This window comes from Chenopodium quinoa, unplaced genomic scaffold (genome assembly GCF_001683475.1).
Source record: "Chenopodium quinoa cultivar QQ74 unplaced genomic scaffold, ASM168347v1, whole genome shotgun sequence".
Lineage (NCBI taxonomy): Eukaryota > Viridiplantae > Streptophyta > Magnoliopsida > Caryophyllales > Amaranthaceae > Chenopodium > Chenopodium quinoa.
The window spans coordinates 3,894,625-3,955,572 of NW_018744633.1; the positions used below are offsets into that span (position 1 = coordinate 3,894,625).

At 36.1% G+C, this 60,948-nt stretch overlaps 6 protein-coding genes and 1 pseudogene across 9 annotated transcripts; 1 reads left to right on the forward strand and 6 right to left on the reverse strand.

Annotated features, from left to right (window-relative positions):
• Nucleotides 1-8,592: 8,592 nt before the first annotated feature.
• Nucleotides 8,593-14,749, reverse strand: LOC110701103. 4 transcript variants are annotated; one of them, XM_021878694.1, is made up of 16 exons: nt 14,541-14,749; nt 14,250-14,297; nt 14,003-14,119; nt 12,701-12,823; nt 12,502-12,561; nt 12,328-12,423; nt 11,998-12,078; nt 11,787-11,905; nt 11,542-11,643; nt 10,798-10,914; nt 10,485-10,541; nt 10,292-10,358; nt 9,910-9,963; nt 9,731-9,820; nt 9,530-9,562; nt 8,593-9,201 (listed from the first exon to the last, which is right to left on the reverse strand). In XM_021878694.1, the coding sequence occupies exons 3-16, from the start codon at nt 14,015-14,017 to the stop codon at nt 9,082-9,084; spliced, it is 1,134 nt and encodes a 377-aa protein (XP_021734386.1). In that variant the 5' UTR covers nt 14,018-14,119; nt 14,250-14,297; nt 14,541-14,749; the 3' UTR covers nt 8,593-9,081. The 4 variants fall into 4 exon arrangements, with proteins under 4 accessions (XP_021734386.1, XP_021734389.1, XP_021734385.1 ...); XM_021878697.1 differs by lacking the exon at nt 14,250-14,297; XM_021878693.1 differs by having other exon boundaries at nt 14,250-14,749.
• Nucleotides 14,750-18,493: 3,744 nt separating this feature from the next.
• Nucleotides 18,494-20,464, reverse strand: LOC110701586 (polygalacturonase-like). The gene is made up of 4 exons (XM_021879219.1): nt 19,946-20,464; nt 19,257-19,546; nt 18,816-19,050; nt 18,494-18,718 (listed from the first exon to the last, which is right to left on the reverse strand). Exons 1-4 carry the CDS (start codon nt 20,462-20,464, stop codon nt 18,494-18,496), a joined length of 1,269 nt encoding a protein of 422 aa, XP_021734911.1.
• A 1,244-nt stretch (nt 20,465-21,708) lies between these two features.
• Nucleotides 21,709-23,996, reverse strand: LOC110701104 (auxin efflux carrier component 5-like). The gene is made up of 5 exons (XM_021878698.1): nt 23,191-23,996; nt 23,001-23,086; nt 22,699-22,856; nt 22,341-22,417; nt 21,709-22,123 (listed from the first exon to the last, which is right to left on the reverse strand). Exons 1-5 carry the CDS (start codon nt 23,901-23,903, stop codon nt 22,045-22,047), a joined length of 1,113 nt encoding a protein of 370 aa, XP_021734390.1. The 5' UTR covers nt 23,904-23,996; the 3' UTR covers nt 21,709-22,044.
• Nucleotides 23,997-38,423: 14,427 nt separating this feature from the next.
• LOC110701105 (CBS domain-containing protein CBSX6-like) lies at nt 38,424-43,908 on the reverse strand. Its single transcript, XM_021878699.1, has 2 exons — nt 43,016-43,908; nt 38,424-39,680 (listed from the first exon to the last, which is right to left on the reverse strand). Exons 1-2 carry the CDS (start codon nt 43,357-43,359, stop codon nt 38,765-38,767), a joined length of 1,260 nt encoding a protein of 419 aa, XP_021734391.1. The 5' UTR covers nt 43,360-43,908; the 3' UTR covers nt 38,424-38,764.
• Nucleotides 43,909-45,143: 1,235 nt separating this feature from the next.
• Nucleotides 45,144-48,750, reverse strand: LOC110701587 (annotated as a pseudogene).
• A 1,597-nt stretch (nt 48,751-50,347) lies between these two features.
• On the forward strand, nt 50,348-53,262 carry LOC110701108 (leucine-rich repeat receptor-like protein CLAVATA2). The gene has a single exon (XM_021878702.1). It carries the CDS (start codon nt 50,914-50,916, stop codon nt 53,119-53,121), a length of 2,208 nt encoding a protein of 735 aa, XP_021734394.1. The 5' UTR covers nt 50,348-50,913; the 3' UTR covers nt 53,122-53,262.
• Nucleotides 53,263-53,447: 185 nt separating this feature from the next.
• Nucleotides 53,448-58,631, reverse strand: LOC110701116 (protein TRIGALACTOSYLDIACYLGLYCEROL 3, chloroplastic-like). The gene is made up of 10 exons (XM_021878709.1): nt 57,985-58,631; nt 57,377-57,505; nt 57,179-57,274; nt 56,998-57,081; nt 56,842-56,903; nt 56,666-56,741; nt 56,425-56,532; nt 54,565-54,740; nt 54,398-54,482; nt 53,448-54,221 (listed from the first exon to the last, which is right to left on the reverse strand). Exons 1-10 carry the CDS (start codon nt 58,174-58,176, stop codon nt 54,183-54,185), a joined length of 1,047 nt encoding a protein of 348 aa, XP_021734401.1. The 5' UTR covers nt 58,177-58,631; the 3' UTR covers nt 53,448-54,182.
• Nucleotides 58,632-60,948: the final 2,317 nt, after the last annotated feature.

The window sequence follows — 60,948 nt, forward strand, 5'->3', positions numbered from 1 at the left end:
GCTCAGACAAAGGCTTTCCAAATTCAGCAAGAGCTGAATGAGCTGAAGGGTTCCTCCTCCAAAGTCGCTGATGAGCTGAAGAAATCCAAGGAAGACTTGGAGGAGACCCAGAAGAAGCTGGCTGATGCTGAGGCTTTACTCAAGGTCCGTGTTTATACCCAAGAGGAATATGAGATGGGTTTCAGAAACGGATTCCGAGTATGCCGAAGAGTCTGCCTTCATGCTGAGCCGAAACTGGACTGGTCTAAATGTGCTGAGTGGGTCCAGAATCCCGAAGACCCTCACATGAAGTATGCAACTCCAGCCGAAGCTGAAATTCTCAAGGCTGAGGAAGCCGAAGAGGAAGCTGAAAGACTGGAGTTGGAAGCTGAGCAGAGGGAAAGGGAGGCTCGGCAAAGTGCAAAGCCCGCTTCTTCTGCTGCTGGAGCTGAGGCCACCATGGGACTCAACGCTGATCAGTCTGATCCTCCGGCTGAAGCATAGGAACTCGGGCAGTCGTCTTCAGAATCTTGCGGTTCATCATGTGCTTAACTTTAGACTTGCCGCTTTCTGAGTTTTTTGCCTTGTTTTTTGCTTCAGCTTGCCTTGTCGTACAGCAGTTTTATTTTTTTGCTTATGTACGTATTTCGGCAGCTGTTATTTTCCGCTTGTGGGCGGCTGCCGATACTGAATTATTGAACTTGTAGCTCAATTTTTGAGAAATATTAATCTAATGCTCTTTTCTTCAGTTGCTTTACTTTTGAATGCTTTACTGTTTCTTTTCTTCAACTCTGCCGAACATAGTTGCACTGAGTGCTTCTTGCCCCCACAGAAATTGAAGTATGACTTCAGTTAAATAAGCAATTTCTGAACTTCTTCAAAATGGGTATCCAAAACACAGGGCCAACTGAAGGCAATGCTTCTGGGATACAAGTCTTACTGAAGATTGACTGTCTGAAAGTTGGATATCCGAAACATAGGGCCAACTGAAGGCAATGTTTGACTTCAGCTGAAAGACCAGCGTTCTTAAAGAAGACGCATATCCGAAACACAGGGCCAACTTAAGGCAATGTTTCGGATAATGGCTCTCTGGGATACAAGACTCAGTTAAGGCAATATCCCAGAATTGTCCATGGACTCATGTCTTTGGAGAACAGGTCTTACTGATGTTTGATTTCAGCTGAAAGACCAGTGTTCTTTAAAAAGACTGAGTTTTGTAAGCCATCTGAAACCCAGTTACCCGAAGGCGAAGGTTTCAGACGAGGCTGATTTAAAAATTTTCAACTGTTGCTGTTATCCTTGATTTTCTGTCTATCTTTGAAAAATGGATACCCGAAACACAGGGCCAACTTAAGGCAATGTTTCGGATAATGGCTCTCTGGGATACAAGGCTCAGTTAAGGCAATATCCCAGATTTGTCCATGGACTCATGTCTTTGGAGAACAAGTCTTACTGAAGTTTGACTTCAGCTGAAAGACCGGTGTTCTTTAAAAAGACAGGTTTTGTCAGCAATCTGAAACCCAGTTACCCGAAGGCGAAGGCTTCAGACGAGGCTGAATAAAAAACCCTTAAAGAGTAGATAGATCAAAGAAAATTTTGAAAGGATAAAAAGTTGTAAATATTTATATAAATGGCGGCTCCAAGGCCTTTCATTAGTTCAAAATGTACTTACAAAGATTGTTCTGCCCCGAAGGGTTTACACATGATATTTTTTCAGTACATCAGCGTTCCAGTGATTTTTCAACTCAGTTCCATCCAACTGCCGAAGTCGGTATGTCCCTGGCTGAAGCTCATCATAAATTTCATAAGGTCCCTCCCATGTAGCTGAGAGCTTCCCATGGATTCGGCCTTTCTGAACTGCAGCAGCATTCCGAAGGACAAGATCTCCAATTTTGAGAGGCCTTGCATGGACCCTTCGGTTATAAAATTTGCTGACTCTCTGCTTATAGGCCGCCATTTTATCTCGAGCTGAGTCTCTTACTTCGTCGAGGAAATCGAGAGATTCCCTCATCAGTCGCTCATTCTCAGTCGAGAAATGGTGCACTCGAAGGCTCTCTGAGCCAATTTCCACTGGAAGGACGGCTTCGGCACCATACACCAGTTCAAAAGGTGAGTGGCCCGTTGCCTCTTTTTCAGTTGTCCGAAGGGACCAAAGGGTTCCGGGGAGCTCCTCTAGCCATTTGGACTTTTGATCTTCCACCCTCTTCTTGAGGGCACTTAAGATCTGTTTATTTGCTGCTTCGGCTTGTCCGTTACTCTGCGGGTGGCATACCGCTGAAAATGCCAGTTTTATGCCGAACTGATCTGTATATCGCTTCAGCGGTAAGTTGTCAAATTGCTTCCCATGATCGAAGACAAATACTCTCGGGATGCCAAAGCGAGTGATGATATTCTGCCAGATAAATTTTCTGACAGTTTGCTCTGTAATGTTCGAGGCTGCTTCGGCCTCGATCCATTTACTGAAGTAGTCGACACCAACTATCAGCCATTTTTTTCTGGTACACAGCCTCTGGAAATGGTCCCAGTATATCCAGTCCCCATTGGGCAAACGGGAGTGGATTAAGGATCGGCTGAAGATCCCTTGCTGGCTGATGGATAACTGGAGCATATTTTTGACATTTTTCGCATTTCCGAACCAGCTCCTTAGCATCTGCGATCATGGTGGGCCAGTAATATCCGGCCCTCAATGCCTTGTGGGCTAAGGCTCTTCCCCCAATGTGGTTCCCACAGATGCCGAGGTGAATCTCCCGCAGGATATAATCTGCATCTGTTGGTCCCACGCATTTCAGCAATGGGGCTGAGAAGGACTTTTTCAGAAGTTCCCCCCTGAAGACAATGAACCTAGAGCTGGTTCTCTTCATTTTGGAGGCCAAAGCTTTGTCCTCAGGAGTTTCTCCCCGAAGCTTAAAAGCTAAAATGGGTTCCATCCAACTAGGCTCTGGGTCAGCGCAGCACACTTCAGGTGCTTCGTCGACACTTCTTACTCGACGCACTTCTACATATACAGACCTGTTCAGCTCGGTAAAAGATGAACTAGCAAGTTTGGAGAGTGCATCGGCCTGAGTATTCTGACCCCTTGGGATCAGCTGAACCTCAAAAGTTTTCAGCTCTGCAATGACTGATTTGATCTTGGCAAGATAAGCTATCATGGAGGGCTCTTTGGCCTCATAGCTGCCACTGATCTGATATGCAACTAGCTGAGAGTCTGTTTTTAAGCAGACATGATCGACTTCCAAGGAGATGCATAATTGTAGGCCGGCGATTGCTGCCTCATATTCGGCTTCATTGTTCGAGGCCTTAAAAGAAAATTTTAGTGCATACTCAAAGGATTTGCCCTCGGGAGAAGTTATCACTACTCCTGCCCCCGAACCGTTTTCGGTGGAAGACCCATCCGTAAACACGGTCCAGACTTTCTTGTCACTGTCCAGCACTTCTTGGTATGAGCATTCGGCCAAGAAATCCGCCAGGGCTTGAGCCTTAATGGCAGCCCTCGGACGGTAGCTGATGCTGAATTCGGTGAGCTCAAAAGCCCACTTGGCTAGCCTACCGGATTTTTCAACCTTGCCAAGAACTTTTTCCAACGGCTGATCAGTTAAGACCACTATCTGATGGCAATCAAAATAGGGCCTCAGCTTCCGAGCAGCCACCACTACCGCGAAAGCAACTTTCTCGAGTAGAGGATAGCGGGTCTCGGCATCCGTCAGTGTATGACTGACGAAATAAATCGGTTGCTGACTCTTACTCTCTTCCCTCAGCAATACTGCGCTGATGGTGGCTGGGCTAACGGCCACATATAGGTATAGAGTTTCTCCTTCAACTGGGCTAGCCAGCGTTGGGAGTTGAGCCAGATGCTCCCGAAGCTGTTGAAAGGCGTCTTTTTGCTCTTCCTCCCAAACAAGCTCTTTTGTTTTCGGGAGTTTCAGGGCTTTGAAGAAGGGTAACCCCTTATCCGAAGCTCTGGAAATGAACCTCGAGAGGGCTGCCATTCTTCCAGTGAGCCGCTGAACATCCCGCTTCGTTTTCGGCTCAGGAAGGTCGAGCGCCGCTTTGACTTTAGAGGGATTGGCATCAATCCCCCTTTTGCTGACCATGAAACCCAGGAATTTCCCTGACTTCACGCCGAAGACACACTTCTTCGGATTCAGCTTCATTTGATGCTTTCTCAAGGTGGCGAAAGTTTCAGCCAGGTCCTTTACATGGTCCTCTAGTTTTCTGCTTTTGACGATCGAATCGTCAACATAGACTTCCATGTTTCGGCCCTTTTGATCGGCGAAAACTTGATCCACCAGCCTTTGATAGGTTGCCCCCGCATTTTTCAATCCGAAGGGCATCATTTTGTAATTATACACCCCAGCGTTCGTGACAAATGCTGTCTTGGCTCGATCGTCGGGGTGCATAAAGATCTGATGATACCCCGAGAATGCGTCCATGAAACTAAGCAAGGCATGGCCACTTGTCAAATCGACTAGCTGATCGATTCTTGGCAAGGGATAGAAATCCTTTGGACAAGCCTTATTTAGGTCCGTGAAGTCAACGCACATCCTCCAGGTACCATTGGGCTTCTGAACCATCACCACATTTGCCAGCCATTCCGGATATTGGCAAGGTTCAATGAACCCTGCCTCCAATAATTTTTTGACTTCGGCTGCGATGTCTCGGTTCTTATTGGCGGAGTAATTCCGCTTCTTTTGCTTAACTGGTCGACACGCTGGGTCAACATTAAGCTTATGGGAGATGAGGTCTGAACTTATCCCGGGCATATCAGCTGCCGAGAAAGCAAACACATCTCTGTTATCCCGAAGGAGCTGAATAAGTTCACAACGGGTGTTAGGATCAAGGTCCATCCCGATTGTTACACATTTCTCAGCATCTCCTTCGGCCAACTCAACTGTTTCAGTCTGTTGGTCCATGTCCATTGCCGATGGACTGGACTCTTCAGAATCTGGTCTGCTGCCAATGTCAGCAGGTGTCCCAGTCTTTGTGTTCTTCGGCTGGCTCTCTGAGTCTTGCGGCTCAGCTGAAGAGTCAACCTTCTCCCTTTCGGGACCTTTTTCTCTGGGCACGGATCCTTGGGCCGATGCACTTAGGCCTTTCGGCTTTTTTGTGCTTGGCTCTCCTTCTTTTTCTTTCTCCTCCTCATCCTTGTCGTTATCTGGGCGACTACTGGATGGCTTGAGGTAGTTGCACCTTCGGGCGTCCTTTTGGTTGCCCTGTATCCTTTCGGGGAAGCCGGCGTCTGATACGTAAATCATCAGTTGATGATAAGTTGAGACGACCCCTTGGATCTCGTGAATTATGGGTCTCCCCAAAATCACGTTGTACACTGAAGGAGCGTCGATGACCAAGAACTCAATCATGACGTTCCGGGCTGCCTCATCGCAACCGATGGTGACAGGAAGTGTCACCTTCCCATCTGGATAAGTTGAAGCCCCATTGAACCCGGATACCGGATATGGTACCGGCGTAAGGTGCTTGGGCTTCAGCTTAATTTGGTTGTAGGCCTTTCGGAACAGAATGTTTGCTCCGCTGCCACCGTCAACAAGGACCTTACTGATGTCGTGGTTGGCCACCGTGGCGATGATCACCAACGGATCCTCGTGAGGGAACGTAATCCCCCGGCAGTCGGCGGCTGTGAACGTCATGTTCGGCACCGGCGACTGGGGAGATTGAATGTCAGCGTTGTTCACCTGGTGAGTCAAAGCTCTAAGGTGACGCTTGTGCTCCCTCCGAGAGTATATTCCTCCCGAGATAACATTGATCGGAGGGAATTTCCCCTCCTGTTTTTTACTGTTTTTCCGGGGGAAATCAAGGTCCTGCCGAGGGTCCTTTGCTAACCTCTCGGATTCTTTTTTCTCGCGGTGATCCGCGATGTATTTTTTCAAGTATCCCTTCCGGACCATGTCCTCTATCTGGTCCTTCAGCTGGATACACTCCTCAGTGTTGTGGCCCGAAGACTCGTGGAACTCACACCACTGATTTTTATTTTTTCGCTGATACCACTCTGGGAGTGGTCTCGGCTTTCGGTAACTCTGCTCCTCCTTCGTCACACTGTAAATTTTGGCGCGTGGAAGAGAGAGCGGAGTGTAGGACTCATATCTGCCTGTGTATGAGGCAAACCTGTCCTTCTTTAGGTCGCTGGCCGGAGATGGCTCCGGAGCCTTTGATTTTCCCTTTGCCTTATGGCCTTGGCCTTCAGACAAAGGTATTTGCCTCTGTTTCCCTCCCCCGGATTGAGGTTGGGTTTTTGCTTTATTCCATTCTTCGGCTCGGATGAACTTATCCGAAGCACTAAGAGCTTCCTCCAAGGTCTGCGGGGTATGCATGACCATGAAGTCTAGGAATTTTCCTGGCTGAAGGCCATTCTGCATTGCAAAAACAGCTAGCCCCTGGTCCAGCTGAGAGACGCTTGATGACTCGTTACTGAAACGGGTCAGGTAGTCTCGGAGGCTTTCGGTTTCCCCCTGTTGCAGACTCATGAGCTCTGCGGTAGTCTTCTCTCGGCGGTTTGCCGTGGAAAACTTGCTCCTGAACTTGGAGGACAGATCATCCCAACCTGTTATGGAGCCTTGCCTTACTCCCTTGGAGATCCACGCTTGCGCGACCCCCTTGAGAGTGGTTGGGAAATATTTGCACCAAGTCGCCTCGGATCTGGGGCAAAGATGCATATGAGTCTCATACGAGGCCACGTGGTCCTTCGGATCCGTGGTCCCGTCATATGTGATATGCGACGGTATTTTAACCGTGGGTACGCGCTCTTCCAGTATCCATTGCTCGAATGGTGAACTAGCGGGTAGCATAATGGCCTTGCCCTTGTTCCTGGCCGAAGGGACCGCGCTCCGCCCTCTTAGAGAGGTAGGAGTGGTTTTCGTCCCTGGCTGGGAAGTCTGGGCCTCGGCTGCAGGGAACGAGAGGCGACTACGCACGCTCGGTTCCTGGCCGCCGAGTCGGTCAAGGACGCTTCTGCGAGCAGTCTCAGGTTCCCGGCGAGTAGATTCTGGCCGAGAAGCTGAGCTGCTGCTCTTATGCGCTGCCGGTCTTGAGGATGAGGATCCTTTAAATAATTGAGAGTTCTTCTTCCTCTGTTTTTCATTTTTCCAAGAATCCTCCTCCCACTCTTCCAGTTCCCGGAAGGAAGGAAGCTTCCCACCGTCATGGTCTAACTTCCTCCGCTGATGCCGGGTATGCGGAGGAGTTCGATCACGAGGCGGTGGCATATTCTGTGCCCTCATTGCCTCCATGAGTACTGCCAGCGCTCTTGCCACCTCTTCCGTACTGGGCCCCGTCAAAGGGGTCCCCGGCCGAGTGTGGTAATGAGGCCGTGCAGCCGATGGTTGGCTTTGGGACACTGAATATGTCCTATGATCAGACTGACCCCTGCTAGACCGAGAGTGGTCCGGCCTATATTGAGAGTCATGCATTATAGGAGATAGGGAATCCTCCTTGTGTGATCCTCCCCCCGAGCCGGCACCCTTGGGAGAGTTCCGGTCCGGCGAGGGCGATGGTGTAGGGGTTTTAGGCTTTTCGCCCGCTCCTTGACGGAGGCTTTTGCTCTTGCGGTTCTTAGCCATGGCTGCTAAGATAATTGCAAGATGATCTTGGTTAGGAATTTGGCTTAAAGATTTTTGAAAGTCTTCCCCACAGACGGCGCCAAATTGTTTCGGTTGAAAACAATGGGACCTTGCCGAAGGTCCACTGAAATGGAGAAGACTGGATTCGATCCAAGTTGTGTTGGGCCGAAGGTTTCCTGCACAGTGAACACACGTAAACTAGCCTCGGGGGTGTTTCCGAGGAAGGCTCCTCCGATGCTAAAGTCAGTACAATGTGTAAAAGGAAGACACTATGCAAGAGAGTTTGTAGCTTGAGGCTTTTTGTGGAATATTTCTGAATGCAAGAATGAGCATATGAATTGGAATATCAATGTATGTGTCCTTTTGAATGTGTCAATATGATGGCTTTTATACCTCATCATACATGGAGAGGTTGGGCTTTAGCCCAATTGGCTTACTTTGTGGGCTGACCTTTGACTTTTGAGCAATTGGAGAGTTGAACCTTGACCTTGGGCTTTTAATTGGATCATTTAGTGCTTAGGCCCAATTTTGACTAAATTGGACCCAAACAAGTATTATTCATTACCACGTAAATTACTTTATTGTATGCTTGTATGAGATGATATTAATTATAATATAGTATAATATACGGATTATTTACGTGTTTCAGATCTCTTTTAAAGCGAATAAAATATTATACTCCGTATCATAATATCATAAGGAGCGTAGTACAAGTTCTTGCTTAATCACTTATTCCTGGCAATTGGGTACAAGTTCTTCATCATTAATGTACATAAATTTTAGGTGATGAAGTCAACATTGCTCAGTTTAATTTACTTCAGTTTGACCATTCAGTGATTTGTTATGGTTGGATAGTCATCAATAATAAACCATCAATAATTCCAGATGTGCTTTAATTGGCTGACCAACTCAACTCTCTAGCTCTTATACTTCTCCATTCCTAACTTTTTGCAGTAACTAACTGTTCAACAGTTTCAAGTACAGATACTAGAGAATAATAAATACGACGAGTAAATTGAAAAAAAAAAAAAAAAAATCCAGAAAATACCAATAATCTCCTTGATATATCAAAGTCATAACCGTAAATAAATCAACAACTTATCTTTTTATAGGGATCTATCATAAGGGTCCATAACTAAAGGTTATACACGGATAATAATAATAAAAACAACATGACTCCAAAAAGACGAAAATGGTAGATGCCACTAGATCAACCAAACATGACCAAAATACACAACTTTTCTTTGGCATGATAGAATCATATCATGTATAGACTATAGTTGTATACTTAATACTTTATAATTCGTATTTATATACAAGCCAGGCCAAGTATGGCACATAACTCAAACCCAGACAAGCTTACAAATAACTAAATATATTTTGACTATTGTTATACATTGTATACAACTCTTCTGTACAAAAATGTTCTTTCATAGTTTGGTATTTAGCAGACTTCATTTCTGTAAATGCTATCTATAAACAACTATTATGTCCTTAATCTGTGTATATAAAGTCTTTCGGTGTTGTGTACCTGTTACCGAGAGATTGGTTTCAATGGTTGTGGATAGGGATTTGTCCAGCATTCATCGGTTAGGGCAGCTTTATCCCATCGCCTTCTGAAGACCTTGTATTCGTTGTAAGACTGTCTCCTCACCTGAGAAGTATCCAAGAGTTCATTAGGCATCTAAAACTAAACTACAAATTTTGCTGCGAGAAAACAAATTAACCACACTATTTTTCGTACTTTCAAAACTTGTGAATAGTTGAAATACTCATACTCTTTATTTTGACATGTTACAAATGCTGACAACCAGAAAAATATCATAATGTTTTTAATCTATATACTATTCTAGTCCCTCAATGCATAGAAAACTACAGCTATATATACTAGTCATAGTTATAGCAATGCTGCTATATTCATCAATCATATAACTTTCATAAATTAGTATGAAGATAGTAAAGCATTCATCCAGAAGACTTACTTCAACCCGCTTGTCAAGCACATGGAGTTGAGGCTACATAAGAAAAACGGCAAAATGGTAAGATACATTAAGTGATCCTTCCCTACAACTCTACAAGATAAGAAAACTAGTTCTGCAGCTACTAATCAACTAGACAATTACTTCACAACCCGAGGGATGAAGTCATGAAGAATAAGTTATTGTGGATACGCTACTGCTAACCTTTTTTCCTAGTGGCTCCCCTAGTGTAGGTAGGCCGTAATGTATCACATACTCAGCATCTACAACCCCAATTTTTTTGGTTCGATCTCCCTGTGAATAGCAAATTAAAAAAACCTATAATTATAACGAGGAAAATGCACAAAATAAAGTGCGACAAATAATGATCACCAAAAACTTGCCTGGGCACAATATCCCAGCTGCATGTCCAAACCCCAAGCATGGATCAAGTCATTCTGCAAAACACATTGGATTAAAACATGAACAATGCCAAAGCATGTTTTGTGAAGAAAAATTCAAAACCTCTACACACCGCAAGCAAGTTTTAGTTCATTAACTAAGTAATTATATTGCCTCTTTTAAGACTATTCTTAAATAGCACATTGATAAGATTGGAAATACAAACACTTCAACAGAAGTTTGTGATAAGATTTCAAAAGCAATAATATATCATGTACAATCAGGAGATACCCTAAATTCCATGGTAAATATATATGTATATATATAAAAAAGAGATCCCCTAAATTCTAGAGATATTAGCTGCAGATCATAGGAAAGACAAACCTGAATCATGTACCATACACAACGCCATGCTGCTCGAGAGAACACTGGAGCCATGACTTCTATCCACCTGCAACACATCAAAAGTCTTATTCGGCTTTTACCTCCCTGAATATATTCTTAAGTTTAAAGAGTGCCAAGATAATTATTATAGCTAGCTAGTTTCTCTTATCCTTTAAAGTAGAGATATAATTACCCTGTACAAGGAGGACCAGAACTGTCTTCATCGCATTCATTATGCTTGTATGTTCTCCTACAAACCATATAATAGCTTCAAGTTATTTTACAACAAACAAAAACATACCAAAAAAAAAAAAAAAAAAGCTTTACAATGTATGTTCATATGTCAGCTCAAAACATAGCAGATCCAGAGTTGATTAAGCAGGAGTGAACCAATGTAGAATTGACGCAAAAGAGTTGGAAATGTATCGGATTAATTGTGTAGGCAAAAACGTAAGCGACCAAAGCTATGACTACACACCAAGATGCCAAAGTAGCACAAAGATTACCTGTGAACTTTTCCTCTCCTTCCCCGAGATGTAATCTGGTGATGCACCTCTGATCTGTTACCATCAAGTGCTGGCTGGGAGATTTCAAGACCCTCCTCTTTAACGATGGATACATACCTACATTAAATATATAAAGGCATTAAAAGCAACCCAATAAGGATTAAATGGTTTCAATTAAGATAGCTGGTCCAGTCCTCAGATTCAAACATTCCCTGAGACCGAGTTGAGTAAATTGATTCAATCTAACAACTTAGCAAATGCACAAAGGATGGGAAAACATATACACAGAAAAGTGAAGCATTGCAAAATTTTGCATTTTTACATCATAATATTCTAACAAGTAGATATGCGGCTTGACAAGGAAAATTAACTGAATGCACTTAACCTTAAATGCACATCAAGCTTGTGTTTCTATGACAACATTGACAACCTACAAGATGATCATAAGGCTGTTATCAACCTCTTCAAATTAGCAGCTTATGTCTCACGTCTCACCCAAATTCGAAAACAAAAGATTTTTGATTAAGTGGTAGGAAATGACTTTAATCATCTTGCAGAAGAATGAAACTACTTACTACTGTATTTGACATTTTTGATGTAATAACTTTGGCTCATATTCTAATAAATGAGCATAAAATTATAATTCACTCAATTACAAAATCATAATAATCATCTAAATGAGATTTCATCTTAAAATATTAGTACATGCTTTACACGTGTGCAGGAATGCAGGATGGTACACACCTTAAAGGATCAAAATAGTCTACTCCAATATCTTCATCCCAGAGAAAAACATATTCATAGGCAGCAACTACATCTGGATGCATGAATCGCTTTGCAAACCACCTATATCACCATAAAAGACCTGAGCCAAGTCAGGATATAAGCAATTAATCTGATTATAAAGACAATGAACATTATCCATGCCAAAAAGAAGCTTTAAGTGTAGCTATCACAGAAAAACAAGCATGATACGACAAGGGTGATACCATTTAGTTTGATTGATTGCAGATATGTGTATGACCCGATCATTCCACGTAAAATCCTTCCATTGATCAAGATTACCATCGTAATGGAAAAGCATCACAGAAAAACCCGTCGAGAGAAACTGAAATACCACATGGAAAGAATTAGTACGTTATGTGCAACACCTGTGCTAGAGCAGTAAGCAGCAAGAACACTGTTGCAGATGATAATTACCTTGCTAACCATTGCATTCACAAGTTGTTTTTGCTTAATCCCAACAGCAACTGCCAGCAAACTCAGTGATGAGTTACTTTTCTGCTCAAGCAAACTTACAATTGATCAAATATTCCACGAAAAACTGTGATCATACTGAAATACACATCATGATAGGAATGATAAAGGTTTTCAGCTAAATAAGTAAAACTCTAAATTGCTAGCTGTTAGCTGACAGATGCCTAAATTGGCTGAATAAGACTTCAACCCTTGTTACATGGTTGACAGTTAGCTAAATAGCCTCACTAACTAAACATACATATGAAAAAAAGGAAAAGAAACATAATTTACCTCTGGAAGGCCCCATAGTGGTCTCATTTCCAAATTAGAATTCTTTGCAACAATACCTTGAGGCAATGACTCGCTTCCACGAGGTCTGCACTGATTCTAGAACATGAAGAAAAAGAAAATAATAAGATAAAAGGCACACGATCTATTATTATCTGCATAGGAAGGAAAACAGACCTCACATCTATTGCCTAGTAATAGGTCCATACTTCCAGCAAGCCCCATTTTTGGAGTATCCTGCACAGGAAGACAAGGTTATTTAGGTGTTGCTAGTCTTGCTACACATTGTTGGTTGCAAAAATCAAAAGAAAGCCGAAAGTTATCTCTAGGAAGTTCAACTTATAAAACACATGAGTATTTGGTGGACAGATCATACCTGTCTGTAAACTGGTAGAATAAAAACACTCCCTATCAAGTAAATTAGGACAACTGCAGCAGCTGCTTGAAAAACACTGCAAATACATGACCTTCGGCTTTTTGTATCAGAAAACATTGCAATCTGCATATATCATAATATCATCAATCTCATGTAAAGGAAGAAAGCTAGTATGAATGTCCTGGTGCAGACTCAAAATAATTTACTATTCCACCCTTAGCATACAAAGATCACATACACACTAAGATACAACAGCATTTTATATCGTTTCACAATGAGTCCTATTCTACCCACAATGAGTACACAATCCAAACAGAACAAACTTTGAAATATTAAATCAGGCTGTAGAAGAAAGAGTATAGCTTATTTTCCCTACTTCAATGATAACTATGAATAAGGATTTACATGTATTGCTGAAGAAGTGTCAAAGACTTCTTCAGCAATGATGTCCACATGCCATTGAGATTCTTCTCCTAAAATATACGGAGTACTACATAAGGCCAACAAGGGCAAATTATAAGATGCACCTAAGATTAAGCGCTCCTAGATGATGTAGCAACAATGCAAAAGGGAGAAAAAGGGTCAATCATCTAGGAGGTGCTATAGAAGATGAGAGTAAAACTATATTAGTCCAAACTCCTAAGACCTGTGGCACTAATCATTCCGAAACAAGCATAAGCATCATACCAAATCACAGGATTCACAGCTCACAAAGTCACAAATAACCATGAGCTATAGGTCCTCATATGCATCAAGACTCTCACTACATTTGCATTTTTGCAAAATCTACAGCTAAACATCCACAGAAATTCAGCTTCGTTTGTAATCAGAAAAACTACTTGTCTGATAATAAATAAAGCTGAATTTGTAGCATGATCAGATGAACTTTGACTTAGTCTCATAAGCAAAACTCATTCTTGCAGCATCATAAATTAATAAACCCTATCTAATACTCAATAAACATCCTTCATTAACCGAAATTCGAGGCAGTTAATCATCAAAACAGAATTATGCAGCCTGATTAACCAAAGTTTTCAATTTTCAGACAATTTTAACAAAGTAATAGATATAGTTTTGACATTTTCAAAGTAGAAATGAATTTTATAAAAAAAAAAGTATTCATCATCAAACAACTACAAATTATAAATTGTAAAACAAAACACCTGGTAATAATATAATCATCAATTACATAACAAGCAAGATAAACATGTTAATAAGCAATTAAAATATCATCCCTTACATATTTTATTAAAATAAATAAAAAAAAAATCCAATAATAGAATAATGTAAAAAAGTACTTACGTTTTTGGCAGCCATTTTTGTCTTTTTAACGAATTTCAAACTGTCAACATCTTTTTCAATAATATTACTACAAAACCTTCAAATTCTAGCTCCTCTCTTCCAACAGGAAATATTACCCTGAAATTTAAGCATAATTTCATCAATAATTATCCCATTAACATAAAAAAAATTAAAGAAAAATACTACCTTTAACAAAAAAAAACTGTTTTATCAAAATTCTGAAAAAAGATTATAACTTTATACTCACCTGTTTATATGATTTGAAATTGGAAGAGGGATTCGGTTTGATTTCTTTCTGGGGTATATAGATATCAAATTTTCAATAAATAAGATTGAACGCAAAAAAAATATTGAGAAAATTCTACAAAATTAAAAAAGATTTAGAGAGAGAAAGACAGAGAGGAGAGAGAAATTGTGAAGCGAATAGCAAGGGGCAAACGATCTTTAGCATTAATGCCAAAATTAGAATGTAATTTAACCAAGTTAAAAGACAAAGATTAGGGGGAAAAATCAGTTTTATTTTATCTACCTAGCTTACCTGGAAGGTATTGTCATAAGAAGAGTAATCGAGTTGATACTTTCAAACATTTGAACAAGTTATAGGATTCATACATGAAAACTAAATGATGATAGACGATATAGTTAGACTCGTACTATGTTGTGGAGTTGTTGGTTTGTTTGAAAGATTGGTTGGATAATTTTGGTGAAGAATTGTAGATTACACAAGAGTAAACTTGTACTTATATTAGAAGTTGGTACTTGTATATTCATAACTAAAACGAACTATCAATTGGATGTTTTTTTTTGAAGCCTCAATTGAATGTTGATGTAGTGATACTTGAGCTGCATTTTGGTGGAAAAAATCGCGTGTTCGATCCCCGCAATAATAATTAGGAGGGGATTAAAACCTAATTACGCAAAACTTAACCCTAAAATAAACTGATAAGTTTTTCTTTAATAATAATAATAATAATAATAATAATAATAATAATAATCTAATATATATATAAATAAAGGGGAATTTTGACTTTTACCACCTTCAAATAACCACTTAATTGCATTTACCACCTCAAAAAAAAAAGATTTACTTTACCACCACCAAAATTTCCAAAAATTCGATTTTACCACCAACTAACGGATTCCGTCCATGAATCCATTAGTAGGGCCCACCTTTTTGACGTTTCTTCTTCATCTTCCCCGATTTCCATATCAACCCAGCCGGCAACGAAATTAACACACCGTGGTTGGTCGAAATTTCGTGTGGGAGCAAGGGAGGGGTCGGAATTTGGTGTAACCTAGGGAGGTGGTCGGAATCAGGGGGTGGTTAGGGTTTTAGGAGTGCGGAATTTGGTGGTGGCTAGGGTTTGAAGATTTGTCGGAATTAGGGGGGCTATATGGGTGGTCGAAATTTGGTGGCTAGGGTTTTGAGGTCGGAATTTAGTGAAAAGGGGGTCGAAATCCGGTGTGGGGGTTGTGGCTGTGCGGTGCGATGCGGTGTTAGCGGTTAGGTGGTGGGGTTGGTCGTAGTGATTAGGTGGTGGCCAGGATTTTGAGGTCCTAAATTGGTGGAAAGGGGGTCGAAATCGATGCGGTGGTTGTGCGGTGCGGTGGTTGTGGTTGTGCGGTGCAGTGGTAGTTATTAGGTTGTGGGGTTGGTCGTAGCGGTTAGGTGGTGGGGGCTGGTCGTAGCAGTCAGGTGGTGGGGCTGGTCGTAGTCGGTCTGGTGGTGGGGTCTCGACGGTGGCAGCAACCACCGGTTGATGGATGGGAATTTTTAAATTTTTTTTTTTTTCTAAAGCTTACCCAATAATATGGCGACACGTGTACAAGGTAGGCCCCACTAACGGATTTATGGACGGAATTTGTTAGTTGGAGGTGATTGGTGGGAAAACTGATGTTTTTTTTTTATGAGGTGGTAAAGTAAATCTTTTTTTTTTTGGAGGTGGTAAATTCAATAAACTCGTTATTTGAAGGTGGTAAAAGTCAAAATTCCCTAAATAAAGTAGGCATTTTTCGGGAGCATTTGACGCGCCACATAAGAAAAGATATTATTTTGTCCAATGAAAAATTAGATTAATAATTTATTTTAGAATTAAAAAATTTACTCGCCACCTAAGAAAAAGTGACGAATAAAATTTAAGAATTTTGACACATAGGTAAAAACAACGAATAGCGAATAATTAAAATTTAAATTACTTTTGAAAACCAATAGTTATCTTCTCTAAAAAAACAATAAAAAAATTAAGTAATAATTATCTTTTTTACATATATGGATGCAAATTTTTAATCTCAAATATCTTTAATCTCTACCTAGAAAATGTTGTAAAAGTCTGATTTTAATAATGTACTCATCAAGACGAATAAAACTAAATCTCATATGACTAATTTCCCATAATATTTTATAGTTAAACGATTATAAATGAGACTAACATTTTAAACAGAACGAGTATATTAAATAAACGCATAGACAAAAGACTTATTTTGATTTATTAAAAAACGATATTTGTCATTTCAGTTTTGAATTAAAAATTTAAATTGTCACATAAGCAAAATTAGTGAATAAGGTTTGGGATTTTAAATTCAAGCGTCAGTGCGTCACATAAAATAAATAAAACAATAAAAGATAACTTTAGTGTTAAAATTAAAAAAGTATCTTATGATATTAAGAATTTTATCCATATAACTAATGAATGATCTTCATAAATATACACAATTTTAAATTAAATAAAATAATTACTAGAACCGTGCATCGCACGGGCTTACATCTAGTAATAATAATAATAATAATAATAATAATAATAATAATAATAATAATAATAATAATAATAATAATAATAATAATAATAAATTGGTAAGTATAGTAATTGTATGAAAATAGAGAAATAGGGGATTCTTGCTTTTCTAGAAATAGTTGTCCAATTTTCTACAACAAACTTGATTATGATAGGTCTTTTCTTATGATCAATCAAGGAAAAAATGGAGCTTTTTGTGAAAAAGAGGTCCACAACCACAATGCATTAGGTACTTTGCAAAAGGTTATCCACTAATCACGTACACTTCTAATTATTTTCCTCTACCGTGGGGTTAAGGGAATTGTGACTATGCGTTTTTCTATATAATGGATGCATTACGTTATTTATCATTTTAGAATAGGCATGATTTGAAAAATCAGTTTAAAAAATTTACTTTAATTTAAACTTTTTGATGGTTGGATCTTGCTTTCTGCACAAGTGTAACGCATTAACACGTTAATCATGCATGATTAATACTTTGATCTACTCGGTACTTTGTATTGTAAGGGTCTGTTCTGATTTACTGAATTGAGCTGAATTAAACTGAATTAATTGGAGCTGAACTAAACTGAGGACTGATTATTTTATAAAAGAAAGAAATTAGAAAATGAAGTGAACTGAACTGAACTGAAAATTAGTTGAAGAGAATAGACCCTAAGTATTATACAGTTATGAACAACACTTTATTTTATTTTTCATTACATATGATAAATGTCACAATATAATAATATTTTAACAACTTCTATTATAAAATCTACTTTATAAGGTAAACATCATGATAATTTGAATGTGCCATTTTCTTATTTTATGGACACTTTTAGGGAGCGATAATCATGAGTTTGCCAACCCATTATATGGTTCCAAATTTCTAAGATATTGAGTTGGGTTCAAAAAATCCTATCCAATAATCCAAATACAGGAGAATCAAATCAGCCCGATTTCTAAGGACACAAATCATACAATAGCATAAGATCAGACTATTCAGACACATTGAAATCAAATTTATTGCCTATAACTTGAAATGATTAGATCGATATATTTGAGCATAATCCCTTTTTTGTTCAAAAATATTGCTAAGATCTTTATGAACCTCCTATCGATCTCCTTATAAAAGTTTTAAATTTTTTTGAGCCCACCCCTAGAATAATTTTAGAATAATTTTGAGTAACTTGTGAGAATTCATTCTTTTTGATTGGTTGCTAGTCAAAATCTAATTGTGTGGGGGAAGCAATTTAAAAAAGTACATATACTTCATACTACGTATATGATTATGAAGATAATATTAAAGTCGGGTCACAAGTATAAGCATCAGTTTTTCGAGCTTGAACTTTGGTTATAATTTTTTATCAAAATATATAAAATAATATAAAATTATAATCCATAATTTAATATATGAAGCAAAATAATACTTTTCAGAGGCGAATCCAGAATATCAATTCATGCACATAAACTGTAAATAAAAAAAAGTACAAGTACATATTATTATTATTATGCAATTAAAGATGTCGAGAGAATTTAAGTTTTATTAGTCACATAGTAACAATGTATCTTTTATTTTCTTTTTATTAACTTAAAGTTTTTTCTTTTTGATTGATAGAAAAACTTTAAATTGTATGAAATCCCTAGCTAGCAAAAAAAAGTAGGGTTTTAACTTAGCCTCTATACTCTAACCATACAACCCTAGAAACAATTGTAATTGTCAGTGTCTTAGACAATTAGAAGGTTGCATAAACCCTATAACTTTTCCATAGGCATTTTCACCTTCACATTCAGGAATCTCGTTACGATACGAGAGTTTAATATCTTGCAACGTTAATCCTACACAAGGCTTCTTGGAGCTACATTCAAAGATCAAGGCCGTTTTAGAAGCTGATGTACCACGAATCCCCTTGTATACGACATTATTAATTTGTATGCCTGATCCCTATTATATAAATTACATAAAAGAAAATGATTAATAATATGCTCTTAAGGGATAGATTGAACTAAACTGAACTTAACTGAAAGAAATCAAAGGATACCTGGCCAGTAGGGCAACTATTATGAGGGCAATAATTTTGATCGATGATAATTGGGTTTTGGACATTATTCATTCGGGCCCCCAAGAAAAATATGTCCTTAACTCTTCCATTGACTGAAGTTGAAAAAGTCTTAATTCTCAGCCCATTAGATGTTCCTGTGAATGTTACTGACTTCACCATCACATTTTGGACCATTACACCTTCTTCTGACTTTTCACGTCCAAGGCTCCCTATACTGTTGGTCCAAACAGCATAATTATGAAATTAATACCAATAATAGTAACAGATTTTAATTTTGTTACAATCTAATTTCACCATAAATATTAAAAAAAATTAAGGTAACACAGTAAAGTATTCGAATGAGCTTGAGTATTCTAGAGACACAAAGATCAAATAAGAATTAACCATAACGTTTTAATAGTACGTATGTAGAGATCATACCTAATACCGTGGCCTGGACCACAATGTATGTTTTCGATCCATAAGTTTTGATTATTTGGACCAATTGAAATGCAATCATCACCCGTCTTAATATTTGAATCCAATATTGTAACTCCGCTTGAAAAGGCTATGTGAATGCCATCAGTATTAGGACTATCAGCATGTGCTGTAATTGTCATCCTTGTTATCTTTATATTTTGGCATGCATTAATAGTAACATGGAACATTTGGCTGTCAATTGATGTCAAACCATCAATGAATATGTTCTTCGAGTTATCAAACCCCAACGTCTACTCCAACGAACAAAGAGGAAACAAAAAACGAGAAGAGGTATATATTAGAAAATACAAAATCAAAGATCGATATTAACGTACACGACACATAAGATATCAACAATAAGGTAAAGTTTTGTATGAGACAATCATTGATCTCGAATTCTCGATCATTAACCATTGAGTAGATTCGATCTTTACCAATTATATCAAAACAATCTATTTCAACAGGAATGACATAGAACACTACTATATGTACAAAAAATTCATATGATATGAAATGATACTAAAATAAGTTATTAAATAAAAACAGTGTACATTATACATATATTCTACCCGGGTTCAATTCAAACGAATACATTATAGCCAGGTGGCTAAAAAAGTATAATTCAAGTTAAGCAAAAATAACGAGGTTACCTTAGCCCCATCGGGACATTGTTGATTAGATGCCTTACAATTCCACAAGTACTTACCCTTAGCATCTAGGACACCACCCTTAATATGAAGGCCATTTATTCCATGAAACATAATCCAATGATGACTTGAAGCTATCTCTCTATAATCATTAGGAGCAACTAGGGTTCCATCAATTTGGAACACAATTTTTGAGCTCTTACAATTTCCTTCAAATTGCAATGGTTTCAACAAATATTCTCCTTTTGGTACGTATAGAATGGATGGATTCGTCGAAGAACAAGCAGCATCCCATGCATCAAGGAATGCTTTTGTTGCATCCGTCTTTCCATCATTTCTTGCACCAAAATTTCTTACATTTATAAATCTTTGTATCGATGAGGATGATGACAACAACGACGACAACAATGATGGTGATAGGGAATTATCGAATGCCGGTCTCATTCGATATGCTAAAGAAGGGTGAAGGAAGAAAAAGGGGAGTATTAGAAGGAGAATGAGGTTGTTACTACTAGGAGTCATGGTGATGAGCTTAATTCTAAGGGTTTTTGTGGGTGTAAAGTGATGAAAATGAAGAGTCAATAAAATGGTTTAATTAGGAGTTCAATGGTTATTAATTTATACTAAGGGGTATGATAATTTATTTATGGAATTGAAATAGAGTAGAAGAAAGAGTGGTGTATCAAAAATATTTTATTCCTAGTAAATCTCAATTAAGGGATGTAAAATATTTTAGATCAATTTGGATTGGGTAATATCTTATTTTCTCTTGATTTTTGTCCATTTTTAACTCTTCCTAATATGGGTTTGATTTTAGTTTTTGATGGAAAATATGAATTTGTTAATTATATTTGATTCAAATATGTTGTTTTCTTGAATTTTTAAATCTTTTATATTTTCTTTGTTTACAAATTGGTAATCATGCTATAAAAATGTTAAAATTAATTCCCCATTTAAATTCCAACTTCTATAATTTCGATTGAAATTCACAGCCTCAAATTAATTATTTTAATTAGGCATCATCAAGTACACTAACAATAATCCGTACCGACCGTACGTACTTCCATATTTACTAATTAAGTCATGAACTAGTGGCAGTACGTAGCAATAAGTACAATATTTAAAACTACATTAGATTTCAGTATTGAAATCTTTCTTCATTTGTAATGATTTTTTTCTACATTTGAAAAATTCTTATTTTCTCGAACAATTAGTAGAATCTTACCTAAATAACTACTCCCTCCGTCCCTAAATTACATTCATACTTCTAGCATTTATTTCTCACATAACAGAGAGAAACAGAAATGTAATTTAGGGACGGAGGGAGTACATCGGACCATATTAAGTAATCACACAATATATCAACATATCATGACTATATATTGATGTCCTAAGGAGAAAAAGAATTGTATGCACATATCATACATATTGTTGTCAAAAAAAAAAAAAAAAACATATCATACATACATATTAAATTTTATTTTTTTTCTTATATTGTTAATATTTTAAATTATTGGTAGCTTTATGTACAACCTTTTACAATGGTTACATCTAAATAACGCTCTCTAATATCTTGTTGTAATGATACTAGCGATATGGATCTAGACTTAAAATAAACATAACCAATATGTCGGATCACTTCTGAGTTCTGATAGAACGAATTGGTTTTTAAAATTGATCAATACGAATAATCACTTCACATCCACATCAGCTATTAACAACTAAATAATGATTATGCTAGCTAAGCTTCAATGATGGAATGATATTGAAATTAATATTCATTCGTCATTACAATTTTTTTGTACAACAATACAAAAGGATAGAATACACAATAAGACGAAGGGATCAAGGGAGTACGTACTTATTTATATACATGCGGTGGAAATACAGAACTAAATTTTAAGTAGCTAGCCTAATGCGTGATGATAAGCTCTATAGTTAATCGATTTAAAAGACGTACTTTGTGTAAAGTGCATGCTCAATCTCATTACAAGTTTAAAATTTTACATTAATTATAGTGTGATTATATATAGATAGAGAACAAACATCTCCCCATAATCATGGAGTATAATATAACCTTTATGGTACAAATTGAGAGTACTTTATAAAGAATGTAATGTCTGAAGAATCGCATAATACGCTATCAAAATTGGAAGTGATGCCATCATTCCGAAGATCACCCTGCAATATGCCAAAACAGACAAGACACAAAATTATTAAAAGGTCATAAACGACACCAAAATGTTAAATAATTAACCACGGAGTACATAATTATTGAAATCTCTTAGTTATTATTATTACTCCCTCCGTTCTCAATTCTTACATACTTCTTTTTCAGCTATAATTATTATTAATTTTGACGAATTTCTTAAGGCATTTGTTGATCAAACAAACTTACGCAGTACTAAGCACATCCGCATGTAGTCCATATTCTTTGGCATATATGAATGAGGTAATAGATTGTGGTAATGCCGCCTGAAAAAAGAAAATTAAAATAGTTGCAACACTACGTAAGTTTTAACAAGTATATCGTAAATCTAAACATGATATAATGGTAGGTGGTACAAACTACGGAGTACACATATAATCCCTTCCTCCAAAATTGGTCATAATCCGGACAGAGGTAGTACAAGTTACAACAATTAATCTAGCTTTTTTTTTTTTGAAAGAACAACAATTAATCTAGCTAGTAATATAACAATATGATTTAAAAATTGAAGAGAATAACAAGGGTGTACACTATTGTATATATATACCTGGATAATAGCTATACGAAGAACATCACCATGCAAACCAACAACAAGGGCGGCAATAGCCATGGCAGCTGGGCCAGCTACAAACTTCAGTATCATCCCAAACATGGTCAACTTTGGTCCACACGCGATTAGCTTCTCTTGCAAAGCCATGAACATGCCTACATATCCCCAATATAACTAAACATTAAGTTTATTATACATCTGGGTGTACCTATATTTTGATAATTTTGTGTACTGCACGTATATATAACTATTTGTTTGAGAGGGTAACACGCGTTTTTTATATATGTAATTAGGCTTACCCATACTAAACATAGAAGTGCCAGTCCCAGCTTTTGACATAATGAGTATAGATCCATCAACAATACTTGGTATTTGAAAATTGAACCTACATATATACATCAATAACATTAACATGTTAATACCTAAATTATAACAAATTAAATCAAATTATAAAATCATAACACATAATTATAAATTTATAATAATTACCTGCAAGCGAAAAGCGCCCAAACAATGCCTACAATGCAAGAATAAGAGTTGGGATTAGCAAGCAATTTCTTCCCAACTACCTTCATCAAACACCATAACGATGGTCTATTATCATCCCCTAAACCGTCGATATTAATAACTTTTCCTTCCAAATCGTTCCGAGAACTCTCAAGAGAATGGACTTGAGGAGGATTCCTCACTACACTAGTACTACAATTCATAGTACTAGGAAAATCTGACCTAGATTGACGAAACTCAAGAACAAGTAAAAGCACCGTTAGCCAAACAATAGCTTGAATAACCGAAAATTGAACAACTAAGTCAATACCTAGTTGACCGTACATGGCTCCTAGTAAGGGCACCCCAACCACAAGTGAGCTAGTTAGTGTACACAAAGAAAAATTAGTAATCGACCAACAATAACTTCCTTTACTACTACACCTAGCCCAAAGGGCTAACACCGCGACAATAATGACTTTAGATATACCATCCGCGGCTAGGAACTTGTAGTTCCATTTAAAGGGATTACTATGTGCGGTGAAGTCTAAGTTGAATAGAGGAAGGGTGAAGTAACAAACGAGCCGGTTTATGGCATCGACTTGATCGGGTTTAAATAGGTGCCACCATTTGACCGAACCATAACCTAAGATTAGGGCTACATAGAGTGGAACCGTGGCTACTATGACCTTATATATATCATCTAAGCTAATCATAATTATTTCTCTAAATGATAATATATGAACGAACCCTTGTTAATAAGGCTTTATATAATATGAAAGTATTTAATTTATTTGAGTAGAGAGCACTGTTTATGACAAAATCAATGGTCATCTTGCTAGCTATTTATATGCATATTCCATAATTAGCATCTCTACTTTAGAGTAAAGTTTTTGTATAATTTTTTTTTGGGAAATAAGTGTTCGTCTATTAAGTTAAAACTTTATAAGAATATAAGGTACATGTTTTAGAAAGTACATTTTTTTACGGAAGTATAAAGAGAATTATTTATTTTATTTTTTTTAGTAAAAAAAAAAAGGCTTAACTATGGCATAGTAATTTTCCATATTAACAAAAGAAATTTTTTATTACGATCAAGTACAATGAAAATTTACAATAACAAAATAAAAATTGAATTGAAATGAAGCTCAAATTAGGAAGTTTTTTTTTATATATATATATTTTTTATTTATTTATTGTATATGTCTTTATTGAATATCTTTCCTATTTTTAAAGGCCATTTAGTATTTAAATATTTTTGACATGTATTATTCATTATATTTAATTCAAGCAAATGATTGAACTTGATGTGGAGTGCAATTAATTAATTAATGAAAAAATTTGTACTCAAACTTCTTAAAGAAAAAAACAATGTACATATGGAGAGAATACATATATATATATATATATATATATATATATATATATATATATATATATATATATATATATATATATATATATATATATATATATATATATATATCTAAGCAAGTAAATCTTTAATTTCGATTGTCTTTCCTAGTTTTCAATATTTCACAATATGTCAATTTTACTAAGTCAATTGTTAAATATTTCCAATTTTGCCAACTTCCACTTTTTTTTTGGGTCTAAATTATTGACATTCATCACTTTGAAACAAAGAGAGTAATACAGGTCTATGAACTAGGATTATATTATCCCTCAAAAAAAAAAAAAAAACTAGGATTATATCTTTAAAAAAATATATACGGAGTGTAAATTTTGTAAATGGCATACGTAAATTATTCCTGATTGGATGATAAAAAATAAGGGAATGGAATATTATTGGAATGAGGTCCATAAATAATTTTAGTGAACATTATTGTTTTAAGACATGAGTTTGAAGAATTTTGTTTTAACAAATTTACGTTTTGGATTTTGATGATGGCATAAAATTTTTGACAATGCTAGTGTATCAGTGTACGTGAATATGTGATACTATACCTGACAACGTGGAGCATCATTATGCATGCAAGAATTTGTACTCTTAATTATAGATGCTTAATCACTTCAAGTTTTACGCAACTTACACAAGTAGATAGAGCCAACTTTAAATTTTGTCCCGTAATAATGTGTGTTGTGACTCTTTTGATCATGATAAAGTAATGATTATGCAATTATATGCACCTAGGTTAATTGCGTGTGACTATATGAATATTCCACGTTGATAAAAGAATATATACCTCATATATGAGGGGAAGTGTAGAGAGGTCGAGATTGATTGATTACGTTATAAAATTAAGAGACTATAAGTTACACGTAGTAGTAAATATTTGCTTTTATGATTTGATTGCATAATTGATTCGTGTTATGTCAAGCCATGCTTTGCAAAATGCGGCCAAGTATAGCTGGCTTTGCCCATAGCGTACACAAGCTCGATATCCTATCTCACGAGCAATTTAGCTGGCATGCAAGACCCTAGCTAGATGCTCTTCCTCCTTTATAACCATAGAAATTAAGGGAATGTTTCTTCGGAAATTATGAGGTAGATAATATTATGAGTTGTGATAAGAAAACACGAATTTTCGAGTGGAGATAAGACATGTCGAAGAAAGCTGAGAAATCTAATCTTCTTTCTAACACTAATAAATATATATACCATTTCCTTGTGTTTCCATTTTCACAGTTTTTATTTGATGCTCTTTTTTTCTGTCATCTAAGTTTCTCACCATTAAAATAGCATATTAATATCCCAACTTTAAGTCTTTGGATACATTGCTTATTTGCTTATGCAACCAGCATATTTCTTGACAAGTTGGTACTAATTTACCATATTTAGTCAAAGCACATATACAAGTACAATTCGATCTTAAACAGTTAAACGCATAGTTGTTATGTACCGAAATTATATTTTGAGTTATATGAACTTATAATGTTTATTTTATTTATTGTATTTTTTACATCTATTAAAAAAAAATATTGTATTTTTTACATTATATTTTTTTAAGTAATACTCCGTACTTCGTAAAATTTGATTGTATAGACTGTATACTATATATTCACCTGATTATAACTTATCTTACTCCATATGATTCTTATCTTACCTATTCTGTCTCATCTAACTTAATAATCTGAACTTAATTTGAACATGAAAAACCTATGTCAAAACTAAATTTTTCAAAACTGGACTAAAATACATTGAATTTAACTGAACTTATTAGCCTTGAAATAAGTGAAAATAAGGTGAACTAAACCTGTCGTTATCTATTAGCTTTAGAACCTACCCTTATTCACTTCATCTTTCACTTATTAATTTAAATAACTAAAACTACTTTTACTGATTAGACTAATAATTTTAACTTATATATGTACAAAGTGAATTAGTGAAGCTTGTTAAAACTTTTTTGTAACTAATCAATGACGATTGATGTTCTATGAAATTATTGATTTTAATTTTTTTTGTAACTAATAAAATCATTGGCTGTTGTTTTTCTAAAAAATAATTATCGAATTAAATTATTTTATTAATTAAAGCTAATTTATGTAACACTAATATTAGTTTGATTCTATTCTATTCACATATATAGATCAATAGGTAAAAACACTAAAACATAAGCATGCAGGTGACTTCCTCTCATTAAATATCTAAATTTGGAAGTAAGGAATAGTTGTATTCACTTATAGTCCAATCCTAATCCTAATTCCTAAGCAAGTATCATTACAGGTGGTAGTTATGTGTAATGTAAAACCTTTATGTAACTTCAATAAATACAATGTCAATTTTTGTCATCTAAAGCCAAAAATATAAACTTGTCCATAAGTGTGTAGAAAAATAAATTGATTAAGACAGAGTAAGAAAAGAAGCATAATTCCCTTACCAATATTCTTATCTGAATATATTCTCTCTAGCATCAAAATTCAAGTTGTATATATTATGAAACTTTTTTATTTTTTATTTTTTAAATGTCTACAAATTACAGATAAAGAAGACAAGGATGGTAGAGGAACTCCCAATCTTGAGCACAATTTTGTATTATTGTTGAGATAGAGAGACTAAAGAATGCGTGTCATAAAGGACAAATAAAGTAAATACAATTTGATCATCATAGGTTTAAAGTACTAAGAAATTAGGGTCTGTTCTGATTTACTGAACCGAGCTGGAGTGAACTGAACTATTTATAAGAGAAAAAAGATTAGAAACTGAATAAAATTGAAATTAAGCTGAATAGAACATGAATGTCTATACTTATGTTATGTGGCATCACACATATGACATATCACACATGTTCGCGCCAATAGAGTGTACTAGGATCTTCGTTCCCAAGCTAATTAATGGTTTATTCGTACAACCTGAATTAAACTTGTAGTAGTTGTAATCACAAAAGGCTATTGTGTATATTGTTACCTTTTTTCTTTTTTCTTTTTTTTTTTGAAACAGTGTATATTGTTACCTTATATGACAAAAAGGCTATTAGTTATGCTTGTTCCAATACCTAACAAAAATTAATAAAAAGGTATTTTCTTAAAATTTGTCAAATTTTATTTCTAAAATATTCAAACCTTCCTTTTTCTATTCCACCTTCATTTCTCTCTTCACTTTTTCAAACTTGCAGGCAAGAAGAACCAATTCTACATTGAATGGTTCCAAAATTGACAAGTGTAGAGTAAGTAGTACCTGAGATTGGGACTTTATATATGCAAAAAGACATGATATAAATGACAGGGTAAAATCGTATCCCCTAATCAAAAGTAAATACCTAAATCCTCTAACTAAAGTAGATAGGGAAGTAGGGTCGATCTCTACAGGGAAACAAGTCTTTTTACTCCTAATTAATTATTATAATCTAAATTATCTGAGTAACCAATATTTATATTTGAGTATGAAACTAAACTACAAAGAATAGGAATAGGGAGAAAACAATATATAGAAGGATCTAGGGCATAGGTTCACCAATAAATAATACTCCAGGGTAAAACATAGTAATCAATCATTGACATTGCATAAATAATATGATTAACAGGCTCTCGCAATTTATTAATCAACATAGATCTAACAGGTTCTCGCAATTTACTAGATCTAAGTTCTTATTGAAAATAGCCTTTAATATCAAATTAACATCTGCTCGATTCATCAATTCAATATTGTTATACTTTTACAAGCCGCAATTGTAAAACATTAAAACAATTCAATAAGAAATTATCATGCAATATCAAAAATCAATAATAGTCAATCATCAATGCATCAATTAACCAGATTGTAAAGGGCTTTCGCTACGTATTGCAATCACATAATTAATCTACCGGTATTAAATCTCATCTCTCGAATCTCGATTTAACCATTTATAAATTAATCTGCCTATTGAAACTAGACCTAAACATTAAACTTTCGAATCTTGAATCAATATTGTCAAACTCATGCATAAAAGATAGGCCTAATCTAGTCACAGAGCATTAAAATCAATCAATAGGAAATTAATCTAGCATTGATAATTAACAACAATAAATTACCCCTTCATATTATTTATTAGATCCCCATAAACCCTAGAAATTAAACTACTCACAAATCATCATGACTAAACTAATCAAATAAATAAATAAAAGCATAATCAAGGAAGCAAATAAAATAACTGAAGTTAAAGGGGAAGAAATTGTTACCAAAAAGTAATCTGGAATTAATGGAAGAATTAAGAACAAAAGTTGAGAGAAAAGATTCTAAGAGAATAATTAAGAGAGTAAAGAAAGAGTAAAAAGGAGAGAAGATATCCTAAAATCGTATTACGGAGGAGTATTTATACTCCGTACAAAAATCCTAAACTAAAACAAATTAAAACGACGTTAAGCATCTCCTAACAATAACACGCGCCCGATCGGGCAAGGCACCGCCCGATCGGGCGCGCCTTTTTTGCTCATTACTACTAATCTCGCGCCCGGCCGGGCGCGTCACCGGGCGCTAGCCTAAGCTTCTCCCGCCCGGCCGGGCGCGCCTCCGGGCGCCAGCCTTTTTGGCCGGGCGGCTCTCTTGGGCCACTATTTGGACTACGATAGGGCTCCAATTCTTCGGGGCAATCTGGGTTTCCTCTTTGGGTCTTGAATACTCGGTCCAAATGCCCCGGTATCACACATACCAAGCCCTTAATTACCAGTTTGATGGCTCTAACCGGCCTTGGGCTATAAAATCTGGTCGTGCTTCTCCAATGTTCGTGATTGCTCCAAAATATCTCGGAAAATTACTCAAAAAGTATAAATCCCTGCAAAAGTCAACCAAATCTACGAAAACACTAGAAAACACCAATTAGTAATAAAAGTGGCTCTAAAGAGCCAAAAACACTACTAATTATGACCAAGGGACGGGGGTAAAATACTATATAAAATAGACACATCAATAAACCATATAAATTGAGTAATATTTTCCAAGTTTTAATTAATTTGTTAAAAATAAAACTAGGCCATTATTTGTTATGCCTTTTTAAGGAACACATAAAAGTTGTTATTGTTGATTATGGAGCTGTATTTCCAAATTGGGAGATCTTGTTTTGTAACTTTCAGAACTTAGCTAGGATAAGACATTAAAGCTTTTTCATGAGGCAATTTCTCCACCATGCTCTTTAGTCTTTTCATTCTTTCTTTCTTTCTCACTTTTTTTTTTAGCAATTGAAGCTTATCTTACAATTGTTGGATCACTTGGGTGGAATTACATCATACAAATTAGAGCTGTCAATTTGGGTAAACAGGTCGGGTAAAAGTGGGTCAGGTCAATTCGGATCAATTCCATAACCTATGTGGGTCAGGTTTGGGTTGGGTCGTACTTTAATCAGGTCACGTCAGGTCATACTTCTTATCGGGTTTGGGTCGAGTTTAGGTCAGGTTAATAACAGGTCGGGTTACATTCGGGTCGGGTGAACAATAGATCAGGTTTAATTCGGGTTTTCACGGGTTAAAAGGGTTAGGGTAATTCTCAGGTTCGAGTTGGGTTCGGTTCAAGTCAATAAGTCAATTATTTGTGGGTTAGAATCAGGTCGGGTCATTCTCAGGTTTGAGTCGAGTTCGGTTCAAGTCAATAATTTGCGAGATATAATCAGGTCGGGTCATTTACAAGTTGGGTCATTCTCGGGTTCAAGTCGGGTTCGGTTCAAGTCAATAATTTACGGGTTATAATCAGGTTGGGTCATTTCCAAGTCGGGTCAGTCTCGGATTCAAACTAAGTCGGGTTATGTTCAAGTCAATAATTTGCAAATTACAATCAGGTCGGGTCATTTCCAAATCAAGTCATATTCGAATTCAACTAACTATAAATAGATAATTATCATTTTTATCAAGCTAATTATTTTCTTTGACTATAATATATATGAAAATATACTAGAGAACTATAGTCTATAATTTAGGAAGATAACTATCTCCTTTGACTATACAACAAATACATACTATATTTAACTCTTAAATTTGAGGATGATGCTCCTTTCTTTTGTTGGTCTGGACCGACTTGGCCTCTCTAGAAAAAATGTTTTGATCAACAATAATAAGGTGGTCTAAATTGCATTTAAGGTGATTTGAAATCGGGCCAGGAACAATTTGGGTTGAATTTAAGTCGAGTCAATAATAAGTCCTGTTAATTTCGAGTCGGGTTAGTAACAATCGGGTTGAATTTTTGGGTCGGGTAACCAATAGGTCTTGTAAAATTCGAGTGGGTCAATAACAAGTCGGATTGAATTTGGGTAAGGTAGCTAACAAGTCGAGTTGATTTCGGGTCGGGTTTGTAACATGTTTGGTTAAATTCAGGTCGGGTTAGGAACGGGTCGGTCGGGCTGAATTTAGGTCAGGTTAGTAACAAGTCGAGTTAAATTCGGGTTTTGACGTGTTAAAACGGGTTGATGTCAATTTCAATTCAAGTCGGGTTCGGTGCAAGTTAATTAAATTGGTCGTTGTAAGCTGGTAATTGGGTGCAAGTTGTAAACCGGTAAATTGGTCGTTTAACAGCAAATTGGATGGTTCCACACACTCAATTGTACTCCAGTACCATGGTTAACATTTCGACAATTTTAATTTCCGGGCAAAAAAAGTCAAAAAAATTCCAAAATTAAATGCTAATGTCTACGCTTTTTGATAAATTTGTGGTTTCGGGGCCCGGTGTCGAAATGTCTTGAAATTCTATGGGATACATCTCAGGGTCATATAATGTCGTTTGGACCCATATATGATCATTATTTGTTGTCATAAATATTCGTGATAGGTATGAATTAATGAAATCGGTGCAAGTTGTAAATCGATGAATTGGTCGTTTAACAGCAAATTGGATGGTTCCACAGAACCAATTGGACTCCCGGAATGTATTAGGTTCTATGGTAAATATTTCGGCAATTTTTATTTCCGGGCGAAAAAAGTCAAATAATTCCAAAATTGAAGGCTAATATCCATGTTTTTTGAAAAATATTGGAGGTTTCAAGGCCCAGTGTAGAAAAGTCTTGATATTTTAGGGGATACATCTCGGGGACATATAATGTCGTTTGGAACCATATATGATCATTATATGTTGTCATAAATGTTCGTGGTAGGCTTGAGTTAATGAAATTGGTGCAAGTTGTAAACCGGTAAATTGGACGTTTAAAGTCAAATTGGATGGTTCCACCCAGCCAATTGGACTCCCGCAGGATATTAGGGACCATGGCAAACATTTCGGCAATTTTTATTTCATGGCGAAAAAAAAGTCAAAGATTTCAAAATTTAAGGCTAATATCCACGCTTTTTGAGAAAATTTGGTGGTTTCGGGGACCGGTGTCGAAAAGTCTTGAAATTCTGTGTGATACATCTCGGGGTCATATAATACCGTCTGAAACCATATATATCATTATTTGTTGTCATAAATCTTCGTGGTAGGCTTGAATCAATGAAATCGGTGCAAGTTGTAAACCGGTAAATTGGTCGTTTAACACCAAATTGGATGGTTCCACACACCCAATTGGACTCCTAAAATGTATTAGGGTCCATGGTAAACATTTCGGCAATTTTTATTTCCGGGAGAAAAAAAGTCAAAAATTTTCAAAATTGAAGGCTAATATCCACGCTTTTTGAGAAATTTCAAAGTTTTGCAGGCCTAGTGTAGAAAAGTCTTGATATTTTAGGGGATACATCTGGGAGTCATATAATGCCGTTTGGAACCATGTATGACCATTATTTGTTGTCATAAATGTTCGTGGTAGGCTTGAATTAATGAAATTGGTGCAAGTTGTAAACCGGTAAATTGGTCGTTTAACAGCAAATTGGATGGCTCCACACACCCAATTGGACTCCCGGAATGTATTAGGGTCCATGGTAAACATTTCGGCAATTTTTATTTCCGGGCGAAAAAAGTCAAAAAATCCAAAATAAAAGGCTAATAATATCCACGCTTTATTTTTGAGAAATTTCAAAGGTTTAACGGACCCGGAGTAGAAAAGTCTCGCTATTTTAGGGGATAAATCTCAGGGACATATAATGCCGTTTGGAACCATGTATGATCATTATATGTTGTCATAAATGTTCGTAGTATGCTTTAGTTAATGAAATCTGTGCAAGTTGTAAACTGGTAAATTGGTCAATTGAATGGTTCCACCAACCCAATTAGACTCCCAGAGGATATTATGGACCATGGTAAATATTTTGGCAATATTTATTTCTGGGCGAAAAAAAGTAAAAAATTCCAAAATTAAAGATTAATATCCACGCTTTTTGAGAAATTTTGATGGTTTTAGAGCCCGGTGTCGAAAGTGTTGAAATTCTATGGGATATATCTTGGGGTCATACAATCCCGTTTGGAACCATATATGATCATTATTTAGTGTTATAAAAGTTGGTGGTAGGCTTGAATTAATGAAATCGGTGCAAGTTGTAAACCGGTAAATGGGTCGTTTAACAGCAAATTGGATGGTTCCACACACCCAATTGGACACCCGAAATGTATTAAGGTCCATGGTAAACGTTTCGGCAATTTTTATTTCCAGGCGAAAAAAAGTCAAAAAATTCCAAAATAAAAGGCTAATATCCACGCTTTTTGTGAAATTTCGAAGGTTTACAGACCCGGTGCAGAAAAGTCTTGATATTTTAGTGGATACATCTCGGAGTCATATCATTCCTTTTTGATCCATTTATGATCATTATATGTTGTCATAAATGTTCGTGGTAGGCTTGATTTAACGAAATTAGTGCAAGTTGTAAACTGGAAAATTGGCCGTTTAACAACACTTAAATGGTTCCACACACCCAATTAGACTCCCAGAATGTATTAGGGTCCATGGTAAACATTTCAGCAATTTTTATTTCCGGGCGAAAAAAAGTAAAAAAATTCCAAAATAAAAGGCTAATAATATCCACACTTTTTGAGAAATTTCAAAGGTTTTACGGACTCGGAGTAGAAAAGTCTTGCTATTTTAGGGGATACATATCAAGGTCATATAATGTCGTTTGGAACCATATAGTATCATTAAATGTTGTCATAAATGTTCGTAATATGCTTGAGTTAATGAAATCTGTGCAAGTTGTAAACCGGTAAATTGGTCGTTTAAAGGCAAATTAGATAGTTCTACCCACTCAATTGGACTCCCAGAAGGTATTAGGGATCATAGTAAACATTTCGGCAAATTTTTTTTTCCGAGTGAAAAAAGTCAAAAAATTCAAAAATTGATACTATATTAATCCACGCTTTTTGAGAAATTTTGGAGGTTTTGGGGCCGGTGTCGAAAAGACTTGAAATTGTAGGGGATACTAGTCGGGGTCATATAATGCCATCTGGAACCATATATGATCATAACTTGTTGTCATAAATGTTCGTGGAAGCCTTGAGTTAATGAAATCGGTGCAAGTTGTAAACCAGTAAATTGGTCGTTTAAAGGAAAATTGGATGGTTCAACCCACCCAATTGTACTCACAGACGGTATTTGGGATCATGGTAAACATATTGGCAATTTATATTTCCGTGTAAAAAAGTCAAAAATTTCAAAATTGAAGGCTAATTATCCACGCTTTTTGAGAAATTTTGGTGGTTTCGAAGCCCGGTGTCGAAAAGTGTTGAAATTCTATGGGATACATCTCGGAGTCATATAATGCCGTTTGGAACCATATATGATCATTATATGTTGTAAAAAATGTTCGTAGTATGCTTGAGTTAATTAATTCCGTGCAAGTTGTAAACCGGTAAATTGACCGTTTAAAGGCAAATTGGATGGTTCCACCCATCCAATTAGACTCCCGGAGAATATTAGGGATCATGGTAAACATTTCGGCAATTTTTATTTTCGGGCGAAAAAAAAGCCGAAAAAATCCAAAATTGAAGACTAATATCCACACTTTTTGAGAAATTTTGCAGGTATTGGAGCCCGGTGTAGTAAAGTCTCAAAATTATAGGGGATACATCTCGGGGTCATATAATGTCGTTTGGAACCATATATGATCATTATTTGTTGTCATAAATGTTCGTGGTAGGCTTGAGTTAATGAAATTGCACTCTTGGAGCATTTTCCCAGGCTTTATTGGATCGACTACGGAAGCTAGAAGGACACGACCACTTTTGGAGCCCAAGATCAGTGAGAGCCGGTGATTAAGGGCTCGGTAATTGGGATCACGAGGCATTTGGACCATGTATTCGAGACCCGGGAAGAAATATGGATTGGGCCGAGAAATCTAGCCCAATCGAAATCCAAGCCTCGAAGAAGAAGACCGGGCCCGATCGGGTGAGCGTAGGCTCGATCGGGCGCGACACATTAGTATAGGCGTTGTGAAAAAGGCGGGCCCGATCGGGCGGCCCTTCGCCTGATCGGGCACGTGTTTTCTTAGTAGATGATTAACATAGTTTTAATTTGTTTTAGCGTAGGATTTTTGTACGGAATATAAATACTCCCCCGTAATACGTTTTTTATCATCTCTCTTCTTCCCTTATCTCCTCTCTCTTAGACTTTCTCTCTCTACTTAGTTTTCTCTCTCTTAAACTCTCTCTAAACCTTTGTTCTTAATTCTTTCTTTTAATTCCAGATTTATTTTGGTAACGATTTCTCTTCCCTTAATCTTAGTTATTTATTTTATTCCTTTGATCATGAGTTATTTTATTCCTTTGATCATGAGTTATTTTATTATTTTGATTAGTTTAGTTTTTAATATGTGTGAGTAGTTTAATTTCTAGGGTTTATGGGGATCTAATAAATAATATGAAGGGGTAAATTATTGATGTTGATTATCAATGCTAGATTAATTTCCTATTGATTGATTTAATGCTCTGTGACTAGATTAGGCCGATCTTTTATGCATGAGTTTGACAATATTGATTCAAGAATCGAGAGATGAGGATTAATGTTTAGGTCTAGTTTCAATAGGCAAGTTAATTTATAAATGGTTAAGTCAAGATTCGAGAGATGAGATTTAATACTGATAAATTAATTGTGTGATTGTAATAAGTAGCGAGAGCCCTTTACAATCTGGTTAATTGATGCATTGATGATTCACTGTTATTGATTATTGGTATTGCATGATAATTTCTTATTGGATTGTTTTAATGTTTTACAATTGCGGCTTGTAAAAGTATAGCAATATTAAATTGATGAATCGAGCAGATGTTAATTTGATATTAAAGGCTATTTTCAATGAGGACTTAGATCTAATAAATTGCGAGAGCCTGTTAATCATGTTATTTATGCAATGTCAATGATTGATTACTATGTTTTACCCTGGAGTATTATTTATTGGTGAACCTATACCCTAGATCCCTTTATATATTATTTTCTCCCTACTCTTATTCTTTGTAGTTTAGTCTCATACTTAATTATAAATATTGGTTACTTAAATAATTTAGATTATAATAATTAATTGGAAGTAAAAAGACTTGTTTCCCTGTGGAGATCGACCCTACTTCCCTATCTACCTTAGTTAGTGATTTAGGTATTTATTTTTGATTAGGGGATACGACTTTACCCTGTCAGGGATACATCTCGGGATCGTATAATACTGTTTGGAACCCAATTAGAAGGTACCACACACCCAATTGGACTCCCGCAATGTATTAGGGTCCATGGTAAACATTTCGGCAATTTTTATTTTCGGAAGAAAAAAAGTCAAAAAATTCTAAAATTGAATGCTAATATCTACGCTTTTTGAGAAATTTCGAAGGTTTACGGGCCTAGTGTAGAAAAGTTTTGATATTTTAGGGGATACATCTCGGGGTCATATAATGCCGTTTGGAACCATATATGACCATTATTTATTGTCATAAATGTTCGTGGTAGGTTTGAATTAATGAAATCGGTGCAAGTTGTAAACCGGTAAATTGGTCGTTTAACAACAAATTGGATGGTTCCACACACCTAATTAGACTCCTGGAATGCATTAGGATCCATGGTAAACATTTTGGCAATTTTTATTTTCGGGCGAAATAAGTCATAAAATTCCAAAATAAAAGGCTAATAATATCCACGCTTTATGAGAAATTTCTAAGGTTTACGGACCGGTGTAGAATAACTTTGATATTTTAGGGGATACGTCAGGTCATATTTCTTATCGGGTTTGGGTAGGGTTAATATCGGTTACCTTCGGGTTGGGTGAACAATAAGTCGAATTTAATTTGGGTTTTTACGGGTCAAAACGAGGTAGGGTAATACTCGGGTTCGAGTCAGTTTCGATTCAAGTCAATAATTTGCGTGTTTTAATCACGTCGAGTCATTCTCGGGTTTGAGTTGGGTTCGTTTCAAGTCAATAATTTGCGGGATATAATCAGGTCGGGTCATTTTCAAGTCGGGTCATTCTCGAGTTCAAGTCGGGTTCGGTTCAAGTCAATAATTTGCGGGTTATAATCAGGTTAGGTCATTTTCAAGTTGGGTCATTCTCGGATTCAAGTCGGATTATGTTCAAGTCAAAAATTTGCAGCTTACAATCAGGTCGGGTCATTTCCAGTGAGGTCATATTCTGGTTCAACTTATGATAAATAGATAATTATCATTTTTATGAAGCTAATTATTTCCTTTGACTATATATATATATATATATATATATATATATATATATATATATATATATATATATATATATATATATATATATATATATATGACAATATACCATACAACAAATATATACTATATTTAACTCTTAAAATTTGAGAATAATGCTCCTTTCTTTTGCTGGCCTGGACCGACTTAGTCTCCCTAGACAAAATCCTTTAAGGTGATTTGAAATCGAGTCAGGAACAATTTGGGTTGAATTTAGGTCGGGTCAATAACAAGTCGTGTTGATTTCGAGTCGGGTTAGTAACAGTTGGGGTTGAATTTTTGGGTCGGGTTAGTAATATGTCTGGTAAAATTCGGGTCGGGTCAATAACAAGTTGGGTTGAATTTGGGTCAGGTCAATAACAAGTCGGATTGATTTCGGGTTGGGTTTGTAACAAGTTGGGTTAAATTTTGGGTCGGGTTAGGAACGAGTCGGGTTGAAATTAGGTCAGGTTAGTAACAAGTCGGGTTAAATTTGGGTTATGACGGGTTAAAACGGGTTTGGGTCAATTTCGGTTCAAGTCGGGTTCGATTCAGGTCAATAATTTACGGGTTACATTCGGGTCGGGTCATCTCCAGGTCAGTTCATGTTCGGGTTCGGGTCTCACATACTCAGGTCGACTCGGGTCTAGTGTTGGTTTCAGGTTGGGTTTGGGTCACCATTTTTTTGGATTCAGATGGGTCGATTAATAATCGGGTTTGAGTCGGTATTTCAGGTCGGGTCAACTTTTGACAGCTCTAATACAAATATAGCATATTGATAAATCAATGGTTGATAGTCTTCGGACTACGTACTTTACAATCCGTAATTATGTAATTCCATCCTCTATATATATATCTATTTAGATACACTCAGATGTATGCTACATAGTTAATTATAATACAATGGTGAATGGTATAAGTCGCACAACGACTGTTGTTTTCATAAAGGCCAACTTCAACTGGTCAAATAAAAAGATAGAGCGAATAAAATTAGAGCAACCATTCTACAATCTTTCTGTCTTTTTTTTTTTTTTTTTTTTTTTTTTCCCTTTTTTTTGACAATCCACAATCGTAGGCAAAAATGTTCATTTTGCATGAGCCCAATCCAAGCTAAAAACCGAGCATGGATCCAAGGTAGAAACCGAGCATGGCAGATCCAAGCTAGAAACGCTTATCATTTGACATTAAGTTTTTTCACTCTATATCTCACTTCATATATTAATGTTCAAAGCAGTAAAAAAAAAAAAAAGAAAAAAAAAAACACGAAGTTAATTCAAAAACACAATCGCAAAGTGTAAAAAACACAATTGCAAGGTGAATCATACAAAAATGCTGAAATTGCAATCTCTAAAGGTTCATAATGCTCAACATCATGGGAGAATTTCTTCAAGTTTTTATTCGATTAGAGTATATAAACAAATAAATAATCCAAATCTCACCAAGCCTAACGGCAAAACATTCAGCTACAAGAAAGCATGTTCCCGCACTACTAATCATTCTTTACAACATAAGACTCCCAAGGTATCGAGTTGAGATATAGAGTGAAACAAGTGTAACCATACTAGGAACCATTCTAGATGAACACGATGTAGTTGCAACTACATAAATGATTCAGAATCAGAAGATCGTCCCAAAATTTACTGGTTTGTAGAGACAGTTGATGGTGGTGGTGGTGGTGGTGGTCGTCTATTAGTCACGGCATGCATGATCTCCCCATACCCAACAACGCCAACTAAAACATCATCTTCACCCTCAGTTACCCAAACATGGGTTGCCCTGTGAGAGAGCATCTGAGCCATAACAGCAGCCAACGAGCTTGTAGCTTTGCATGTCAAAGGAGCACTTCTTCCTCTATACATACTTCTAGCCCCAGAATTGGGGCTAACAGAGTTTCCAAAAAATCCGATGCTTCTACTGCTAAATCTCCTAAGCCTCATTGAACCACTCCCATTAGTTCCGTTACTGTCTCCTTTGACAGTTGAGTTAACTCCAATATCAGGAACCGACCTAGGTGACATATTATCCTCAACACCCATAACAAACTGCCCGGCAGAAAGATTGGCTAGAGCGTATGCTGCAGCTAAATAATCACATTTCCATAGTTTACATGCTGATATTTCCCCTATGATTTTATGCTCACCATCAGGAGTAGACTCCACGACTGCAACCGCACTTGGGTCGTGAGGCAGCTTCTTGGTGGCTTCAACAGCAGGGAGGGAGGCCTCAATGGAGGAATAATGAGAACTGATCGCTCCAAGAGAGGAGATGGAAGAGAGAGGAACAGGAGCCAGTGCTCCCAGGCAGCCAATGAGAAAACGAACAACATCTTCTCTAGAGAGACAACAATACTTTGTTTTGCTGATATTGGCGGTAGATGAGGAAGGGCGATTGAGATTTGCGATGCTACTAGCATTACTCCCTGCCTCTATGTTTTTTAGCCATTTTCCATTGTAAAGAATTGAGAACTTCTTGCTCACACCTTTCCATATCACACTCTTTGGCACAAGAAGACGCTTCACACCTTGTTTCATCATTTCCAGTGCATCTATCAATCTTGGCATAATAAACAATGAAAAACATAAGTAAACAATGAAAAATGATTCTTTATATGGAGCTCAATGTGAAATAGAAATAATGCAGGGTAGCTAACATAAATTGCCAAATCAGAGTTTTTTATTTCCAAAAAAAAAAAAAAAATAAATAAATAAACATTGCGTGAATTTCAATTTATAAGAATGCAAGATATATGTGATTAATATTACATACTCCCACTTGATCAAGCAATCTAAACAAGATAAATGAGTAATCAAAACAAAACTAAATATATCTCGATTGTTTGGAGCAGCAGCAGAAGCTTATGTAAAAATCAAGTAACCAACAATGTCTACTACAGACATACAAGCAGTCTTAAACAGCTCCAAGAAATTCCACCATATTACACTACAATCTCATACATTGAAACAAATTCTTTCTTATTATTGTCTGTAGATGCTGTTCTGGTTTTTTCAAGAACAAAAATAGCATCCCCCAATTCCCCCCCTCCCTATGATTTTTTTTTTGGCATATAGAGCGAGTATTAACCCAAGAAACCCATTGTGGTGGAAAAATAGATCCAACTGTTGAGTGTTGACCCTATTAATGGGTAATCTATTTCTTCCTATCTACAAATGAGGACGAGGGAGGTGGCTAACTGGACTACAAGTTTCTTGTACAACATAAATAAGTGCATCAAAAGATCATAAAGCTGCTTCTCTTGGCAAATTCACTTGTGAGTGCAGGTAAAGGCTTCTCTGAGCAATTTTGCACACCTATTTTGTGCATTTTTTATTCTGCGTAAAGTTAAACTATTCTAAGTTCTAACATGTATGCAACAGCTTCTAACAATTCTGTCTATTAAAATTCATCCAGGTCTCCAAAAAAGGCAGGTCTAATGTATCATCCTAAGTGGACAAGCAACAAGCTGAGCTGTCAGTCATGTTTGAATGGAGAGCAGAAGCAACTGTCTACACTTATAAACCAACTTATCCATACAATAATACATTAAATATTTAAATCCTTCTGAGAGTGATAATGTGACAAGACTGTGGACTTAACACAAATAATCTCCTGATGTTTCATTATCTAAACAAGACTGCCAACCATCCTAAACTTTGAAGTTTAATTCAAGTATTTTAACACAGATGCAATGGGTGTCTACTGCTTATTTTCTTAAGTCTCAAAGTAACCCTCTAGAAACTCAACTAAGCCATAAGTTATCCCATTGAAAGATCAAACCCAAAAAAAGTTTCTAGTGTGACTCGTCTTTCAAAGTGATCATTGATACCATGAGCTAAAACTTACCATATACAATGGTTCAAATGGCTTATTATGACGTGCTGGATTCTAACCATTGTGCAATTTGAAGAAATTTAATCCCTGTTACTATGTTTACAATAGTCAATAGACAAAATTAGACTGTCTACACAAGAAGTGCATCAAACATATGGTTACTCAAGCAGGATCACAAAGAAGAACATGAACAATCATAAACAAAATGGGTAGGTCTATCTTGCATAAAAAGTACTGGACTGAGCAATAATGTATGAACTATCTAAATTTGTATACTTATATCTCCCAAATTAAAATGCATCATATGTTATTTGCAAGCAAAAATACCATGGCAATAGTTATAGCAAGATTGGTTACAGACACAACACGAGTTCAACTACGGAGTAATTAAAGTTATTGGTTGGAGCGACAACATATGTAGAGGGCATTTTACTACAAAAATCGGACAGCTATACACCAACCATGAAAAACGTTAACATAACCATCACCAACTGATTTTACACCCCCCCCCCCCAAAAGGATCCAGGCAACATGCCTAAGCTGCACCATCATTCCATGATTACAGTCAACCAGAAGGATACAGACCGTGTCCTGTAGCTAATCCGACATTTATATTCCCAATGTCACTCAGATTTGACAGATGCATCATTTGTGCTAAAATGGTCAACATGGCAAAGGGATCTACTTTATATGCAATCCAAGACAAATTAATGGTGTTTAGAAGCAATAGAAGATCAAAAGCAGTTCTACAAAAAGAAGATCAAAAGTAGTTCTATCAAAAAGAAAAATAAGAATAGTATACTTCGCAAGAAAAATAAGAACAGAATCAAAAATGAGATTATTCGCAAGAAATTAGGGGTGCAGGCATTGCAGACAAACTAAGGGAAAATTATCTGCGTTGGTTTGGGCATGTAAGATGGAGACCCGAGGGTGCACCGGTGCGGAGAGTGGGACCACGGTGGGGTTAAATGAGGGAGAGAGAGACCGAAAATGACTTGGTTGAAAGGAGTTAGGAAGAATATGAATTATATGGATTTACACGAGGATGAGGCATTGGATTGTAGGAGATGGAGGAGGAAGATTTTTGTCGATGACTACACAGAATAATCACTTATAGTTCATGTAGTCGACCCCACTTATGGGATCAAGACTTTGATTGATTGATTGATATTCTCTCTAGAAAATCCTCAAATAATAGTTGAAGTCATTTGCATGAGATCTAATCCATGATCAAGTTACAATTCTAGCACTCTCTAAATCAAAACAAGAATTGATGAAGCTTCCCCCAATCTTTGCTCCCAAAACTCCAATAGCCTTGAGTGAGACTATAGATACAAGTCCTTTTCAAAATAGAAAATTCAAACAAATTTGAAATAAACTAGGACTGATCAATAGTATCAAACTAGAACTAGAAACAATCCTAATGTACTTGATACATTGATGACGCAAATCACATAAACAAAATTAACAAAACCATCCAGGACAAGTAAACCAGGAACAGATCTAAGGAGAGTACGAACATGACACTTTCATAATATAGATTGTCAACTCAAAATGTCTCAAAATTATACTACATTAAGTGTTGAGCAAACCAAGCCCTGACTTAACATCAAGCAACGAGGCTTGCAAAATAGCCTCTAAAATTAAATCAAATAAAATCAGACAATTTATTGCATCATAAAAGGCACACTTATTAGTGGATGTCAAATTGCCAACTACATAGTACTTGAGTTCCTTAAAAGCATTGGGGTGGTATACTGGATCAAATCATATATACAACAGTACAACACCGCCTTAAGTGACTAGTATACAGTAATCATTGTTTGGTCTTTACAAAATAAAATCAATGAAACCTAACAAATGATTGGAACAAAAGACAATAAAAAGCAAACTTATAAGTGGAATGCCAACTAGACCAGTTTGTGGATACAATATCTATGATCGAATCACGTCTACATCATTAGCTCGTAAACCAAAACATCTCACAATGAAGGTACATTAAAACAATCAATCACAACAAAAACTTGAAAAATTAAATAAAATAAAACCAAAATTCAAACCTTGTAGCAGGATCCACTTCCTTAAGCAGTGAATTATTAGGAACAACAACTTCAGAAACTGGGGTTTTCATAGCTTTCTCCTGATCCTGCAAACACCCATCTTTTGCCAAAAAAGCCACAATATCCAAAGGATTAAGAATACCCACAAATCTTTGCAACCTCATTTCACTATTTTCAGTCACACCCTTTTGAGGTTTCCTTCTCCAAACCGGAATTCCTCCCTCTGTTGATTCTCCAATCGCTTTTATCGCCGCCTCCACCGTCTCCGTCTCCATAAACTCCACCAACTCTGGCTTCGCCACCGTCAGATCACCGACCACATGATAAACCAATACAGAAGCCATCTTTTTGCCCCAATTTTTCACCGAAAATTGATTTTTGATGAACTGGGTATGATTTTTTTAAGGTTCTGAGAAAAACCCAGATTGTAGAATTGCGAAATTTTGGTGGGATTTTGAGTGAGGGTTTTGATTTCTTCCTAGAAATTGGGAGAATTGTTGATTAATCAATAAATTAATTATTATAAGAGGGAATGGAGGAAGATGAGAAGAAGATGAAGTGCAGTAATAGGAAGAGAGAGAGTTTTGGCCATGGAAGATTGATCACAGAAGGCCATCAACAGACATGGCGAATCTGGAGATTTTGAATTTTTCTCTGACCTAAATTATATAATTTTACGAGATTATTTCTAGCAATGTCCGAAGAACTGTTTGTTAATTTGTAGAAGAAAATAAATTAGGGGTTAAAAAAAAGTGGGTCAAAAAACAACAAAATTTAGTGATAAGACTTTTCAAGAAGTGGGGTTAGATTTGTTGTTATTTGTTGATGGAGTTTAATGCTCATTTTGATTCATTTTGTCATGAATGATTGCTGTATATATTCAGTTTGGTTTATAAAATTTAAAAAGAGTTTGTGTGTATGATATAATTTTCCTATTGTTTTAAATGATACAGATTGGGTATGTATATGTATATAAGTGTGCTTCGAATTTAATACAGTATATTCTTTTTGCTGTATATATTAAGACAATGTACGAAATAATATTTTGTTTAAAGTCATTTGATAATGATGTTTCGCAATTATAGTTTTATTAATTGAAGATGTTTATGTTTCCACTCTATTCTTTCAATGGCAATTGATATTCTTTCTTTAACCTCCCCTATCCTCATTAGACGGGTGAACATTGGTTTTCTAACAATATTTTCTTTCCTACCCGAAACAGTTAAAAGTATATAATATTACATAGAAGTAAAAAAAAACTATAATTAATTGCGCGTTCTTGCCTATCTTTCGGTATGTAAGTGAAAGCCTTGTGCCGAAATGGGTTTTGTGAGCACAAAGTAACACAGGTGGACGTATGTGTACGTATTTCAATGGACCCTCCTATCTATTAGTGATAGAGTACGGGTGATTGAGGCTTGTGACGGCTAAGCTAGTCAAGGGGACACAAGGGAATTGAGGAAGATGAGAAGAAGATGAAGGGTAGTAGTAGTAATAAGGAGATTGAAAGTTTAAGCATTGGAAAATTGATCACAGAAGCCTACCAACAAACATGACAAATCTAGTGATTTTGGTTTTCTCTGACCTAGATTTTTTAATTTGAGATTATCTTATTTATTTTCTAGTAATGTCCAAAGAAATAGGGTGTTAATTTGTAGAAGAAGATAAAATTAGGGATTTAGAATAGAGAGTCAAAAAAACAACAAAATTTAGTGGACTTTTCAAGATGTGGGGCTTAGATTTATTATTTGTTGATGGAGTTTATTGCTCAATTTGATTCAATTTGTAGTGTCATGACTCATGAGTACAAGATTAGAACAGTTTGACTAAAATAATATAAAAAGAGCTTGTGTATATGATGTTGTACTCGACTACTCGTATTATTTCAAAAGATATACTCATGAAGTACGGAGATTGAGTTGTTAGTACTTTATACTACGTATTTGATATATCCCTCCACTCTAAGACTAAGAGTCTAAGGCTGAAGACGACATAGAACAGCGGTATGGAGGGTAATTTATGAAAACGCCATTTTAGTACGAGTAGGCTGATAGTAGCACTTAGGCTGAAGGCTAAGAGTGGTATGTACAAACATGTATACTGCTATTGCTTATAGGCTATTCTCACAACATGTTTAAAGGAGCAATCAAGTAAATCTGTACCTTCTTTGAACCACCATTTCTAGCCGTTAAATCGCAGTACCTTCTTGCTGATGGTTAGTAGTCATGCATGCAAACAGCCAATCGCAACATCCAGATTAACTCCTCTAGCCTCAGCTACAAGTCCATCCTTACACAGAACTTTCTAAACTTATTCTGTGTATAAAACTAAGCTACATGTTTAAGTGTGACAATTTGCTAGGAAATATTATGTGATCGATCATTTCCCTAAGGAGTTTGATAGATATCTTTAGGCTGATGGTCTTTGCAAAGACCGTGTAACAGGATATTATAATTGACAAGATTAGGAACATCACCACTAGTTTTCATCTTACAAAAAAGAGAGAGCGCAATTCTGACTTCTTTGACCTTGCAAAATCCATTAATAAGTGTGATGTAAGTGATTGCATCCGGCGTTGTCCTTTTACTAGACATCTCTTTAAACAGACGCATGGCATCATCCATCCTTCTTTGCTTACAATATCCACTGATCAAGGAGTTGTAGGTTACAACATTAGGTGTACAACCCATATCAAGCATAGTGTCAAAAGTCTGCATTGCTTTAGCGATCAAGCCTTCTTTACAAAATCCATTGATCAAAGAGTTGTAGGTTACAACATCAGGTGTACAACCCTTATCAAGCATAGTGTCAAAAGTCTGCATTGTTTTATCGATCAAACCTTTCTTACAATATCCATCGATCAAGGAGCTGTAGGTCACAACATTAGGTGTACAGCCCATATCAAGCATAGTGTCAAAAGTCTGCATTGCTTTATCGATCAAACCTTTCTTACAATATCCATTAATCAAAGAGTTTTAGGTTACAACATTAGGTGTACAACCCATACCAAGCATAGTGTCAAAAGTCTGCATTGCTTTATCAATCAAACCTTTCTTACAATATCCATCGATCAAGGTGTTGTAGGTCACAACATTAGGTGTACAGCCCATATCAAGCATAGTGTCAAAAGTCTACATTGCTTTATCGATCAAGCTTTCCTTATAATATCCATTAATCAAAGAGTTGTAGGTTACAACATCAGGTGAACAACCCATATCAAGCATAGTGTCAAAAGTCTGCATTGCTTTATCGATCAAACCTTTCTTACAAAATATCCATCGATCAAGGAGTTGTAGGTTACAACATCAGGTGTACAACCCATATCAAGCATAGTGTCAAAAGTCTGCATTGCTTTATCGATCAAACCATTCTTACAATATCCATAAATCAAGGAGCTGTAGCTTACAACATCAGGTGCACAACCCTTACTAAGCATAGCATCCAAAATCTGTAGTGCTTCATCCATCCGACATTGTTTGCAATATCCATCAATCAAGGCGTTGTAGGTTACAACATTAGGTGTACAACCCATATCAAGCATAGTGTCAAAAGTCTACCTTGCTTTATCAATCAAACCATTCTTACAATATCCATCAATCAACGAGCTGTAAGTTACAGTATCTGGAACATGACAAGAATCGATCATCATATCAGAAACACGCTCCATTTCTTTCATCCTCCCTTCTTTACTAAGCCTACCGATTAAAATATTATACAAGGATGTATTAGGTGAAATTCCGGCATCAATCATTTCTCGCAATAACCTCCATAACTCATCCCATTGCCCCAACTTACCATGTTCCCATATTAACAGGTTGTATAAAGTGGTGACAGTAGGCAAGACACCATCACTGATCATTTCAGAGAAGAGTTTCGAAGCCTGAGGCAATAGATTGTCCTTACAAAATCCATACATAACCATATGATATATCCCAATATCGGGTTTGCAACCCATTAGTCTTCTCATCCTAAGCAACTTCAATGCTTAGCATTTCGCCCGGTTTTACACAAACACTTAATTAAAGCTCCATAAGTATATAAATCCAGCTGGAAACCCAGATCAATACCTTTGTAAAAAAGCTTAACAGCATCAACACTGCTGTTGATTGAACATAGTCTGTTAGAGCAAATGGTTGATAATTGAAGTAATTAGCAAAGAACAATTAAGAAACTTGATAGTAAAAGAGACAAGAAATTGGAAGGTGGGAAAATCCTTCAATCAATTACTTGAAGACTATAAAACCCACCCAAGAACAAGGAGAATGTTTGTATTGATTTCAATTAGTGTTTACAAGAGTAATCTCTCACTAATTTCCACTCTAAAGCACAAGGATTTCAAGAACAAGAACCCTAGCTCTAATTGTGTTTCACTCAATTTGGGGATAATGAACAAAATAACCCTTAATGGGTATTTATACCCCCGACGGATTTGGACAGGGTATCAGGAAGGCACGGAAGTGCCAAATATGGCACGGACGTGCAAGCCCAGATAACTCATTCCAGTAGCCACTGCTCGTCTGGAACTGCAGCAGCACGGACGTGCCATATTTGGCACGGACGTGCATCCCCTGTTCCCGTTAGCACAGACAGCTTGTAGTAAAACAGCTATAACTTCCTCGTTTCTTATCGGAATTAAGCTTATGACCTATCATTGGAAAGCTCTTGAAACAAGCTTTCACCTCCAACTTGAATCACCTCAAAACTCCAAGTAGTTTGAGAGATATTCCCAGTTGAAGTTGACCCATCCAATGCTTCCTTGCTTAACACAAGTAATTCATCCCCTTAGCTTATATGCCAAGCCTCGATTGATTCTCGAGTCACATTCCAACATAGTCCATGAATCAAATTGGTGAATGTTCGAATGTCAGGCTCATAACCTAGCTTGATGATTTTACCCAGAAGAGAAAAACCCAAATTGACTTGATTTAAGCGGCAATAACACTCAATATTCATGTTCAGAGCACACAAATCAGGCAAAATTTGATCATGCAACAAATACAACTTCTTAAAGAGGGGAATTGCAGCAGAATAATGTCTAACTCTAAGAATTGATTTCAAAATTGAAGTAAATGTGGCAATGGGAGGTAAAGGGCGATCATCAATCAACTTATCAAATATGTTTATGGAGTATTCAAAACTAGTTACACTACTTTCAGAGTTGCTAATAATAGAATTAGAATGAAACCCATTTGCAGAAATTTTATACAAGAAATGGGTTTTATTAGCAGAATTAAAATGATCAAAATTTCGAAAGTGAAATTGAGAGGTAGAAATTTCTGGGTAGGAGAGAAAGAAAGAAAATTTACCCTTTTTGAGTGACTTTAAACCCAGAATCAAATTGGTTTTGGCCATCTGCAACAGCAAAGAGGTGGATGGATTTGGTGCTCTTCAATGGTGGCGAATTCATCAAGTAGGTAGTACTAGTAAACTATTCACTGTGTTTTGTTGGAATTTGAGGGTGAAAAATGAAAATGGATATTTCAATTTCGTGTTCTCAAAGTCTCCTACTCCGTAGTTTTTTTTGTTTTTTTTTTTTTTTTTAAGGGTAAATTTTAATTAGTGGAGTAATATTGTGGGTCAAATTGCCAACATAATAGTGTTTTTTTTTTTTTGACAGGAATAATAGTGATTTTCCGTGAGTATAAAGCTCTGTTCACTTCGCCTTAAAAAAAAAATTAATATTAAGTAAAAATAATTTCAGTTCAGTAAAAATAAGTTCATTTCATTAAAAATAATTTCATTTCAGTAGAAATAAGTTTTTTTTATTTTTAAAGAGGAAATATAAAAGAAAATCAGTAAAATAATTACAGGTCAGCAAAAATGATTTCAGTTTAGTATAATTAATTTCAGTTCAGTAAAAATAGTTTAAGTTCAACAAAAATAATTTCACTTTAGTAAAAATAATTTAAGTTCAACAAATATAATTTCACTTTAGTAAAAATAATTTCAGCTCAACAAATATAATTTCAGTTCAGTTTAAATAATTTCAGTTCAGTAAAAATAAGGTGAAGTGAACAGAGCTGATGTTACATTGTAACATTGAGCAATATTACCCTAGAACAAATTTGTCACTTGATTTGTATGATGGATTATGGTGTACTAGTTGGTCACTTGATTTGTATTACAAGTTTATCACCTTGATAAACTTGAATTTTCTTGTGTGTTTTGTGTTTAAATTTAAGTTCAAAATACACAATGGTACTAAAAAAAAAATTACTTTTGTAATTTATATGCTTTCAATGGTACAATTAAATTGTAGTCCATGTTATATTTTTCTCCATTGTCATTAGTTTCCTTAATACCTTGCATAAAATTATGAAATTTAAGCGATTTACTATCTCAGTTAAGAACTAAATCGATCTTCATACATAAATAATCATGGCACATAATATTTTGTAATCAACCTATTTTTAACCCATATGAAATCAATTTGATGATACATATAACTATTGAAGTGACCTAGGCAGATTGATTAAAATTTTGAAATAAATAACTCTGTATGTTTCCTATAACTACCCCAACTAATTGGTTCATGAACAATGCACTTTCATGCTAATTGTCAGCCACACTTAAGGAGTGTATCACCCTCTCTGATCAACCATTTAAAAATATACTTCACATGAATTATAAAATCTAAAAAGAGTTCATAATAGTTGATCTAAAAACACAATAAAATAGTGTAATGTTTCATAAACTAAAATAAACACAAAACTATTTCGAATTGATCCTTCATTCTTACTTAGGGCATGAATTGAACTGAACAAGAGTGAGCTGAACTAGGCTGAAATGAATTGTTTATGAGAAAAGGAAATTAGGAACTGAACTGAACTAATTGGAGCTGAACCGAACTGAACAGACCCTTACTCATTACAAATTTCAATCTTTTGAGATGTTTTTTACCTCTGTATAGTACTTTACATAGAACTACAACTCATTTTGTATTATTAGGCACTCTTCAATAAATTTTGTTAACAATTGTATTATTTCAAATTAATATTTAAGTTTACTCTATATAGTATTCCTTAACGCTAAATGTACAATGAATTCATCTAATAACACTATAATACTAGGACTTAGAAAATGCTTGGTTGATTATAAAAAAATACACAATCATAAGTTCATTAGATAGAGTACAAATAGAATCACAATTTTTATAATGTGAGGATCGGGTATCCATATCCGAGCTGCGTGAACATCACGCAGAGGGTAAAGAAAGCAAAAGATGCTCTTTACACAAAACTTTTATTTTCACATCCGATGAGGGGCTCACGACTCACACACCTCACTCAACTCAGAGTCTCTAAAACCAATTTACAGAGAACAAAGCAAAGACAAAAGGGACCCTCCCAATTGCCAAAGCTGCCGAAAGAAAGAATATTTCACTATTCATTAAATATTACCTTTACCCTTTATTAATCACTACTAATAAATGCTCAGAATTTCTCATAATTCCCCCCTCATTAATTAATTTACACTTTCCTTTTCTTGGAAACTGAGCTTAATTTTCCGTTACACATTTGATTATACTCTCTAATTTAGTAATTATGTTGTTGAAAATGGCCAATTTCAATAAAGTAGACAACAAAGAAGAATGTTTGGTCCTCTTCCTCGTCACATGAGCTTCATTTTCTTCACTTCCTCTGCTTCAGCTTCAACCTCAGTTCAGCTACTTCTTCAGGTCTCCTCTTTCTCTCTTCTCATTTCCTATTTCTGGTAAAAAAAACCCACTTCATTTTTACCAAGAATTTTAAATGGGTTTCAATTTTTAGTCTCAAAGACCTTATCTTTATCTTTGTTTGAAGATTATAATAAATGGGTTGTTAGTTTTTTGTCTTTTTTTTTTTGGGTTTTTTGTTTAATTTTTGGGACCCATTAAGCTTCCAAGTTTGTTCATTTTAATGGAAGCTAAAAAGGGTTTAAAATTTTGCAGATTTTTCCAATTTAGTAGGATTTTTTTGCCATTTTTGTTGTATATGTTGTTGATATTGGAAAACCCTAGTGTAGTTTCAGCTGTTGATGTTCACCCACAAGATAAAGCTACACTCAGTGAGTTCAAATCAAAAATTATTGACCCGGGCCCGGGTTTGGCTTCATGGGTCGGGTCCAATTGCTCCAATTGGATCGGCATTACCTGTGAAAACCCGACCGGTCGGGTCATTTCTATGGAATTAAGCTCTATGAACTTGTCTGGGAGTATTAGTCATAGTATATGCAACCTATTTTCTCTTCAAACCCTTTTTTTGTCTCATAATAATTTTACTTCTGTGATTCCACCTTGTTTGGGAAGTGTTTTGAGTTTAAGGGTAGTTGATTTTAGTCATAATGGTCTTAGAGGGTTAATTCCTGATTCATTGAGGAGGTTGAAGCATTTGAGGGAGCTTACATTGAATAGTAATAGGTATTTGGGAGGGAAATTGCCAATGTGGGTTGGTAATTTTTCGAGGTTTCTTGAAAGACTTGATTTGGGGTCGAATTCGTTTGGAGGGGAGATACCGGAAAGTCTGTTCCGGTTGGAGTCTCTCAAGTACTTGGACCTTTCGGAGAATGGTTTGTCAGGGAAGCTTGATGGGTTTCATCAATCTTTGGAGGTCCTCAATCTAGCTTCTAATCGTATTTCGGGTACATTGCCTTGTTTTAATGCTTGTGTGCAATCACTTAGCATACTGAACTTGGCAAACAATTCTTTGGTTGGAAGGATTCCTTCTTGTATGTCTTCACTTCGAGCTTTGAGGCAGCTCAATCTGTCCAACAATGGGTTGCAGTATGGGATTTCGCCAATGTTGGTGTTCTCGGATAAGCTTCTTGCTTTGGACTTGAGTCACAATCAGTTGTCAGGTCCTCTTCCTAGCAAAATTGCTGAGACAACAGACAAGTCGGGGCTTCTTGTTCTTGACCTGTCACACAACCAATTTTCTGGTAACATTCCTCTGAAAATCACGGAGTTGAAAAGTCTACAGGCATTGTTTCTCTCTCACAATTCACTTAATGGGGTTATTCCTGGGAGCATTGGGAATTTGACGTATCTCCAAGTCATCGACCTCTCATACAACTCTCTAACAGGATCCATTCCTTTGAACATTGTCGGGTGCTTCCAGCTTCTTGCATTGATACTCAGCAACAACGGTCTTTCTGGTGAAATTCAACCAGAGCTTGATGCACTAAATAGTTTGAAGATTCTAGATATTAGCAGCAACAAGATCTCTGGTCAAATACCCCAAACCTTAGCCGGATGCAGGTCATTGGAAGTAGTGGATTTCAGCTCTAACAGTCTCTCTGGACCTCTAAATGATGCTATGAACAAATGGTTGAATCTCAAGTTTTTGTCACTTGCTCAAAACAAGTTTGAAGGTACTCTTCCTAATTGGCTCTTTACATTCCCATTCATCAGAACAATCGATCTTTCAGGGAACAGATTTTCTGGCTTTATACCTGATGGTACCTTCAACGTCAGCAAGAGTTTTAACAATGCAGCTATGAGTGGCATGAATACTGAGGGGAGTTTGGTATCAGTTAAAAGTAAGATCATCCAAATTTCTGTTATGGTAATGGATCGAAATGAGCTGAGTTTTGCTTATGGTCTATTTTCACCTGTGGGAATTGACCTGTCAGATAATCAGCTGAATGGGGAGATACCTGAGAGTCTATTCACTTTACATGGTTTGGATTATCTTAATTTGTCCTACAATCTTCTGGTGGGTCAGATTCCTGTGGATTTAGAGAAGATGTGGAATTTAAGGGCTATTGATCTGTCTCACAATTATCTTTCTGGCCCTCTTTTGGCCAATATTTCAAGCCTTCAAGAGCTAATATCGCTGAATTTTTCCTACAATTCTCTCTCTGGATTTGTTTCAAGGAAGCAGGGTTACTGGAGATTTCCCGAAGCATTTACTGGAAATCCAGCTTTATGCATTGAGGTATCTGCTGGAAAGTGCCAACCTCCACGAATTCCTGCACTTCCTGGTGACAAGTTCAGGGATGATATGGAGGAAGGGCCAATATCAGTGTGGATTTTTTGTGTAACTGCTGCTGTAACCTTCTATGCAACCCTGATCGCTCTCTTTTGTTGGCCCCGATCAAGAAACTATATTCTTAGGTCAAAAATTTAGGTGCATTGTACAGAGAACAAAACTTTTGTACATCTGTTTGGTCTCATATGACTTTGATTTGTCCTCCAGGGAGGAAAGCAAGTCATGTTTTTATTGATACAGTTACAGCTTTAAGCTAATTTAACTTTAACTTAACTTGAATTACCATGTTTGAAAGTCTCTTGTGTATACTGGATGATGAGACAATTGGGCAATGGTATTCCCTCTAGTGAATATGCACCATTGCAGTATATGCTACATTTGATTAGGTTAAAGAAGTTTAATAAAAAAAATTTGTTACCGAACTTCTAGTAAAGCGTAAATTGAAGGTAACATTGGAAATTAACTTTTTTTTTTTTTTTTTTTTTGAAGAACATTGGAAATTGACTTACCAAATCCAGAAAGTAAACTTAGTTCAGGACAACTTAAAACAGAAATGTGGCATGTCGAGGGACAAAAGGAGCATTACTTGTATCTCATGACTGATAAACCTGTAAATTTACACTCTTTGAGCTTTTGCAAAATTGCATACATTCTGAAGATTACTGAATTATTACGAGGCTTGATTGCTGAGATTCAAGACATCAGGGGCTAAGGTAAGTAGGTAACTCAAGGAAGCTAAATCAGTTCCTACTTCCTAGACTACAAGCCTAATGCTTCCCTACAATGCCACCCACCCCCCTAAATAGCCCAAAAATTAACATTCAAATTGACAAAAGAATGAGATTGTGTGACCAGTAATATATGCAGATCACAGGAACAGGCACATATGACTTGATTGCAAGCGTGGCTACCCAAAGGAACACGAAACTACATTATTCTTGACTTTGATTCCAATCCTTCATGTTGATTACCAAAGCTGTGTAAAGGCAGCATCTTTAAAAATAGGAGCGAGACTTCAAGCAATCTTCAGTCCATTCTCATTTCCAAGAATTCAGGTTACCTTGCACTGTTCTATTTGTAGAGCACCCCATCTTATACAGACCCATCACACAATGGCAGCATCTTCTCTAACAGACAACACCCTTTTTTTATGATTTGACATCCCTTGTAACAAACTTGTGTTTTCCAAAAAGCCTTTGCTAATATTTGATCGGTCCTTCCAAACTCCCTGATGCAAACTGGACAAGCAGCAACAAAATTAATGTATTATTTAAGCAATGTACAATCTAGCTGACACATGAACTTGCCATTGCAAATACCTTTGTCGTAGTTATCATTCTCACTCATCTCAATTGCAGTAGATGAGTAAGACACTGAAATACTATAAATTTCAAACTATAGCCATGGTAAATACCTGCTGAACAATGGGGCTAGTTGAGGAAGTAAATTCATGTGTCAGTCCTTCCCAAACAATTTTCCCCTCATATAAGAAAATCAGCCTGGATCAATAAAGATTATCAGAGATACGATGAATTGAAACTCTAATCACATGCATTATATTTGATTGAAAAAGACATTTACCTATCAACTGCTCTTTGGATAGTACTATGTTGGTGAGTTACAACTATATATGATGCAGCCTTTCCAGCCAATCCAACAGCATCTTCACCTTTAATATGAACAGAACGGATCAGGTCTTCAACAACAGTTGATGCAATTGGATCAAGTCCAGCTGTTGGTTCATCATACAAAAGCACCTGCCCCAAAAAAAGAGACAAAGCAACCACTTAGCCAAAGAAATGGCAATTTTCTATTCGCGCTAATACAACTGACTTTAAGTGATGAAAAAGAAGAAAATATATAATACTAGAATTGACATTGCATGCTTGGCAAACAAAGCTGGTCAACATAAACAAACTACCTGGCGTGAAATCCCATCACATAGAAGCATTTTTGCTAAAATCTAGGTTGTGCATACACAAAACAGGCTCATAATCCTAAAATGTAGCACATAAAGGCAGATACAGCTTATTATTACCATGTACTAAAAACTCGAAAATCAGGACAAAAAAATTTGTAAAAAGAAGCATGTAAAGCTCCTATATCCATACATGCATATACATTATTATTATTAATAAGTATATAAGACACAGACATGACATCAAGTACTAAGGATGCTTAACATGAAGTGAATAAGGGATGGGAGCCACTGGATCAGCACAACCCAAGGCTTGACATTTGATAGTGTTGACAAATGAGCACGTACAATGGTACAAGTAGTAGTAAATAGAACATTGATAAAGCAGCACATACAAATAGGGAGAAGAGCATGTGAGTTTTAAAACAATTTCAAGAAATTTATAAGGAAACTTAACCAACAGTTGTAGGTAACAGCTGGGTAACGTTTCAACTTCTAAGCCATGTCCCAGCAGAGCAGACTATACTAAACAAGCAACAACAATATCAGAACCTGATTCCCAATGATGAGGTTAGGCCGGATGGCTACATAAACCAAGAATTTATTACTTGTAGTCATCAACAAAGATCCTCTCCCTCCAGGTTCTGATATAAGCTCATGTAAGGCTAATTTCTTCATATCATTCCTAACTCCTACATCCAACTCATTTTTTTATCTCCCACAACTTCTTTCAAGATTCCCATGATACCAAATCTCTATTTTCCTTACCGGCGCATATTTTGGTCCAACTTACATGCCCAAACCAACAAAATCAATTCTACCCAATCTTATTCTCAATGTCCTACATTCCAACTTTAAGGTGTTCTCACACCTCCATCTCAACATAAGCCTCTTTTATACTTCCGTTTTCCTAATCCTTCTTACAGCAGACTATACTAAATCCTTCCTGAAATTTTGAGCTTGAGACAGAAGAGAAACCATATGTAGATGGGTGTATTGTATCAAAGAGACTGAATAGAGAAGAAAAGAGTTCGGGTTCATTAGCCTGTAAGAGGGCAAGCTAAGTGGACAATATAAAAATTTTCAGCAATATACTAAAAATAATAAAACCAGTTCTGACTAACAGTCCTGAGAATTCCATTGTATTGCAAACCGCAAAGGGATTAATAGAACTATAGTGAGTCTATGGCCCCATCGCAACAGTATTCTCAGTATTTGGGCAGTTCTATCTTGGATGGTCATAAAGAATTTTTTTTTTTTAAAAAAAAAAAAAAAAAAAAAAAAGGAAACCTAGAAAAACATAAAGACAGGATAATTCTAAAACATCATATCACATCAAGTACATTCATAGGATCTTACAGCCATAAGAATACGGAAAAAATTCAAGAACTATTAATGAACTTATTAGTGATAGACATTACTGATAATGTTATATAATTCAGTATAGCATTATGATATTAAATGGCATGCTTCCAATTATATTGGGACCTGTGAAAGGTTTACTCATAGGGTATTATACATACCTCAGGTTCTACAGTTTCTTTTGTGACATCACATATGATAGAACGAGCCAAGGCAACTCGTTTTTTCATCCCTCCCGATAACTCAGAAGGTAACCGATCCTCAACATCCTGCACATAAGCAATATTTTTCGGTATATCTCAGAATCACCTCACCCAACTAGCAATTAGTGACATGAACAAGCTTGTCATGGCCATAAAGACTCTTAAAAAGGAGATTACTATTTCTATTGTTAATACATACCTTCAGTCCTACTGCGGCTAAAGTTTCAGTTACCAGCTCAGAAATTTTATCATCCGGCATACTAGAATTTTCATATCTAATTCACGGTGGGTAAATGTAAAAAGTGGGTAAGCAATTGTATCAAACCCATAAGAAATTCTCAAAAGAAATAACTGATGAGGAGAGGAGCCTCTTACAAAAGGAAACCAACATTTTCACGCACGCTTAAAGAGTCAAATAATGCAGCACTTTGAAAGACCTGTCAATCAAGCAGTACAAAAATGAGCATCCATATGCATTATACAGCTGCTCCAATGAATAATACTTCGTAATTAATGATAATGCACAATTACCAAGCCAATACGAAGGCCAGATATTGAGACCTCCTCATCACTGATCAATCCTTCTCTCTGTTTCCCTCGAATATAGACCTCACCCTGTTTAGCACAGTACGTCAGTACTCAGACATATTTTTTCAGTTAAATTTATAAGGCTAGTGAGCAAGTACAAAAGGATCCCAGCAAGATTGTTTACCTTGTCTGGAGCAAGAAGTCCAGCAATAATTTTTAATATGGTGGATTTTCCAGTACCAGAAGGTCCAATTATTCCAACTGCTTCCCCGTGTCTGATCTACAAGCAGTTGTAATGATCAAGAAACATTTTAGGAATGGAATCAAAAAGTAGTACACTCTTCCCCCACACGAAAAGAATATGGAGAAAATGAATTTGCACCTTGAAGCTTACACCTCTTAGAATGTGTTTTTCTCCAAATGACTTGTACACATCTCTACACTCGATAAGCACATCCGAATCATCCTCGGGTTCATCAATTGAGTTAATAATCTTCATATCAGAAGAATCCTAATACCAAGAAAAAGAGCATACACAACCAAGTTTACAACCCAGCAAAAAAAAAGCACAAAAAGTATCAAAAAATTCTTCACTGGAAACTGAAGTAAATAAATACTTAAATGCAAAAACAATTAAACCAAAGTTATCAAAGTAACTAACAAGCAAAAACAAGAAAAGTATAAAAAACAAAGATTGAGAGGGAATTCTTAACTACAGAACAGAAATAAAGGGATACACAATGTAATTGCAAATTTAGATTGCTAGCCTATCCGATAAAGTGACCGAGACCTTGGATCAAATCTCGTCTACATCATTGCCCTTTGCAACTACCATGTAATTGCAAATAGGACTGAAAGACAAATGTAAAAAGACAAAGACATCAAATCACAACCATGATTACATATATACAATCATTAATCCAAAACACAATTGACATAATGATAGCTAACTACAAAATCAATAACTTGCATCAAAATAAAAGCACTTACACTCAATTTAAAAGGGGAAAAACCCTCGTTCACATTTCTTGAAGGTGTCATACAAGAACAAATGATTTTCCTCTGCTTAAAACCCCAAGAATTGGATATATTGGAAACAATTGTACCAGAAAATATAGTAGAACGAGTATACACATTATATGAAGGTAAAGGAAACATATATGAGCTCGATGTAGACAGCATTTTTGATCAAATCCAATATAATTGGGTGTATTAAAGAAAAGGGTTTTTAAGCAATTTTAAGGGAAATTCAATACAATTGGATTAGGTTTCGATTGAAAGGGGGGAATTTATATTTTGGGTAGCTGAAATTTGGAATAGGGTATGGAAATAACAGGATAGAATACAGATTAACTAGCAAATCAATAGAACCCTAAAAAGAAGAGAGAGGGTTCAGGGTATTGATGAAATCCCTGAAAATTTGAGGAGTAATTGGGAATTTTGTGATGATAATTGGGTCAAAATGTAAGATTATGCAATTGATTTTTGGGAGAGATTATAGTGGAGGATTTAAGAGTGATTTGGAGTCCCAGAAAACTGGAAAATGGGGAAGGGTAGGAAGTACACCCACAGTACTAGTCTTAAAAACAAACAAGAATATTATTTTTATAAAAAAAAAAAAAAAAACAAAACAAAATCAATAATGAAAATTTGTAAAAAAAAAATTTTAAAAAAAAATTAAAAACACCTTTTACGAAAAAAAAATCTTTTAAAAACTTTTTGGTAAAAAAAAAACCACCACGTTCATTATTTTTGCAAAAGGAAACCTATTTCCTTAACCTAATTATCTTCTAATTAACTTGATTATAGACTCTAATTTTCTCCCGTTTTAACTAATTAACCTCTAACCCACCCAATTACTAAATAATTAGATTACTTAAAAAAAAAAAAAAAAAAAAACACCACCTCAACCACCCCTTCCCCTTCTTTTTCCCTTTCCCCCTCCCTTGAAAGCAACCCCCTCACCATCGGACCGCCGCCCAAATCCTAGCACCTCCGCCGACCTTCCTCCATCGCCAGTTGACCCAACCTTTCCCCTTAATCCCCTTGGCGACCACCACTCCTTTGAGTTTTTTACTCTTATTTACTCAAACATGCTCAAATCAAGTCCAAATTGATTGCAATTTGATTTTAAATCACCCTATCATCACATACATACATAATCAAACCCAAAACAAGCATCAATTGCAAGCAAGATGCACAAAATTTAAAACTCCCTAATCTATTTTCTAGGGTTTAATTTTCTAAATCAAGGAGGTGGTTGTCGGGAGGTGATTAGGGGGAAAGAGAGGGTTGTCTGGCGGTGGAGGAGGTCGCTGAAATTGGGAGCCGGGATTTGGACAGCAGGTCCGGTGGGGGGGGGGGGGGGGATGCCATGGGAGGAATAAGGAGGAAGAAGGGAAGGAGGAGGAGATAGGGTGGTGGTTTTTATTTATTTATATATATATATATATATATATATATATATATATATATATATTAAATTTAATTATTTAGTAATTTGGTGGGTTAGATGTTAATTAGAAAAATTTAGAAGCTAATTAAGTTAATTAGAGGGTAATTAGGGAAATAGGTTTCCTCTCGCAAAAAAAAAAAAATTGAACGTGGCGGGTTTTTTTTTAACTAAAAACCTTTTAAAAGGTTTTTTTTTTCGCAAAATGGTGCTTTTAAAAAGTTTTTTTGGACAAATTTTCCAATAAATAAAGAAAATAATACTTGCACTCCGTAACCGTAACTAGTAAGTCGTAATTTAGAGCTGTCAATTCGAGTATTAAGCTATGGTTGGTTTTGGTACTTCATGATTCTAAAGGTTTATCTATTCACCTGATTTTCACTTATATGAACTTATCTAAATTTATTAGATCTTATTAAAACCTAGGAAATTTTGACATTTTCTATTAGGAAAAACACCACGATTCACATTTGCTACTGTTTATTTTTTTATTTTTATTTTTTTACTTTGATACCACCTAAATCAGAGTTTGTTAGAAATCACTACCCCTTAATAATCTGTTAGGATTTCCGTTAAGTTTAATGGAAAAAAAAAAGTAAGAAACCTACCCACGGCCGGCGCCAAAAGATTCGACTGGCGCCAGCAACCTCACCCCCTCCCTTTTCCCTACCCACGAAGCCAACCCTCCCTCCCTTTCCCCCACCCACGAAGCCAACCCCCATCGAAATCAGCCCCCCTCCCCGTTACCCCCATCGAAAGTGACCCAACACCCCTAACCCTAAACCACCAGCCCGAAACCACCCTTAACGGGTTTTAGGTTTTTGCTCATGGTGGTTTTGGGGTGGTGGTTTAGGGTTAGGGGTGGCCGAAAAGGGTAGGAGAAGGGGAGGGGGATCGATTTTGGTGGAGGGAACGGGGAGGGGTGCTGAATTCGGTGAGGGTTGGCTTCGGTGGGTGGGGGGAAAGGGAGGTGGGGGTTGGCTTCGTGGTTGGGGGAAAGGGTGGGGGTTAGTGTAATACCGAATATTTTATGATTTTATATTGTATAGTTTATATTAAAAAAATAGTTATTTTTATTTATTAAATAACTAACTTAATCTCATATTTTTATTTTAGAGTTTGGAAAGGTTTAAAACCCTAAGTATATGGGGCAAAACTTGTAGGTTTTATTAAATTATCCTGACTTTCTTTTCTTAATCTTTGTTCCTTTTCTCTATCCTACGTATTTTTCCTCACCATCAAATCCAATTCATCACTTGATATTTTGCTAGCCATATTATGCATGTTATTAGTACTCTTATCATATGATTTAATTTATATTAATTTGATCATCATTGATATCCACAATGTTCGTCGTCAGTGCTTTCCCCTCGAATTTTGGAGTTGTAGGTTCTTTTTTTTTCCCGGTTATTAGTATGTCCCAATGTGTGGGTATATATATATCGATAAGAAAGGTAAACACACTGTCAACCCTTAATTAGATCGTTTGTTTGTAATTTGAT

Coding starts and splice junctions, on each gene's coding strand:
- LOC110701104 (XM_021878698.1), bottom strand. CDS start 23,903: ATGATTAGCTTAGATGATATATATAAGGTCATAGTAGCCACGGTTCCA. Junction 23,087..23,190: donor TGGGCGCTTTTCGCTTGCAG/GTAATTATTATA, acceptor GTATATATGTAG/GTTCAATTTTCAAATACCAA. Junction 22,418..22,698: donor TTCGTATAGCTATTATCCAG/GTATATATATAC, acceptor TTCTTTTTTCAG/GCGGCATTACCACAATCTAT.
- LOC110701116 (XM_021878709.1), bottom strand. CDS start 58,176: ATGCTGTCTACATCGAGCTCATATATGTTTCCTTTACCTTCATATAAT. Junction 57,275..57,376: donor TAAGAGGTGTAAGCTTCAAG/GTGCAAATTCAT, acceptor AACTGCTTGTAG/ATCAGACACGGGGAAGCAGT. Junction 54,222..54,397: donor CTAGCCCCATTGTTCAGCAG/GTATTTACCATG, acceptor CTGCTTGTCCAG/TTTGCATCAGGGAGTTTGGA.
- LOC110701103 (XM_021878697.1), bottom strand. Junction 11,906..11,997: donor TGAATGCAATGGTTAGCAAG/GTAATTATCATC, acceptor GTGGTATTTCAG/TTTCTCTCGACGGGTTTTTC. Junction 9,202..9,529: donor TGCTTGACAAGCGGGTTGAA/GTAAGTCTTCTG, acceptor GATACTTCTCAG/GTGAGGAGACAGTCTTACAA.
- LOC110701586 (XM_021879219.1), bottom strand. CDS start 20,464: ATGACTCCTAGTAGTAACAACCTCATTCTCCTTCTAATACTCCCCTTT. Junction 19,051..19,256: donor GGTCCAGGCCACGGTATTAG/GTATGATCTCTA, acceptor TTGGACCAACAG/TATAGGGAGCCTTGGACGTG. Junction 18,719..18,815: donor ATAGTTGCCCTACTGGCCAG/GTATCCTTTGAT, acceptor TTTATATAATAG/GGATCAGGCATACAAATTAA.
- LOC110701108 (XM_021878702.1), top strand. CDS start 50,914: ATGGAAGCTAAAAAGGGTTTAAAATTTTGCAGATTTTTCCAATTTAGT.
- LOC110701105 (XM_021878699.1), bottom strand. CDS start 43,359: ATGGCTTCTGTATTGGTTTATCATGTGGTCGGTGATCTGACGGTGGCG. Junction 39,681..43,015: donor GAAGTGGATCCTGCTACAAG/GTTTGAATTTTG, acceptor TATTATGCCAAG/ATTGATAGATGCACTGGAAA.